The 72,089-nt window shown below is 34.5% G+C and overlaps 1 protein-coding gene across 2 annotated transcripts; it reads right to left on the bottom strand.

Moving 5' to 3' along the window:
• Positions 1-30,403: 30,403 nt before the first annotated feature.
• LOC123539016 (zinc finger protein 62-like) lies at positions 30,404-57,057 on the bottom strand. Of its 2 annotated transcripts, none has more exons than XM_045323475.2 (2): positions 57,021-57,057; positions 30,404-34,504 (listed from the first exon to the last, which is right to left on the bottom strand). In XM_045323475.2, exon 2 carries the CDS (start codon positions 34,432-34,434, stop codon positions 32,254-32,256), a length of 2,181 nt encoding a protein of 726 aa, XP_045179410.2. In that variant the 5' UTR covers positions 34,435-34,504; positions 57,021-57,057; the 3' UTR covers positions 30,404-32,253. The 2 variants fall into 2 exon arrangements, with proteins under 2 accessions (XP_045179410.2, XP_045179411.2); XM_045323476.2 differs by having other exon boundaries at positions 56,918-57,050.
• Positions 57,058-72,089: the final 15,032 nt, after the last annotated feature.

Raw genomic sequence — 72,089 nt, 5'->3', positions numbered from 1 at the left:
CTGTCAAATTTTTTATTCGAAAAAGGTTTAAACAGTAATGTTTCTATGATTTTAGATGTTTAAACATATATCATACCCCTATTTCATTCTCGCAATGAATTTCTTAGCTAAAAATATGAATACACTTATATTACTGGTTTATAATGTATAATCTTTTATTCAATAAAGGTTTGAAATTAGTAAAACTCATATGTGGAAATATGAACAATATATAATGTCGTGATAGACAGATAGATAGATAGATAGATGCTCGGGCTTCAGCACTGTCTAAAAGGGATTGAGGTTGTATCTCTGCTTTTATGACAATCAAGATGACATTAATAAATTTATAAATTTACTAAAAGGAAATACAGAAGATCTTGGAAAAATAATAATATGTTGTTTTTTATTTAAGTGCATTATTCTACGTCCGTCTTCCAGAACTTGTTGTTGACAATTATAATAAACGAGCGGGATAAAATATTAACTTATTATTCTATGTTCCAATTGCGTTATATCTTGTTGACAATGATACATGAGAATGATATTTCATATTACATTATTGTCAATAACCTAATGCTAAGTTATCATCGTTTTTCTTTATTATCGTTTCCTATGAGACAGTAATGTCAAGATAACCTGTTGCAATCGGAAACCGAGCTCCATTGTTTTAAAAGCGTCATGAACATACGAAATGTCTATAAAATATCTTTATGATACCCTAGATGTATTGAGAGAATAGATCGAATGAGTCAGTGGAATAGCTTTACTCAATCTGCTTGTTATTTATATTACAGGGCAAGGCATAAATATCATACAAAAATCACAATATAGTAATTCAGTTCCTCCTTTATTTTATATAAACAGTTAGATAGATATTGAGAGCTCATTTTCAGCACTTTAGAGCATTTTAATGATATGGAAACCATGTATGGCCAGTTAGTATAATATATCTTCTTACCAAAAAATAAGTTATGTTACATATAATATAACAAAATAATCTGTCTAGAAAAACAACAACCTCTGAAAATGTTCGCATGACATTTTCTGTTTAGCATTTACGCCAGTGAATAAAGCTAGAAACTTGAAATTCTCGTTGAAAGTGGTCTAGATCTCTTTTCAATACAATAAGCAATACAATTATATTCCTCATTAAATCATTTTTATCAACAATATTATTTTGGACAAATTCACGTCCTGAAAACATATTCATGCTGACATTACTATTTTCTTAAAAGAGCTTTACAATTTTATAGAATTATTGATATGTGCCTATGACTTGACATGATAGATAAAGGGGTCGAGAAATGAAAAATTATTCTCCTTGTCTATGTTCTCTGCAATAAATAATTTGACTATATAAGTCAAGCATGTTTGAAAAGCAAAAACGCACACAACATACACACTCTTAAGTGTTTTGTCCGTTTCTGTAACACATAAGCGTATTCTGGATACTATATTATCTGTATGTGCTATGCATTATGCAAATTCATAGTTCAAATGCGATTTACACACTCACAACAAAACCCTACAAAATGTGGCCGAATTCAGACGTCTATAACTGCATGTAGCCTTTTTTCTTTTACCTAATATAATATCATAGTTTGCAAATAATACATTAAATTCATTACTAGCCAATTAGACACGAATAAAATCGGCTATATTTCCGTATACTTACATCAATGCCTATGTGAATATTCGAAAGGAAACGATAAATCCGGCCAGTGTGTAATAATTTTCATGTAAATTACAGAAAATTGTCTTGACTATTGTTTATACAAGATTAGTGCTGATAGTGCAAAATTACTGTTTTGCAACCGTTACCAAACAAGCCTTGAAATGCACTGTATCTATTTCTGTCTTTTATTTGTTCTTGTTTAATTGACTTCATTTGTGTGAATGTTAATGCAAGTCCCTCAAGAGATACGCGTGAAAACACTACACAGCGGCATCCGACTGAAACGTCTTAAGTATGATAGATTGGCAAAATTGCGATAATTTCATTTTTGACAACTTGGATTCGGTAAGTAATTAGTGTTTGATGAGAAACTATACAGCAAAATTCCCCAGGGTAGTTTCAGTGATTAGAAGAGCGGCTGTAGTTATAGAAAGTATTATAATTGAATATCAAAACCATGCATATTAAATATTTTTAATTATACGGTACAGGTCTATGATACAATACCGCTTTACAGAAATAGGAAATACTCATTTGATACCTACTGAGAAGTTAATGCTTGTGGTCATCTTGCATACATATTGAAGTTTTATCACGTAATTAAATGGCTCGACAGATTGTTTTAGCAACATTTTGACACTCTATCAAAAGTATGGTCAAAGAACTGTTGAAAAGATTGTAATCCGAAGAAATTTTCTGGCTCGAGGGTAACTGTGTAGGCAGTTTTGAGTCTCTGCCGTGTTATCTCCAAAGTCGGATAGATACTGCATTCTTCGCATATAAGAAGAGATGTAACAAACTTTTAAACTCTAACTGGTTAATGTCTTAATTTTTGCATCATAATATTATTAATACGAACTTTGCGAAATGGTTTTGTTGTCATTTCAACATATATACCTAATGTTGTAGTTTCTTTTTCTGTTTGGAACCATAGCGATACAATTCAGGTCATATGGCGACTTATAACAGTTTCTGATGTTTCAGGAAGAAGACCCCCGGTGTCTCTCGAGAATTTGTTTCACTCTTGCGCGGATGTCGAGATATATGTGAACCACCGACCTTCCGTAAGCCAGCTGGATGAATCAAAAATTCCAACATCGATGACGGTCAAGTAATTAGAAGTCGATCACTGTAGCTAAGGATTATAGGAAATCTGAATGATTTAGTTCCCATCGTTCGGTTTTCGAGAATCTAAAGCTTCATACTTATTTATTAATATCATGTATTCACAAAATTAGGATAAATTCAATTTCACTTAATAGTAAAATTAACGACCTTATTCCCAAAAGTAGTCCAAGTATTTAACTATACGAAAGGGGCCATATAAGGTTTGATTGTTAAACGTATAGGCGTGAATCATAAATCTCTTTAACTCAATGATTCTATTCTATATTATAATCCCGCTGCCTCTGCAATTGAAAACATAATCGATACCCACTGAGATAATAATCTACTTGATATTAGGTTCATTATTATAATTGGAACATTGAACTTTACGATATCAGTTCATCTAGAATGATATCATATTGAACATGTAGGCAATGCTGATTTGATTCTCGCATTGTGAACAGACATTAAGACTCCATGTTGACAGGAAATGGCATGGAAGTAATTATAGGATTTATGCTGGAAGATTACAACGTATCAGAATTTTCCACAATGAATAGTTCAGATTGTTATGCCAGAAATGTGCAAGTTTTCTGTGTAACTAGAGAATTAAGTATATATACTGCGCTGGGTCAAAGTCTTCAGTTTCTTAAGGTTTTCAGATTTTATTTTTAGTTGAAAACACTTTACGTGTAACTCTTCCTTGTTTACACATCTGGTCGTGTGGGTTACCCCATATTAAAGCTCTTGCTGCTAACACTCGATCAAACCGCGTCTGCTATTAAATTGATAGTTTGCATTTCTATGCTTCCAGAGGAACATTTCACAGTTGTATTATAACGTTCAAATAACAATATATATTGGCAATTAATGTGTGTCAGGTAATGTGTGAAATTTAGCAAGAGAACTGTTACGTAAGTAACATTCAGTTTGGTTTTACGTAGGTAAAACATTATGATCTCTGTCGTTAGAAATGTTTCACCTTTGACACTCTAACATTAGAGTAATTATGGCATATATCATAATGCTTTTCCGACAAGAATCATTTGCGATTTCTGATACGGAAATAACGTAAAAGCAAAGGATATATTACACATTTTTATGGACGTAACATTTCCCCCTATAACTGTAATAAGTATACAATTTGAAGTTATTTATTACTGTAATTATTACAGATAATCGTCCACATTCAATGATAATAGTTGTACTTTATATGTTTCCTATAGTAATAATAATTATATAAAACCTCATTTTTCTCTATCAGGAATTTAGTCATAATAAAAGATCGACGTATAATTGTCCAGGTTCATTGACACAGGTACATATATTTGAGCAAAGAATTTTGTAGTATTGAAAATATTGTTCTAAAACAAGTATTTTAAGGAGAACAGGGTTGAGAATAGACTGGCATCAGTCGTTAGAGTCATTGAATGTAAAGCACCTGGCCATAAAATCAATCCTCTCTGATACCACTTTCTAAAAGAATTTACAATATCTCTTGCCTCTGTCTCTAACGACTGGACAAATGCGATTCTGAACCGGACAGATTTCATACTCGCTAGTAATCACCATCTCATTAAGATCATTGCAAGCGTGTTCATGATGTAATGTAACCTTTGGCTAACTGCCCCAAGAGTTCAATAAGCAGTGCTTTGCTTTTATGACTTGGTGAGTAAGGTAGATAGAGAAATCAATTTTCACTAATTGTAAAAGATCCAAGTAAGTATAAATAAATTACAATTTAAATTTGAAAATGTATAAATTACATCAAAATACTGTCAATTTAATTCTATTTATGAATTATTTTAATTTTTGATAAGAAAAATCAGTAGGAAGAGATTTGAAATTGAAAAAAAAAAAATTTTTTTTTCAAGATACCTTCGAATCATTTTTGTGAATGAATTAAATACATTTTATTCAATACACCGTCAAAGTTGTTTTACTTATGTCAGAGGGTAGATTAATCTCTGCAATAAGTCACAAAATTATTTTCCTATCTACAGTCCCCATGCAGATTCATGTTAATTAGACTGTAAAGTGGTCCCTGTGAATGGCATGGTGCAATGTATTACAATGTACATCAATTATAATTCTGATTAGATAGTGAAGACATGCTGTGCACTAGGGTGCTAAGTAATAACAATAACAAATGACTTGAAAACTGACCAACATAATTGAAGGTGGCAACTTTAGAAATTCATATCAATCTGAAAGTTTATATGTCATATGTGTAGAGAAATTTTTCAATCATAGTTAAAATTAAGCCTGTTTAATCAATCAGTTTGTTTAAGGGAAAAACAATATAAATATGATTTCAACTTTCCATGATTTAAGAAAGCATTTTTATGTTGTATGTATTATGGAATATAATGTAACGTTATAAAGGGTGTAGGAAAGTGTGTTCCAACTGGAAAAGTAAATCAGCAAAAACACAAAAAGTAAGACCCGCAGAGTTTTCAGTCATATTAAATAATATTGAATGTTGATATGCTTACTCAGTGCTGCTACAAAATGTGGTTAATTGCAGTTTTTAGCTCGACATTTCGAGGAAAATGTAGAGCTATTGCACTCGCCCTGGTGTCGTCGTCGGCGTCGGTGTTGGTTAAGGATTTTGATAAAGTCAAATATCTCTGTTACTATCAGAGCTATTGACTTGAAACTTAAAAGTTATTTACTATCACAGTCTACACCAGGAGAAATAATCCCCATAACTCTGACTGAATTTTGACAGATTTATGCCCCTTTTTAATTTAGAACTTTTTCGTTAAAGTTTTATATAAAGTCAAATATCTCTGTTACTATCAAAGCTTTTGGCTTGAAACTTAAAGTTGTTATTTATTTTCACAGTCTACACCAGGAGAAACAATCCACGTAACTCTGATTTGAATTTGTCAGATTTATGTCCCTAAAATTTTAACTTAGAATTTTTTGGTTAAAGTTTTATATAACGTTCAATATCTCTGTTATTATTAAAGCTATTGACTTGAATCTTAAAATAGTTATTTACTATCAAAGGCTACGCCATAAGAAACAATCCCCATAACTCTGATTAGAATTTTAACAAATTTATGCCCCTTTTACTGGCAAAGCTCTAATTCAGAGTCAAGCAGTGTGCTGTCTTACGGACAGCTCTTGTTCTTGAACTGATAACTTTTAAAAACTGTAATAAGCTACATTTTTCTTCTGAAATACAAAAATGATTATTCTTCAAGCTAGTACAGATTAATTGTCTAGTTTTTGGAAACGGTCGAGGTATTCATGGTGTCAATTTTTAAATAATGATGAAAATGGTACTTCCGGTCTGGTTAACATGCTAAAATATTCACATACACAAAGAATGAAATTCCTTATGATGCTTACTTTTCCTAATATAAACCGAGGTATGTTATGCGTACATTTTTACTGGATTCGCGATTTGGTAAAAAAAAATTGTGCAAAAATAATCACGTCTGCAGTATTTGATAAGTAGTATTTTTATGAAAAGTGCACCAATTAAATGTTGAATTCCTGTTGATATAAGCCACAGTAAATGTAATTTTCATTTGTAATGATTTCTGAAAGTCAAAACTAGCGATTTCTAAAGCAATTTTAATAATATTATATTGAAAACATAAACTCCTGACTCCTTTCATATTTTCTACAATAATGTAAACAAATAAAAAAAAACATTTCGAAAGATGTGAATGTTAAAAAAAGTTCTGCAGCAGCTATTCAGCAACAATAAATGCCTAACCAATTACTTCAGTTCTGCATGAATTCTTTCAATTCTAGAGAAAAATCAAACATCTGGTACAGGTCATTTGAAATAGTTTATTCAATTAATCTTGTTGCCGGTCAGTTTGTGGTGGCTATTGACAGGTTCTACTAATGGCTCTTCAAGATGTTATATAACCTCAGAATCGCATTTTATAAGTCTGTTGAGATGAGCTTAGAGAGAAAATGTTTTTCTGAGAAAATAATTTAATGTCAGTATGAAGAAATTAATATTATTACAGACTATTTGATCTCAACAGACTTTGTAAGTCTAGGTTGAGAATTGAGAGTTCTGATATCTCTAATCTTGGTTACGAGAGAGAACACTATGCGCAAAAGCTCCGGTTGCCACCTTCATGATTGAGAGACTTTAGCACAACTAATAAAAAAGTATTTTAGATCTTAGATATTTTATTTATAACAAAGGTAACAATATTCATTTAAAATGATATATGAATTTGGTATAAGTTTTGTAATGCAGCTTAATGATGTGCCCGGTGTGATAAAAAGGTATGCTGAGTATTCTAACCAAAAATGACATAATGGCAAATACATGTAGATGTAGTAAAAGACTTAAAATCATCAAAGATCATATATTTACCATAAAAGCAGCGACAAAACGTCCTTCGAATACACTGACTAACTGTTAAAAGACATTTCAAATTCGATATGAAGTTGGCAGTAGCGGTAACAGAAGTAGCAAAAAACGTGAAACTGACAGTAACAGTAGTAGTAGTGGCAAACACGCAACACTTGCAGTAGTTGTAGCAGCACCGTAAATTTGGCAGAAGCAGTATAAATAGTAGCCGTAGAAGCAGTCACTCTAGCAACAAACACGTGAAACGTGCTGTAGCAGAAGCAGCAACAGCAATAAAACGTGACCCTGGCATAGCAGTAGCAGTGGCAAAACCTTCAAATTGGTAGTAGCAGTGGCAACCATGTAAAACTAGCTGTAGCAGCAGCAGCAGTAGCAATAGGAAAACGTGAAATTGGCACTAGCAGTAGTAGCAATAGCAGTAGCATTAGTAAAACGTGCAACCTTTAGAAGCAGTAGTAGCAGAAGCTGTAGCAAAGACGTGATATTAGCAGCAGTAGAAGCAGTAGTATAAGCAAAAACGTGAGATTTGAAGCGACAGTAGCAAATACGTTAAACTGGTAGTAGTATAACCAGTAATTATTTTAATAGCAAATACGTGAAATTGGCTGAAGCAGTAGTATTTGTAGCAGTACTAGCTTGGCTGTCACTGTTACTGCTTTGTTCACGTTTTTCCTACTGTTACTGCTGCTACTGCTAATGCTGGTTTCATTTTTTGCTACAGTTATGGCTGCTATTGGTACTGCACATTTAACGATTTTTTATGCTGCTACTGCTGCTTTTTTTTAATTATCCTGGCAATTTTAAGCTTTTGCTACTGCTACTTTTGTTAATGCTACTGCTGGTTTCACATTTTTGCTAGTACTGCTACTACTGGTTTTACGTTTCTGCTACTTCTACTGCTACCCTTTTTACGATGTTGCTACTGCTGTTGCTACCACTGCTAATTCACGATTGCGCCACTTCTGCTGCTGCAACTGCTTGTTGATTTCTAGGTTCTGCTACTGCTGCTATTTTTACTTCTACTGCTGGTTTCACGTTTTTGCTACTGCCCCTAATGCTACTGTTACTGCTGATTTCCCATTTTTGCTACTGTTTCTATTATTTTCACCATTTTGCTACTGCTACTACAACTTCCCATTTCACGTTATACATCCATCCCATTTTAAGTATTTGCTACTGCTACTGCTTCTACTGCTTATTTCTCGTTCTTGCTACTGCTACGGCTGCCAGCTACTAGTACTGTTACTGGCCATTTCACGATTTTACATCTTCTACTACTGTTGCTGCTGCTACTGCTGGTTTCATGTTGTTTTGGTACTGCTACGACTGCTACTGCACTTTTCACGTTTTTGGCTACTGCCACTAGTGCTTGTGCCTCTGCTGGTTTCACGTGTTTGCTACTGCTATGACTGCAAATGCTACTATTCATTTCATGTTTTCTTTTGCTACTGCTACTGCTGTTTCTACTACTGCAACTGTCAATTTTACGTTTTTCAACTGAAACAGTTACCTCTGCTACTATTGATTTTACATGTTTTCTACTGCTGCTTGCGTCATTGCTATAGTTGGTTTCACGTTTTTCCTACTGCTCATTTCACTTCTTGCTATTGCTACTGCTAATACTGCTACAGATGGTTTCACGTTTTAGCTACTGCTACTGCTGCTACTTTTTCTTCCCTTTTCACGATTTTGCTGCTGCTACTGATACTGGCCATTCCACGTTTGCTACTGCCGCTGCTGCTTTTGCCATTTTCACGTTTTTGTTACTTGTACTGCTGCTACTGCTACTGCTAAAGCCAATCTCACGTTTTTGTTACTGGTATTTCTGCTACTGTTACTGCTACTGCTAAAGCCAATTTCACGTTTTTGTTTCTGGTACTGCTGCTACTGCTAAAGCCAATTTCACGTTTTTGTTTCTGGTACTGCTGCTACTGCTAAAACCAATTTCACGTTTTTGTTACTGGTACTCTGCTTCTACTACTGCTAAAGCCAATTTCACGTTTTTGGTTGCGGGTTTATCCCGCTACCAAAGTTAAAGTGTATTTCTGACAATCATAACACCTTTATTTTATTCCAAATCACATCCAACTGATGTTCATGTGCTACACAAAATAGTCCCATTCATGAACACTGCGAATGAATTATCAATGAACAAGCAGTTCTTATTCAACCTGTATCCACTCACACTTACCATTTAGATCATATAAGATCTATCAATGATAAAGTATTCCAGCCCATGGTTACATCACAAGCTGGGTCAGGCAGTGTTCATCTTAGATATGAGGCACATTAGATTTGTATTTGTTTCTCATTCATGTATATTCATAGTCTGGCATTTAAACAGAAAATAAATCTACCAAACACCCGCAACCATCAGACATTTCAAGGCTTTGATTATATCTGGTATTGCTGCTACTGCTACTGCTAAAGCCAATTTCACGTTTTGTTACTGGTACTGCTGCTACTGCTATTTCTAATTTCAAGTCTGTGCTACTGCTTCTGCCCTTATCACGTTTTGGCTTCTATTACTACTGCTACTTCTTATGCTCACTGCTACTGCTAACTTCCTATACATCATTTTAAGTCGGTACAGTTTTGCACATTAATCTGCAGCCCTTCACTTGTAAAACAGATATGTACGTAACGTAATATGTAAATAGTTGTTAAATTAATGCCACTTTCCTTTTACACAAAGTTAATAATAAACTATTAATTGAAAGCAGTGTGTAGGAAATGAGTATCTTGTTATCGTTTATAAGTGGAGTAAGGCGTCTTAGACGTTTATATTGCTACTGGCTCTTGACCAATTTAAATTGTCAACAACAAATAAGCCACAGCGATACCCAACGTCACACTTACATTTGAACATAGTATAATGTACGTATGAAAAAGGCATCCTTATACAATGAAACCTGTTTTAAGAGACCACTTAAGGGAGAGCAAAAAACATGGTCTCGTAAGACTGGTGGTCTTTTAATACAGGTTCAATCTATATGAAATGTACTATAGAGGGACCTAAAATTAATGGTCTTATAACACAGAATTTTGTTTAAAACAGGTGGTCTCTAAAGCAGGTTTGACTGTGAATCCTTATATCCTTGTACGAATTTTTTTCCGATTATTTAAAAGCAAATGTATCCTATCTAGTATAAATGAGATTGATTAAAAAGTATGCGACAAACCTCTTCACTTATGACAATATATCACATCTTGTTATTACTTGTAATTTCCGCTTATCTCATTGGTCGGTAACAGGTCAGGGGTCGGTAACAGGTCATACGAAGGTCCAAACAACCGATAGGACGGCAGGAATATCACATTGACGTGGTTATTTACCTAACCATCGTACATTAAATGTTTAGTATCCCCATGTTCACTTGTAAAGGTCATTTTAATTCTACGAATGGAAACTATAATGAGAATATTATATAAGTGGTCGGACGTTGAACATTATTTATCAGTTTGTACTGCACTGTTAGTAATAGAACATGGTATCTAAAGACTAAATTAGCCGTATTTGGAACGGACCTATAGTAGTTTCAAACTGACAGGAAATCCTTGCAAGATTCACAACTGTAGATAACAAATACCGGAATCATTATAGACGAATCAGATCAGAACACATGTTTATATGGATACATAAAACTGACGAACATGATACTATATCCATCAGCTTCGTAATAAGAAATATACACGAGCTCTTAGCGAAAATATCGTACGACTTTAGGAGACTTTTGTACGAATTCATCTATAATTATTAAACTTTCATTAATGATATAAATCCATGGTGTTACAACATTAAACTAAAAAGATCATCATTGAAAAACTTTTACGCAAAATCAAATAATAATAATAATGATAATAATAACAATAACTTTATATAAAAAGGATGACATAGTCTAACATGTGGTCCTCTAATATAATAATGTAACAATTCATCCTAGGTATGTAACATAGACAATGAAGTGAAAGACATAAATTGAAATAACGTACTATTGTAACCAGGTGGAATCAGTCTGTACTTTATGCTAATTGGGACAATAGCCAAATAATATTGTCTAGCAACACCAGCGACGTCTTTTCGAGCTGCCCGCGCCAAGGGAAATCACTCTTGCTGTGTTCCGGGTTCAGGCTATCGCCCCGTAGGCCGTACCAGACCGTACGCGAGCACTACAGTACTATGAACAAATTAATCCTCAATCTGGGCAATATCAGAAGATAAAACTATGTACAAGAGGTTAAAGAATAGATGTTATTTGTAATCCACGTACCAAAACCCTGAAAGAATATGTGAGAAAAGTACGGGAAAGCGTTTCATTACATTTGAAAAAGAATAATTTTTTTTCATGTCGGCATGAAATAGTAATAACAGATATAGACTAAAGAAAACATAAAAGCACACATCATATAAAATGTGAACACTTCAAGACTATTACAATTTGTGTAAAGATATAAGGAGAGAATAAAAAATTAGAGCTACATAATGTCTGCGTGCGTATCTGGAGATAGGCTCAACATAAAGTTTCTTTCATAACAATATAAAAACAAACCTAGTTTTATACTTTCCTTGGAATGAATTTCATTTCTAATGATTTAATCATTATTATTATAATCAAGAAGGAAATGTGAACTTTACTATTGCAGGAGCAACGTTAGATTATTACATGAATACTAATCTTTTTGAAAATGTCCAAATATTCAAACTTATATTATACTTGAAGGAATAAAATGATTACCGTACATTCGATGAACCAATTTTAATAAAAATAAACAAAGAAAAATATCAAACAGGGAATGCCACGTACCAAAAACGCAGCCTCCACAAAACAAAACCCACAGCACGTAGACGTGCACACCACTCACAAACACACACACTCGCACACAGGACAAAACAAACAAACAAACAAACAAAGGAACACAGACTCATAAATAATTATAATTGTTTTGCATACAGAAGGGCCAAAAATATTGCTTGACAGTAGCAATAAAAAGGTTTAAACCCAGTTGTGTGTATACTTTAATGTTTACTGGGCGTACATGGTCCCTTTGGTAGTATCTTTATTGTTCGCCTATCTTTGAAAGAGCATTTACAATGTTTTCACATATGTTAAGAAATGCTTCATATTTTACAGGGACTGTTTCATTCAAATTACCATATTGTTAGAAAGCATGGTGGAATAAAGAGTTAGGCTCGATGCATCAATTACCGGTTTCCAGAAAGTCTATAAAGATCTGATAAGAACCTAAATGAAAGAGTTCCGTCTTTTATTAACTTTCACACGTGAACTTAAAACGATATTGTCCAAATCTAGTTGATTTCCCACATTTTAAACGCTGTTATTGTTTGCTGATAAATTGATCCAAGGAATAACGATTTAGACTTCAGTTTTCATAATTTTGATTATGAGTGAAGAAATTAACCCATAGATGATCTACTAATCAGCACAATTCCCAAACGAAATTACAGTTATTAAAAGTGTGGAAGTGGTCATGTGGTGTTTGATAATTGAATATTGAAACCGTACATGATAAATCGTTTCAATTCTGTGGTACAATTCCATATTACAATACCGCAGTTGTAGCGATCGGAAATGCATATCGATGCCTACTGAGAAATTAATCCACCGTCATACAGTTTCTTTTCTGACGTTGGATTTAATTCTGTGTGCGTGGAGCGTGGTCTCTCCAATTGGACATTTGTCCTATATTGAATGGCAAGTCAGATAGCAGAAATCCTTTTCAATAATTAAAGAATCCATACCTTTAGAAAATGGGTGCCTTATTAAGTTTTGGAGTTGTTCAAAAAAAAAAGTAAACATCGATTTTAGCAAACAAGAGTAAGAATAAGTGATCTGTTTGTTATAAAATAAGTACTTTAGATAATATTGCAATGAAGTTCCATGTAACAAGGTCTTAATAGCCTCTTCACAGTTTCAGAGCTTCGTCTTAGTTAGTAGCCAAATCCGGCTTTGAATAAGAATACTTTATCGTAATTTTGGTTTAAGAAAACGCACTTTCAACTTCGCAAAAAATTCGGAAAAATATATTAGTAACATTATATAATATGATTTGTTACAGTTTGCACTGTTAAAACATAGAGGGTACACAATATCTATGAAGGTACGTGCAAAATAAAATGATTCCCCTCAATTTGAAATTGACACAAAGACAGGATATTGAATGGAAGTGCAAACAGGACTATTTCACATTCTTTAAAAAAAATTAAAAAGTACTATCTGTATTGGTTCATTTAGTTTAATTTGGTACATTTTCTTAATTTTAGGTCTTGTTCCAAAGGTAAATATAAAAACAAACAACTGTCTTAGAGCAACAAACAAAACATACACTATCCTGCCGTTCAGTTAAATTATCGTATTTCATTAAGCAAAATGTGCGTACGGAAGCACACTATGCAAAGTCATTGGAAAAACGGGGTTTGAGTGTTGTTATATTTTCTGGTCCTTTGGGATCATTAAGTTCATTCAACATATGTGTAATAGAGTTCCGCTTAAGCCGGTGCTTGTGTGTGTGTGGGGGGTGGGGGGCGGGGACGTGAAATATGTTGCACTTTTCATTACCTCTCATGAACAGACTCAATAAAACCGAGTATTCTTCTTGTTTGCATTCTTTGCTTCCAAAGGATCTTTTTACAGATTTTATTATACTGTTCTCATTTTATATCGGGTTTTAAAAATGACGGATTAGGCTGTGATGTCAGTATATTTAGATTGAGGCCCGTCACCGTAGTTAGATTACATGTTAGTTAATGATATCAGAAAATGATATTAATGTGGATGTATAGTGAATATTAAATGGAATTATAGGAATCATTTATAGGTAAAATGAAAAAATACATGATAGTAATTCATATAGGATATATACATACAAATGACCCTGCGACAATAATAAATCTTCATCTGGAGAGAAACCAACGAGTTAAAAACATAGAACCTGCCTTGTTGGTGCAGACAATAAAGAGAGTGACAGTGAATTAACTATTAATTTTGATTTTGTAGAATCTGACTTAAGTTCTAATTCTAGTTTTTGTTTTGTTTTGTTAAGTCAACGCCATTATGGCCCAATATGGCGACAGCTTTCTCCAAAGACGATTTAGAAGAAATTAATGCAGTAACTAAATATGATCTTGTGAGGGAATTAATTAATTAGATGAGCTTCAACAAGAAATTCAAATGCTATGTGAGATTGAAACAGCAAAATTACACGAGAATATATCTTCTCTCCGGAAATCATATGAGCTTGAAGGCCACTAAAGTTTAAATTGGAGCAGTATGGAAGAAGAATGTGCCTAAATATATGTTTCTACTGATTTAAGGTAATTTATTTTAAAAAGGCTTCCCTAAGTGGTTTAGTTTACTTGAAACAAAAATGTCTCTGATTGATGAAAAGGGGCGTTTTAACTATAAGTCGGTTATAGATCACTTATTGGCATTCTATTGCATTAAATGTTGCCTGCACTACGCTGCGCTCATTTTCGGCAAACTTAATTGCATTAGAATGTCAACAAATCATCTGCAACCTATACTTATCAGCTTATTGAAGTTATTCATGTACTATATTATTGACCATAACACGATAGGTCAAAAAGTAGTACACTTTTGTTGATAAACATTGACGATGTGATAGTAAAATCAATTAGATTCTGTTCACTCTTAAAAAAGTTTTACCATCCTGTATAGCTTTGATCACTAACATATCTCTAATGTAAATAACTCGGTTAGATATCGGAATCGAGGCAAACACTGCATCAAGCGATCCCAGTCTTAGAATTTGTTTAGCTTGGACCAGCTGCCTATATTCGTAGCTGAGTTTCTCTCGGAAACGTGTTAAGTTTTCATGTACGAATATTCCATCACCAATGCTTTGAGAAAAAGTTGAAACCTGTCAAGAGAAATTTTGAATTTCCCTGGGAGGTGTGGCCAACATGGTTTGCGAATGTAATTATAAATACATAGTAGACGACTCACTTATCGAGTAGTTTGTAGAACACAATATTACATTCTTATTCATTGAAAATATAATATGCAGGTTTAACTATTAATCATACAGTTCTATGTAAGCAATTATAACATTCAAGAACTTAATCAAAATAAAACAAGAAAAAGTAATAACCACTGTCGGCTGCTTTTGCTCAACATTGAATATTTATGTATAATCTATCAAGTGCTGTAAGCAATCTCTTGTTTCTATTTAGACCAGTAGAGGTAATTGCCAAATTATTTGTTGCATGCATTCCCTGTTTTGGCAGTTGCTCCGTCTCCCTGAATGTGGGAGATCCATAGTAGGCGGAACAATGAATACTCATTAATTTTGTACCACTTCATGATTAAGCGGACCAATTTTTCCAGTTATGAAATAGTATGAAAATAATTTGGTTACTTTTTGAAAATCTTTCGCTTGTGATTGGATGAAAAAGATGTATGAACTATAAGTCTACTTATATGTCGCTTTGATATTACCTGACTTCAGTAAATCCAAGCCGACTAAACAAGTTTATCCTACCCTTATACAAGATATAGCACAAAATCGGCGTGCCTAATAAATTTTGCTTTATTCAGTCAGTGTCAAAATATCACTTTTGCGGGAAATTTTGAAATCACATATTTTATCAAAATTTTACTGAAACCGATACTATTGTATTGGAAATGTTTGAATTTAGAAAATGAGTGGTCAAATTATAGGTTTTTATCCAGAAACAAAAAAGTTATTGCTATTTTTCACTTTTACGGCACTTCAGCCGGAAATTTTGAAAACATATTTTTTCCGAATTTTTCAATGAAACCGTTATCATTGTATTGGAAATGTTCTAACTAAGAAAATAAGTGGTAATATCAAAAGTTTTTATCCAGAAACAAAAAAGTTATTGCATTTTTTCTATTTTATCCGCAAATTTTATTGCACTTGCAAACGTTATATATGACCTTCAGTCTGCACGCTGTTGGTCTTTCCAACGACTTTTGCCCCAATATTCTGAGCACGTAGGATAAATAGAATATTAGATTACTGTCTGAAAAATTTAAATTTATTAGGCTCGTTTACGAAAATATATAAGGCTCGGCAGCAGCCTCGCCTAATATATTTTCTTCAACTCGCCTAATAAATTTAAATTTATCCGACAGTAACCTAATATTCTCTATCTATTCCATCTACTTGCAATACTTGCAGCTTATAGTGTTACTTACTATTATTTGCTTTTTTATTCTCTAGTATAACATATTTCAATATTATACATCACTATACTCGTGTAATACAGATCTATACTCGTGTGTACGCATGCTTTTCACAGGTTATACATTTGTGTATGATCTTTTCAAGTTTCTACCTACATTTGTAAGATATTTGGGTTGTTTTTTAAAGCCAATAAAGCCACTTTATAGGTCCGGAATAAAATATATATTCTGCTCAATACACACCAAATGCTGTCAATTACATTATGTCTATAGTTTTAATAATCAATGTCAAATTTTACTTCAAAACGGACCTTATACTCAAAGGTAAATTACCTGTTAAATAAGGATTTTCTGTTAATAAAACTTGATGTTCTTTATGTGTATCAATAAAACGGTTAATCCTGTAATTACATGCAGTCCACATATAGTTAAATATATATCAATCTCCAATAAATATGTGAACAATCTCTGTCACAGGTCATTAAAATTTAACTAAACACTGTAAAATTTGCTGGTCGACAAAACCAAAAGTAAAAACGTTATTGCTTCATTAAAAATATTCTGACAATAGTTTGAGCTCAAATAACTGGGGATCGACCATGTTTTTTGTCTAAACTGACATCTGTATTGTAATAAAATAAGCACTTGATTTTCTAAAAACTACCTTTACACACTTAAATTGTGGCTTTAAATTTTGAATGAAAAAGGAGAAATTCCTCGCTGTTTCTAGAGATAAATACAACTGCAATTTGAAGCTGTCATACAAGCGAATTTTTAATAAAAACGCCGAGGAACTTTGTCTGTACATAACAGAAGCTTCCATCTCAGTAGATATTACAATATTTTAATTATAGTCAATCAAAATGACTTTATGTTTATCAAAAAAAAGCTAAATTATTACGAACTTTGAATAAACTGACGATATTAACAATTTAGAATTTTAATTAAATATTGTTGTAAAAATTTTGCGTCTCGCTTTATACTTAACAATATTTACGCAGTTACGCACCGCCTTAGCCCGTATCCTGCTGAATACGATTGATTCTGCCTTTTAGTCAGTATCTTTTTGGTATGCACTTCTTTTAACAGTTAATGGTACTGTCCAAATTGAAAGATGGACACGTTCATTATAGACATTTAGCAGGTTACGGGTGAAGGGAATAACTGTAAAGATATCTTGTTATGTGTATGCATGAATAAGCTGCCATTATTACAGCCACAGCGCCCGGCAAGACTAAATGAGCCATGCCATGGGAAGACCAACATAGTGGCTTTGCGACCAGCATGGATCCAGACCAGCCTGCGCATCCGCGCAGTCTGGTCAGGATCCATGCTGTTCGCTTTCAAAGCCTATTGCAATTATAGAAACTTTTAGCGAACAGCATAGATCCTGACCAGACTGCGTGGATGCGCAAGCTGGTCTGGATCCATGCTGGTCGCAAACCCACTGTGTTGGTTTTCCCATGGCGCGGCTCAAATTATTACGAATTTGAGATAAATTAAGCACAAACATATGATAATAACAATTAAGAATTATAATGTATTGAGTTTACATTTATATCTCAACGGGTATTGTCCACTCTACTATAAGTGTTATTCCGCCAGTAGCGGTACTGCCTAAGGGGAATAACGATAATAAAGATATCTTGTTATGTGTATGCGCGCTTTATCTCTCTTGTATACAGCTTGAATTAGTCATGAAACTTGTTAGCAAAATAGCTGCCGTTATTACAGCCACAGCGCCCGGATATTGCTGTCATCAAATTTTACATGCATTCCTACCAACAGTATGGACTTTTGCCCAACTTCGGCCTTGTTTCGTGTTCAAAAATTAAAGAAATATAATGTAGGTAACTTCGTATTACACTTTTTATGTTGATAGATTCATAAAATGATTGTTTTGCCAAACATATTATTGGTATTAAATGAAACTTGTCTGCCTGATAACTCCATCTATGTCATACTTTTTATACTCACATTGCCAGTTATGTTTTCGTTTGTCAACAAGTTTACCGCAGCAATTTCTCTATTCTGATAAACGTAAATTGTTTAAGTGTTCCAATAATTTTTGAAACTTTAATTCTCAAATGTGTCGATCCCTTGGAAATTGTAAATGTATATATTCTTATTTAGTCTGTTTCCCTTTTGTTTATGAGATGTTACCATTGTTTGTTTATCTTTTGCTGCTCCCTTCTGCTGAGTATCTGCTCTGACTTCCTTCCATACTCCTTACCTAAATTACACACACATGATATAGCCGTGCGGTCTCTTTCCTTTGACCATCCATTCGATACCAAAAAGAATATTAGATTTAGAAATTATATTGCCAGAATCACTATGGATAGAAATTAAAGACCGTAACAGTAATTTCCTTATCGGCACTATTTACAGACATCCATATTATACTGTTGATTTTGGGACAAATTGGCTGTATACATTGATAAAGCTACTGAAATATCAAATAACATTATTCTTGTTGGTGATGTAATTAAAAAAAATCAACTTAGCGATACCAATAAAGAATTCTGCTAATGATATACAACATGACTAACTTTACTACAGAAGCAACTCGCGTTTCTAATAACTCCCGTACCTTAATTGATCGTATAGCTGTCTCAAATGGCATCCACGTGTTTAAGGCTGGCATTTTGAAAACAAACATTATATAAGCGACCATTGCGGTACATATGCATATATCTAGATTAACATCCAACACAATACACATTTTAAAAGAAAAGTATGGATTTATAAACGCGCCAATTTTAAAATGTTTAATAATCTGATACAAGCAACCGACTGGTCCTTCTTATATAACGATATTTCAAGCAATGCCTTTGTTAACAAATTTCTAGAATTAGCAAAAACGTTATCTTTTTTTTACTGTCCGTCCTAATGACAACCCTTGTTATTTTTTTTATCTTTATCGAAGTATTTTTGGTTTTAATACCTGCAGCGTTTAATTTGGCTACTTGTATTGGCAACTTCCATTAACCAGGCGTCTCTTCAATTTACTGATTACATGTGTGACAACAAATATCACATTTATAGCGTTTCTCTCTAGTATGTATTCTGGTATGTGTCTTCAGAGTACTGCTTCTATCACCTATGCAACCACACTATCTATAAACAAGAGCTGTTTGACTTTTATCAGTATTTGACTACGTACTAGAGCTTTGCCAGTAAAAACTTTAACCAAAAAAGTCTTATTTAAAAACAGGGGCATAACTCTGTCAAAATTAAAATCAGAGTTGCGGGGATTGATTTTCCTAGAGTAAACTTTGATAGTAAATATAAGAAATTTCAAATCAAAAACTTTGATGGTAAAAGAGATATTTGACTTTAATAAAAACTTTACTTTCAACCCAAAATTCTGAGTTAAAAAGGAGGAAAACTCTGTCAAAATTCAAATCAGACTTATGGAGATTGTTTTATTTGATGTGGTCTTTGATAGTAAATAAGTAGTTTAAGTTTCATGTCAATAGCTTTGATAGTAACAGTGATATTTGACTTTATCAAAAACTTTATCCAACGGCGACGCCAACGCCTGGGCGAGTGCAATAGCTTTACTTTTTCTTTAAAAAGTCAAGCTAAAAACTATACTTTCTCCTCTGTATCTATTCTGGCATATGTGTCTTCACAAACATTACTGTTTGCATAACATGCATAACCACAAACCATGTGTTCATAGCGTTTGTCTCCTGTAAGTATTGACATTTGTCTCTTCAGACTATGGCTTGAATTTCATGTACCACAAACATCACAGCTTTCCCGAAATATTACTTTTGAGTCAAAAAATAATACAAATAAGGGGGATATATGCCTTTACAGCATCAGTAAGTTGTTTACTTATATCACTTACCATGTTTAAGAGTGCGAGTGAGAATTAAGTCATATCTAGGCAAAATGAACGATGGAAAAGTGAGAATATTTATGATTTAATCTCGTTCTCCGCTTGGTTCTAATCCAAGCCACATTTGTTTGATACACTGGCAAACTTGGCAAGTAACGGCATTTTTATGTACAATTTCTTGGCGTTATTTTCACTGTTTCTCCCAGGTTTTCAGCATATCCCTGTTTTAGTTTGATATTCAATTGATATATTTTTATAAAATTAAAAATTTCCTATCCTGTCATATAACTCTCATGAATGATCTACGACGTACATTAAGATTATGACTTATTAAAGCAGCATGCCTCCAGATTTGGCTAAAAAATAATCTTTCTTTCAAATTGAAGTTTTGGTCATATTATGAACAATAGAATATGAATTTTTGTTTCTAAAATATTTAAAAATTTCCAAATCAAGAAAAAAAAAAGATGACCGCGTCGGGAATCGAACCCCGGACCCCCGCGGCAATAAAGACATTTTCCCGTCGTCGTAACCAATAGTGCCATAGCTGAAGTAGATATTTATAATCGAGACAGTTTACATGCAGTAAAAGCGTGACAAACGCTTTTCGATTTTCATCATAAAGAGTAGCAAAAACAGCAAATCCTCATGTGTTTCCGTAACATGAAGTTAGTCAGTAATTAAGTTTTAAAATCTTCTTAAGAAATATAGCATTTATTTCATGATATCTAAAAAATACTTTTTTTGTTGTCGAACGATCTGGAGGCATGCCGCTTTAAAGCGTCAGACATATTACGTCTATCTTTATATTACCGCATACCGAAACAGATTCTGACGGCACGGAAGGTGAGAATCCTCACCGACCATACACTTCCAACATGGCATTTCCGCGATTTCTTTTGATCCAGTCAACAGACGAAACATTCAAAATGTCAAGCCTTTCGCCATTTATAATTGAAAAAACCATCGAAGGCATTGCTGGTGTACCGAAATCAGTCAAAAAACTGCGAACTGGTGATCTGCTTGTTGAAGTTGAGAAAGCCTCACATTCACGAAATTTACTTTCCGTAACTTCATTTTACAACCGGCCATGTAAGTGCATTGCACACCGTACTTTGAACACCTCAAGGGGGGTCATTCGTTGTCCTGACCTTGCAGGGGTTTCGGAGACGGAGATTGTGCAAGGCCTTTCAGATCAACATGTCACTGCTGCTAGACGTATAAAAATCAAGCGATTAGGAAAAGGAATTCACACAAATACTATTATTCTTACATTTGGCACTCCGTTTCTTCCTTCATTCGTAAAAGTTGGATACCTCATCACAAAAGTTACAACATATATTCCTAATCCTCTTCAATGCTATTATTGCTTTAAGTTTGGGCACAATGAGAAAAACTGCAAAGGCGATTACACTTGCCCAAAATGCGGACAGGATGGACATTCTCATGACCACGACACTTGTAGTCGTCCATTGCGTTGTGTGAACTGCAACGAGCCACATTCAGCCAAGTCTCGTGATTGCAAGACATGGAAAATCGAAAAGGAGGTTCTTCATGTCAAATTCACACAGGGCATTGGATTTCCAGAAGCAAGACAAATTGCCAATGCCAAATTTACATCTCCAACACTCGTACAAACTTATTCATCAATAACTAAATCTGTCTCTAGCAAATCAACACAGTGCATTGATGCCTGTACTCAAACAGATTCAGTGACTGCTCAACAAAATCCAACTCAAACTTCTGTACCAAATGAAAAGCCTAAAGTACCAGCAAAACCTTCAGAGGCATCTCAACTTCAAAGGGCAGCTGCTAAACCAACACTGCCACCAGCTATACAAAATGTTCCTAAGTATTCAGGTACGCCGTCGTCACGACAAAACGTTTCATCAAACACTAATCAACGTGGGGTGAGTCAAACACCCAAACAAAAAATTGACTTGAGAACTGATGGGTTTGGAAAGGGATCAAATGATCCCATACAAACCCATAACCGGTTCCCTCATGATATGAACCGGTTAACAGGGAAAGATGATGACGATCCGCCATTATCTGCCCCGCCCAGTTTAACCAGCACAAAGGAGGGGAAAATCAAAAGGTTCCCTCCTGAGTCAATGCAACACTAATAATTTAATTTCCAGTCGTTTAATTTTTATTTGCCATTGTAAATGGAAAGTAAAATTATCCAGTGGAATTGCCGTGGACTTAAAGCAAATTATAATGAAATTCTCCTTCTCTTATCAAAATATAATCCTTCACTTATGTGCCTTAGTGAAACATTTTTAAAGGAAACGGACAAAATAGCTTTCAAAAATTATTCAGTGTATAACTTCATAAACACTAACACTGATAGGGCGTCTGGTGGTACATCTATTATTATTAATAATGCATGTCCGCACAGACAAATTGTTCTAAATACAAGTATCCAATCAGTTGCAATAAACGTAACATTACATCGACCGATTACTATCTGTTCGATTTACATACCTCCCAAATATAAACTAAATCTTGAAGAACTTGATGATCTTATAAAACAATTACCACAACCATTTTTGCTTATGGGAGATTTTAATGGTCATCATGAATTCTGGGGCTGTTCTGACAGCAACACTAGAGGTCAAATTATTGAAACTTTTATTGAAAGAAAATGCCCTCTGTTTATTAAATGATCAATCCAAAACGTATCTTCATCCTGCAACAGGTAACTTTTCTTCGCTTGATTTGACAATTTGTCAACCGAACATCTTTCTTGATTTTGAATGGAAAGTACTGGATGATTTGCATGGTAGTGACCATTTTCCAATTATTATTTCAAATACTTCTAATCTGCCATCAGACCACCCTTCATATTTCAAATTAATAAAGCTGATTGGAAGCAATTTGAAACGCTATGTAAAAATGATTTGACTTTGGAGAATTTTACTAATTTTATGATCCTATTGATCGGTTTTCAGTTCTTCTGTCCGATATTGCTGACAAGTCCATTCCTAAAACTTCAAGAAATGGTAAACATAAAAATAAGCCTTGGTATAATGATGATTGTAAGACTGCTGTTCGAAAACGTAGAGCGGCCATTAAAAAGTTCAATATACGGCCGACGAAAGAAAACTTACAATCAGTTAGGATTCTGAGAGCAAAAGCTCGCAGAACTATAAAACAAGCAAAGAAAAAATCATGGCATTCATACGTTTCAAAACTTAATTCTAGGTCATCGGTTAAAAAAGTCTGGGAAATGATTCGCAAAATAAGTGGAAAAGGAAAATCTTCAAATGTTTCCCATCTTACAAAGACAGACCAGTCTATTGCATCTAGCAAGGAGGACATTGCCAATACACTTGGTAAAACTTTTTCAAAAAACTCTTCATCAAACAATTATGATAAAAGGTTTCAAAACATAAAATCGACTAAAGAAAGCAAACCTTTAAATTTTGATTCAAATAATGATGAAGATTATAATAAATCTTTTCACTCACAGAATTGCTTGACGCTTTAGATAAATGTCACGATACCGCAGCTGGTCCGGACCAAATTCATTATCAACTTTTAAACATTTACCACAAGAATCATTAGACCTCCTACTTGAAATTTATAATATTACATGGAAAACTGGCATTTTTCCAGATTCCTGGAGAGAAGCTATAGTTATTCCAATACCAAAACCCGGGAAAGATAGCACTAACCCCAGTAATTATAGACCGATTGCACTTACCAGTTGTTTATGTAAAACGCTAGAACGTATGATCAACTCTAGACTAGTTTGGTATCTTGAATCTCAAGGCCTAATTACAAACTTTCAAAGCGGTTTTCGCAAGCAGCGCAGCACAACTGATCATGTTGTTCGACTGGAAAATTTTATTCGTGATGCATTTGTTAAAAAAGAGCATTTATTGTCTGTATTTTTCGATTTAGAAAAAGCCTATGACACTACATGGAAATATGGTATTATGAATGATCTTAACGACTTAGGTTTAAAAGGTCGTCTTCCAACATTTATATCGCAATTTTTATCAGATCGCAATTTTAAAGTACGTGTTGGTTCTACCCTTTCTGACTCTTTTGAGCAAGAACAGGGAGTTCCACAAGGTTCTATTTTATCTGTCACACTTTTTAGCATCAAAATTAATAATATTGTGAAATGTTTGTCACCAGGGATAGATTGTTCATTATATGTTGATGACTTTCTAATATGTTATCGTTCAAAAAATATACGTACGATTGAACGCCAATTACAGCAGTGTTTGAACAAAGTTCAAACTTGGGCCATGGAAAATGGTTTTAAATTTTCCCAATCAAAAACTCAGTGTGTCCACTTTGTCAATTACGGAAACAACATTGTGACCCTGAGCTGTTTCTAAATGGTACAAAAATACCCGTTGTTGACGAAGCAAAATTTCTTGGTGTTATTTTGATAAAAAGCTTTCTTTTATACCACACATAAAATACCTGAAAGCCAAATGTTTGAAATCGTTGAATCTTTTAAAGGTAATTTCAAATACTGATTGGGGAGCAGATCGCAAGGTTTTGTTAAGACTGTATAGAGCTTTGATTCGATCCAAGCTAGATTACGGTTGTGTTGTTTATGGTTCAGCCAGAAAAATCGTATTTACAGATGCTGGATACTATTCATAATCAAGGTCTTCGTATTGCTCTTGGCGCATTTAGAACATCGCCTGTTGAAAGCTGTATGTTGAAGCAAACGAACCCTCCTTTATACGAGACGTGAAAAACTGTCATTGCAATATGCTCTGAGGGTAGCTGCCAACAAATCCAACCCTGCTCATAAAATCATATTTAAACCCAAATACCACGATTCGTATGACAGAAAACCAAAACAAATTAAACCTTTTGGATTTCGCATTGATAATTCTATGAAGGAAACAGATTTTGAATTTCATGATGTAAAAGATAATTTAGTTCTGAATACACCACCATGGATTCTTAATTCTCCAACAGTTCTTTTTGATATGAAAACCGCATTGAAAAAGGCTGAAACAAACCCTGAAATATTCAAGTCCAAATATAACGAAATCAAATCAGCTTACAAAGATCATTTTCCTATTTATACAGATGGTTCAAAAGATGATTCAAAGGTTGGATGTGCCGCCGTTAGCCATCTGCATCAATCAAAATTACGTTTACCAAATAACGCTACAATTTTTTCAGCAGAAGCAAAAGCAATTGATTTGGCCCTTAATTTTATTTCAGAATATAATGAAGAAAAGTTTATCATCTTTTCCGACTCACTTTCTGTATTACAATCAATACACAACCGTAATACAGAAAATCCTCTCATTCAAAACATTCTTCTCAGGGTTCATGAACTATCTTTTAAAAAGTCCATCATATTCTGTTGGATTCCTAGTCATGTTGGTATTTATGGAAATGAAGATGCTGATACTGCAGCAAAGAAATCACTTTCATTAAATCAATCTAAATTGAAATTACCATATACTGATTTTAGGTCAAATATCAACAAATACATTTTAACTAAATGGCAGTCCTCGTGGAACAATGCTTCGTTCAATAAACTTCGTGAAATTAAACCTACTTTAGGTGAATGGCACCAAGGAAATAGATCTGTTCGCAGGGAGGAAGTTGTTCTTTCTCGTTGTCGGATAGGTCATACTCGGTTGACTCATTCGTATTTGCTGAACAATGAAGATCAACCTGAATGTATACCATGTCAAACACCACTTACTATTAAACATATTTTAATCGACTGTATAGACTTCGATCCACAGCGCAACTCATACTACAATGTTGAATCTCTAAAAGAGCTGTACGAGCAAATTTCAGTCGACAAAATTTTGCAGTTTTTGAAAGAAATAGGTATATATCATAAAATCTGAACCTTATTTGATTATTAATCACCGCTTTTATACTTTTTAATGTTTGCATTTGATTTTTTACACTATTTATGTATTTACGCTTTTACTTCAATGGTTTTATTTATGCTTTGCAATTAACGTAATCCATTTAACATTTTCTCGGCGATATATGACCTTTTTGTGTCGGTTCGCCGTAAAACCCAACTCATTCATTCATTCTATCTTTATATTGTTACGTCAGAAGGTAACAATTTCGTGTTACAGTAGATAAAGTAACAGAGTGAAAGCCAGCAACTACTTACAATAACAAAATTTTATTCATAAATTTACGTAACAATATATATATATACTGTAGAATCTGGTAAATAAGCGCATATTCAAATATAGGTGCATATCAAATGTAAGCGCATACGGCCTTACCGTTATTCCGTATGGGATAATAAGCGCATGTCATGCCCTTGTCATAATTTTGTCTCGAAAGTAGGCGCATATCCGATTACTGGTAAACAAACAACAGATGCAGCAAAAAGACGTAATTAACGGTATTATACCGTGATAATTGTTTATCATAAATACAGGTGACAAGTGTTCTTACCTGTTGAATAGCCGATGGGTGTTAAAAGATTTAAAAGTCTATTGTCTGATAAAACGGTAATAGTTAACGATAATCAGGCTTTTTGAATAGAAAATGTTTTCAGTAAATGAAAGTAAGTTTGAATACCAGAAACGTTGTTTGCGTTGTCATAACAGTTTGTCATTCTTTTGTTAATCTGTGAAAACATTATGGATAAAATGTTACAATCTTAGTGTTGAACAATGATTGAATGGTCCGAGAGATTGAACATTACTTGCAAATCATGTATGTTCATTATGCTTTCATTATGTATAAATACTGCATGCAATAAAAGGAAGTAGTTCACTGCACAAGTCCATGACAATGTTTTACTTTCGTTTTCTCAACCAAGGGAAGCACTGTCAATTTTCCTAATATATAAAAAATATGCGCACACGGCTTGTCTATAAGCGCATAGTTTTGTATCAGTACTCCGTATTCTCTTGTATCATGTCTGTACTCTTTGTTCCGTTATAATATTGTGTTGTACTCCATGTTTGTCTAATCATGTCCAGTCATTTGTCCACTCGTACATACACACATGTTTCGTAAGACAGAATACGTTTTGAGTGGTCCGCTTTGCTTTCGCTTAAATAACAACATTTTTTGGCGTGAGCTTATACTTGCACAGCCGTCTGTACATCATTCTTTAAGATCTGTTCAAAGTGAACGCAAGTTCCTTTCTACTTTATAGTAAACAGTCCTTACCTTTGGACAACTTAGTTAATTCTTTAGAATCAGTTACGAGGGAACACATTGGGAATGGGGCCGAATATCGGCCCCATGAGATAGGGTGAAAAAACCCTGGAGGATTGAACTCACGACCCCGCGATCCGTAGGTGGACGATCTACCTATTGAGCTAAGCGAGCGTGCTGACATCAGGACGTACATTTGGTATTGAATACATTGGAGTTGTATATATATATATATATATATATATATATATATATATATAAAATAATCTGCAAACATTCAAACTTAATGCAGAACGTGTAAACAGTAGTTCGAGTCCTGTAAAAGCACTTTGACAACAGATCAGTATACTGAACTACGGACTGAAAAAGATGTACATATTTATTTCATTACTAACATTACATTACTTTTATATCATTCTGTGTGCATAAAAGTTTGAGGCACTGCTACACTATATCACAAATAAATGGCAAATTTAGGCTAGGCTACGCTATATGACAAACATAGACAGAACATCTCTTCCCTTTAAATGTGACTTTGACCCTTGATCTAAAAGTCCAGGGGTTAAATCTTACAAACCATTTTACTTTTGTGAAAGTCTGCATCAGTTAACTGAATATTCGTCTAAAATAACAAGTTGTAGATGGGCAAGAAAAATGAAGTAATGACTTCTTGGGATGTTCTTAACCTTTAGGCTTGGGGCACAAGTCTAAATTGCAACACAACCATCAATTCATCAAGACTGGGCATGAAAAATTATGTAAATAAGGCCTAAAAGAATTCTTTGTTTCCGGTAACATGCTCAAAATAATAAGGGTAGGTAGGTCGGAAATTTTTTTTTTTGGATTTTTTTTTTATTAAGGGAGACTTTTCGGAAATTGTTTTTGTGTCAAAAAATTGAAATACAAATAAAGGGGTTATGCCTACAGAGCATCAGGAAGTTGACTTTTAACATTACTGACCATGTTCAAAGCATAAAAAATGCAGTTTGGCAACTTTTTGTCAAAAAGTTGAAAAAAAAAAAAATTCTCCAAGGCCATAAAAACATTTAGGGTCGGGCCAAAAATTTAGGGTAGGTCGGGATACCGGAAACAAACAATTTTTTCTTTACGCCTAAGCTTTGGTTTCGCGTGACCTTGACCCAAAAGGCAGGAGCACGCGACTTTAACGTGGTATGTTGTTTAGTTTTGATGAATAAGTGTGTCAAGCTATATGAATATCCACATGTACATGCAAAATTTAGAGTTTATATTTTGACTTGTATGTATGACTTTGACCTTTAAGGTAGGCGTATAGGTCTTATTTGGAACAAGGCGATTTGTTTTTGGTGAATATTTGTACACTTTTCTAAATACCGCCAAAATCTCCAGATTCAATAATATGTTTTATAAATTGTGATGATACGACGAGAGTTTCGCAGCCGTTGGCAGTATCTGACATTGAAGTTTACGGTGAAATTACTTCTTATCTAAATCATTTCATAAAAAAGTTGTTTCGTTTCGTCAAAACAGTCTAACAAAGACGATCTACTTTCGATTTCGAAACCTACAAGAAAATACAATTTAATCTTTCGCCAACTGTTTATTTCTCGAAAAATATGAAATAAAATCATTTTCAAAATCAGTAGTAATTAAACAAACCAGTAAGAGCTTCTCCTGATAAATTATCCGCTTAACGACTGCAAAATTCAACCCATGTGTTATCAAGAATTGGTTACGGTTTCATTTTTGTTTGCGACCATTGTAAGCAAGTTATCCGTACCAGTCAAAATTCCAGAAAGGTTACGATTTAGAATGAAGTTACAGACGTTTGCATTTTCGCCACTCGCGATTTTGCATCATTTTGATCTGGCCGATCTTCGTAGAATTTTTTCGGTAAACCGAAGTCCGTATTTTCAAACGTAAAGTCGTAGAAGCGTTGTTATAAACAGGTCACGTGTGTTTGCCGACATGTGCCCAGAATGCAGTTCGGATTCATACGCGAAGTTTAGTTACATCTACGTTAATACATGTAATTTTCTAATATTTAACTGATGCTTGTTCTAAACCAATGTGGCAGGGGGAGTCCAGGATTTACTAGTTGACTGTTATTCCATCAGTCCTTCTCTCTTTAATGTCTTCCACTGCACACGGCCAGGTCAAATCAATACGCGTAGTTAAGTATTGTGTATTACGCCCCTTGAACAAATAGTTCATTAAATTACGACCTCGCGGAAGAAATAACGTACTGCACATATCTTATTCGGGTCTCGGGTCATTTAAAATGAAGCCGTCTTAATTTAATTTCATCGACGTTGTAAACTCTTTGATAACAGACATTCCAATGCTTTCAGAGGTACCCGACTCAATAAAGTACTAACAGTATGTTCTGGAACTATATTTTGTCTTTCGCTGGATGTTACGCAAGCTTGGTAAGCCTGCGCAATTCATGAAATGCACAGCGCAATAAATTTGTTATTTGGGCAATGAATTTAGATTATTGTTGAAACGGACAGGGTAACAAATGTATAATTTGGCTAATAAATTAATATACAGTTTTTATTGAATTTGTGAACATCATATTTGCTATTTTGTGACAAAAGGGCATAAAATTAGTCACCATAATCATATGCGTAAATGTATTTCAAATCTCACAGAATCGTTATGCGTGTTTATGCTTAATGAGACACAGCCGAAGAAAATACGTGGCTTTATTCGATCATTGCACAATTACACTTCATAAATTGACAGATTACATCGTATATTGATAATAGCAAATGGGGTTGACATAACTGAACTTCATCCGATCAATGAACTCTTTAAAATTTATAGAACTACATAAATTCGCTGTATTGTGGGGCCATTTGATGTGAATAAGAAATCGGGCGACAGCAAGGACTCGTCAAACGCTTTTAGCGTTTAGCCGACTCAAAAATGACCTTTAAATGTTTGTCCTTTAAGTGTGATCTATCTTGACTTATTTTGGATTTAGCAGTATTTCAGTTATGTAACGGTAGACAGTTAGTGTTCTGCACAAGTAATAACCTGTTTTCTACTGACTTCTGACAATTATAGTTTAAACATTATTGAACCAAGCAAGTTAAAGTCATGGATTGGAAACTGAACGGACTATTGGCAGACCATGAACAAAACAAGAGGGCCATGATGGCCCTATATCGCTCACCTGTTATCATTGCACTTGAGGACAAGAAGGTCCTCAGAAAAAAAATCTAAGTCCAAAGGACAGGAACAACAAAGGGAAGAAATTTAACCAAAAAGAAAAAAAAATCTTAAAAGTTACAGATATGTCAAAAAACACCTAAAAATTGGATGTACCATCCATGTTGTACCACAGAAAAGTGGTCTCGGTTTTTCCCTATGGCCAAAAATAAAAAAGTTACTAAAAATAAGCTATTTATAGTAACATAAAAGGGAAGTAATTAAAAAAAAATATTGTAAGTGAACAAAAGAAGGATCTGCCAAATAAATCTGTTGACATAAATGAAATTTCAGATCAGTATCTTCATTAGTTATGGATATATACCTATTTTAATTTGAAATAAAGGGAGGTAATTTGCCATAAAATCAGTTCATAGTTATCTACCCTGATTGTTTCAGTCCAACTAATAATAATAATGAAATTTCAAATAAGTCCTATAAGTACTTACTGATATAAATCCTTTTTTATTACAATCAGGGGAGGTAATCAGATACAAAATAACTCTGGAACCTACGATTGGATCTATTTGCCATGGAATCCAAGATTTATTGTTGTTGAAGATATTGAAGTTTGTATCAATAAAAACCATAAATGAAGTCTCTATATGGCTGCAAAAGCTAAAATAGCCAATTTTGGACTTTTAAGGGGCCATAACTCTGGAACCCATGATTAAATCTGGCCAGTTGAAGAAAGGAAACAAGATCTGGTGGTGATACAAGTTGTGTGCAACTTTGATTAAAGCTAATTTTGGCCCTTTCAGGGGCCATAACTCTGGAACCCATTATGGGATCTGGCCGGTTCAAAAAAGGAACTGAGATCTTATGGTGACACAAGTTTTGTGCAAGTTTGATTAAATTCAAATCATAAATGAAACTGCTATTGTGCAGACAAGGTCAAAATAGCTAATTCTGGCCCTTTCAGGGGCCATCACTCTGGAACACATAACGGAATCTGGCCACTTCAAGAAAGGAACCAAGATCTTATGGTGATACAAGTTGTGTGCAAGTTTGGTTAAAATAAAATCATAAATGAAGCTGCTATTGTGCAGACAAGGTCAAAATAACTAATTCTGGAATTTTCAGGGGCCATAACTCTGGAACCCATATTGGAATCTGGCCAGTTCAAGGAAGGAACCGAGATCTTACGGTGATACAAGTTGTGTGCCAGTTTGGTAAAAATCAAATCATAAATAAAGCTGCTATTGTGCAGACAAGGTAACAATAATTAATTTTGGCCCTTTCAGGGGCCATAACTCCGGAACCCATAATGAGATAAGGCCAGTTCAAGAAAGGAACCGTGATCTTATGGTGATACAAGTTGTGTGCAAGTTTGGTTAAAATAAAATCATAAATGAAACCGCTATTGTGCAGACAAGAAATTGTTGACGGACGCACGGACGGACGGACGGACGACGGGTGATCACAAAAGCTCACCTTGTCACTACGTGACAGCTGAATTAAAAAGGCAGACCATGAACAAAACAATGTTACCCTCTCTGCCTCGTAGAGGTTATTTTACCACCTTTTCTAGTCTTTGCAAGAATGAAAACTTCGTCACACAGACAAGTCACATTCCAAATTCATTAAATAGTGATTTAGATCGTGCCTCACTAATAGTTTTACACCTAACCCATAATATAGGGGGATGACATCGTTGAAACTAAGCACAATGACACTTTCACAACTTTGCCAGTATCATCCGCAAGCTGATGGAATAGATACGACATTAATTAGTTTTTACTATAACTCAAATGTAGTCTCTCACGTTTCACTTTATAACTGCTTTACGGTCAGTCTTGCTCCCTTTACTTTTATGTTTTGTTTTCAGATGGTTTCTCAGAATATGTGCCCATTTACATCTGAATCCACATATCTCACATATATGCTCTCTTGAATCGTCATGGGTTAATAAATGGCTCTTCAGCTGATGCTTCATCTTAAAAAACTTGGAACATACTTCACACTGAAATGTTTTCACATCAGTGTGACTTTTCATGTGTTGTCTTAAACTATTAGATGCAACTGATTTTCCACAAACATCACACTGCCTGTATTTTCTCTGATTTGTATGCACCTTTCTGTGGTGGTGTCTTAAATCGGTGTAACTCTTATACGTTTTGCTACACATGTCACATTTGTGAGACCTTTCATCGGAATGGATAGCCATATGACTATACAATTTGTCAAGCCTAATGAATGATTTACTGCAGATTCTACACGTAATGTCTTTCTTGCCGTGCATCTTCATATGCTCTTTCAATGCCTCCCTCGTGAACACTTTCCTACAAAACTTGCATGTCACAGACATTTCTCCGTGAACATCTTTAATGTGTTCTTTTAAGAACTTGTGTAATTGAAACGACTCTCCACATTTATCACATGTATAAAGTAAACCTCTTATATGAATGCGCGTGTGCCTTTTACAGTTGCGTGCATTTCTGAACGTAGTTCCACAAATTTGGCATCTGTAAGGTTTGACATCCCAATGAGTTTTTATATGATTCTCTAATCTCTGGAATGCACTATACACCTGGTTGCAATGGAAACATGTGTACAGGTTTTTATCCTTCTTGAAAAACAAATCAAAATCATCTTCTTCACAATTCTTTTCGTTGCAATCATCTTTTTTAACATGATCAGGTGGGATGCGTATTGTGGTGTCCTCCCTCTTACCTACATGGGTCACGTCATTTGGTTCTCTACTTCTCACAGAAAATGAATCTAAATTATCTTCTTCAAAATGCCTTTCAATCTTTTCATTACCATCATCTTTAGCTATATTATCAAGTGGGATTTCTACTGCCGTGTTCTTAATTTTATGGACTGTACCATTTGACTCTTTACTTCTCATAGAAAGCAAATCTAAATTATCTTCTTCAATATTCCTTTCAACATTTTCATTGCCGTAATCTTTCTTTACTTGATTAAGTACCGTACCTGTTGTAGTGCCTTCAACTTTACAGGCTTTCTCATCACATTCTTTACTTTTCACAGATGACAAATCTACATTATCTTCTTCAATACTTTTTACAACTTTTTTATTGCAAGTATTCTTCTTTACATGATCAGGTGGGATTCCTACTTCTGATGCTTTATTCTTTTCGGCACAACCATCATATTCCTTTGAAGTGTGAGACTTCTTATGCTTACGCATGGTTTGTTCACAATGAAAACTTTTACCACATATCTTGCAATTATAGTGACGTTTTCCATATGAACTTATATGTTTTTCCAAAAATTCAGAATTAGCAAAGACTCTACAACAAACTTCACAGGCAAAATGTTGCTTCTTTGCTATGTTTTCGTTGCAGTTGTTCTCTCCCTCCACATGGTCAAATCGTTTTCCTTCTGTTTTATCCATACTACTACCAGTACTGTCAATGTTTCCCGTAATTGTGTGATATTTCATGTGATTCCGCAAAGATCTCTTCTGAAGAAAACTTCTACCACATATCGTGCAGTCATAACGGACATTACTATGAGAGTTCAAATGCAATTTCAAAGGCCAGGAATGAGCAAATCCTTTCTGGCAAATACCACAAAAATATTGCTGCTTCTGTGGATGTGTTTTTCTCATATGATCCAATAAAATCTTTCTGCTATAGAATCTCTGCCCACATAAATTACACAAACACTGCATACTGTTTTCATCTAATTCATTTTCTGTTTCATCTTCTCTTGTTTTATGTACGTTCTGTTTCTCTATGCAGTCTACTATATCCTCCAACGTCATTTGGTGTATCGATTCCATATGTGTTATCAAATGTCTCCAATCTTTAAAATTGTGCTGACAATAAATACACTTTGTACGAAGTTTTGCACAATGCGAAAACATATGAATTCTTAATTTTATTGCTGTTTCAAATATTTTCCTGCACAGCCTGCAGATGAACATCCCTTCTTGACACTTGGCCACATTCTCATTATCAGTCGCCTTCTTGGTATCCATTTCAACGTAGATTTTCAACTTTCACTTGGTAGAACTAATGCTCAACATCAAAAGGGCGTTCAAGGAGAATCTGTAAATAAAAAAGTTGCATTATTGTAATCAAAAATTTGATTGCAGAGGAAACCTTTTTTGGCAATTACAACGTTCCATGCTGACCTTCAAAAATAATAGGGGTCGTATTCTAGCAACCCGAACTGATAAGTCAAGATAGTGGTTTATCTTCCGGATTTTTCCCATATCAGAGAGGCGGTCACATGAATTTCTTGTTCATATAGGCTTAGCTATAGTGAAGGTTTTTGAACACTTAATTTTTCACTTGGCATGGCCAGCGAGGTCTAAATTAAAGCTGGTTTCTGTCTGAATTTCATTGTGGGTTTATTTTTTACATTTCGTAAAGAAAATTGGGAGAAGAGGTCGTATTTGGTGAAGTGAAACTCAATTTTAGTATGAGAAGTACTTCCAGGTAATCGCAATGTGATTTTGATGTGAATTTACAGTACGTAAATGTGTCAAACTGTTCTGGGTCACTGTGACCTTGACTTTTGACCTAAAGACCTCAAAATCAATGAAGGTTATCTGCTGGTCATGCTCCTGACTTACCATCTTCCATTATCCTAGGCCGAGGCGTTCTTGCGTTATCATCCGCAAACCATATAACTGTTCCAAATCACTGTGACTTTGACCTCTAACTTACAGACCTCAACAAGAGCTGTCACTAATGGTGACAAATGCCCCCGCAGCGCCTTGACCTTTGACCTTGTGATCTTGACCTTTGACAAGGTGATTCCAAAGTCAGTATGGGTCGTGTACTCAATAAGTACTATCAGCATGTGAAGTTTGAAGGTCCTGGGTGCAGTGGTTCGCGAGTAAAGTGCCTTCATGCAAAAAGAGTTGTGACGACCGAACTAACGAAAGAACGGACGGACAGTTGAAAACTAATATGCCCCCATAACAATTGGTTTTGGTACGTTTTAACCTGCAGGCACACAATAGAGCGAACTCATGAATAAAGGTTATAACACTGGCATACAGTGCAGTGTAATCAAATAATGTATGTATCTGAAAATTCTGTAAGAAAATAGGGCTGTGTATTGAATGGGAAAAAATGTATGAAACGTATTGCAACAAGAGCTCTGCCAAGCTGAGCAATATATGCCCAAAGGGTTACATCAGAGGATGGGGCCAAAATTTTAAGAACTTGACTGTGAAGCCCAACAGACAGGAACAACAAAGGAATAAAATTACAAAAGAAATCTAAGTCCACAAAAAAATCCTTACCATGTACAGATATGCCAAAATGCACCTAAAATTTGGAGGTACTAATAGAAAAAATTCGGGATCCGGCAAATTCAACAAGAGCTTTCCGTAAGACAGCCAAGCTCGACTTCGAAATACTGTCCCACAAGCAGAAATATTACCCAAAATGTTAAATATCAAAAGAGTTTTAAGTTCAAAAGGGGACATAATTTGACAAAAATACATATCGAAGTTATGGGACTTGATGCTATCAACTAGTTTTATAACCCCGAAGACACATTAAATTTCAATTCAATATCTGCACTAGGTTTGGAGATAGTAACTTGTATGTAAAACTTTAACCAGTATATTAAGTCCAAAACTTAAAGGGGACATAATTTGCCCAAAATACATGTCAGAGTTATGGAACTTGACCCAGTGAGGTTGGTAATTTATCTAGAAAAAGAAAAAAAAAGTTTCAAATCTATATGCGTTTTAGTAATGTACTTGCACGCAAAACTTAATCAGAATTTTCTAAGTACAGAAGGGGGCATAGTACAAAAGGGGGCATAATCTGGCCAAAATGAAGGTCAGAGTTATTGGACTTGATGCTTTCAACTAGTTTCATAACCCCGAAGACACATGTCAAGTATCAATTCAATATCTCCATTAGTTTTCATGATAGTAACTTGCATGTAAAACTTAAACCAGAATTTTCAAAGTCCAAAGGGGGCATAATTTGCTGCTCAAAATAAATGTCAGGGTTATGGAACTTGACCCAGTGAGGTTGGTAATTGACCTAGAAAAAGAAAAAATAAGTTTCAAAGCTATATGCCTTCAAATGTTAGCTGTATGTACTTGCATGCAAAAACTTAACCAAGGTGTGACGGCGATGCGACGCCAGGGTGAGTAGAATAGCTAGACTATTCTTTGAATAGTCGAGCTAAAATAACAAGAGCACTTCAATGCAGAGCAATATACACAAAGCAAATTCATAAACTGTGAAATCATTTAAATTCGCTGGCATGAAATTTCACGCAAACGTGAGAAAGGACTGTTTCGCGCAGGCTTTAATTCCGCATTTTCAATTTATAAATGAAACAACAGGGCCAAGGTGGCCCTAGGTCGCTCACCTGAGAAACACACCATAACACAACATTTTAAACAGAGTAAACATGTTTGACCTAGTGATTTCATGGAAAAAATTATAAGTAAGTATTTTCTTTGATTTGACCTAGTAACCTATTTTTTGACCTAAGATGACCCATAATCGAACTTGACCTAGATTTTATCAAGACTATCATTCTGACCAAATTTCATGAAGATCAATTGAAAAATACAGCCTCTATAGCATACACAAGGTTTTTCTTTGATTTGACCTAGTGACCTACTTTTTAACCCAAGATGACCCATTTTCAAATTCCGCCTAGACTTCATTAAGGTGATCATTTTGGCTTAATTTCAGTAAGATCAATTGAAAAATACAGCCTCTATCGCATATTCAAGCTTTTCCTTTGATTTGACCTAGTGACCTAGTTTTTGACCCCAGATGACCCATATTCGAACTTGACCTAAATTTCATCAAGGCAATCATTCTGACCAAAATTCATGAAGATATTGAAAAATACAGCCTCTATCGCATACACAAGGTTTTCCTTTGATTTGACCTAGTGACCTAGTTTTTGACCTAAGATGACCCATTTTCAAACTCGGCCTAGATTTCATCAAGGTAATCATTCTGGCCAAAATTCATGAAGATTAACTGAAAAATACAGCCTCTATCGCATACACAATAATTTTCTTTGATTTGATCTAGTGACCTACTTTTTGATCCCAGATGACCCATATTTGAACTTGGCCTAGATTCCATTAAGGTAATCATTCTGACCAAAATTCATGGAGATTAATTGAAAAATACAGCCTCTATCGCATACACAAGGTTTTCCTTTGATTTGACCTAGTGACCTAGTTTTTAACCCCAGATGACCTCTTTTCGAACTTGGCCTAGATTTCATCAAGATAATCATCCTGACCAAATTTCATGAACATTAATTGAAAAATACAGCCTTTATTGCATAAACAAGTTTTTTCTTTGATTTGACCTAGTGACCTAGTTTTTGATCCCAGATGACCCATTTTTGAACTCGGCCTAGATTTCATCAAGGTTATCATTCTGACCAATTTTCATGAAGATTAGTCATAAAATTACAGCCTCTTTCGCATACTCAAGCTAAATGTTGACAAACGACAGACAGACGCCGGACACTGAGCGATCACAAAAACTCACCTGAGCATTTGCTCTGGTGAGCTAAAAATAAACTTAAACAAGAGGGCCAGAATGGCCCTATATCGCTCATCTGTTATCATTGCACTTAAGGGCAAGAAGATCAAACTAGATATCATCAAGATAAAAATTCTGACAAATTTTCATGAAGATCCATTGAAAATATGGCCACTAGAGAAGTCAAAAGATGTTTCTAATTTTAGACCTACTGACCTAGTTTTTGACCGCAGATGACCCAGTTTCAAACTTGAACTAGATATCACCAGGATGAACATTCAGACCAACTTTGATACAGATCCTATGAAAAATATTACCTCTACAGAGGTCACAAGGTTTTTTTTTATTATTTGATCTACTGACCTAACTTTTGACGGCATGTGACCCGCTTTCGAACTTGACCTAGATATCATCAAGATGAACATTCTGACTAATTTTTATGAAGATCCATTCACAAGTATGGCCCTTAGAAAGGTCACAAGGTTTTTCTATTTTTAGACCTACTGACCTAGTTTTTGACGCACGTGACCCAGTTTCAGACCTGACCTAGATATCATCAAGATGAACATTCAGACCAACTTTCATACAGATCCCATCAAAAATATGGCCTCTAGGGAGGTCACAAGGTTTTTCTATTATTTGACCTACTGACCTAGTTTTGGACCGCATGTGACCCAGTTTCAAACTTGACCTAGATATCATCAAGATAAACATTCTGACCAATTTTCATGCCGATCCCATGAAATTTATGGCCTCTACAGAGGTCACAAGGTTTTTCTATTATTTCATCTATAGGAGTGATCGTGTTTGTAAACAAATCCATTGTATTTTCTATTTTTAGAACTGATAAGACCAAGACCGGGTGGGCCGACGCCGAGCGTCCATGTTTTTTGTAAACAGTGATGTTTTTCTAACGGCTTAAACTTTCTTAAAACACAAATAATATCAATAATTTTTTTTGATGAATGGAAAGTGTATAAAACAAGCAATTTATTGATTACTTTTGATTATAAATTCGAAATTAAATGGATTAATTATGAACGCTTAACTTACAGTGTTTTTTTCAAAATGTCTGGAGGATCGCTACTCCGCTATTAAAATCTTATGTCATTTAAAACGGATATTCATTTTAAAAAGATATTTAAATGGGAAAATATGAAAATCCTAAGCATTCCAAAACTTTTTTAATTTTTAAAATCCATAAATGAGCGAAAAAGTTATTAAAAATTAAAAATTCAGATCCCATACACAAACGGTGTAAAAACATTTGTTTTACCCACCACCAGATAAACAGGTATTTATGCGTGACGTAATGGCGATCTCTCCTATTGACCTACTTTTTGACCGCACGTGACCTAGGTTCAAACTTGACCTAGATATCATCAAGATGAACATTCTGACCAATTTTCATGCAGATCCCATGAAAAATATGACCTCTAGAGTGGTCACAAGTTTTTTCTGTCATTTGACCTTATGACCTAGTTTTGGACCGCAGTTGACCCGGTTTCGAATCTGAGCTAGATATCATCAAGATGAACATTCTTGCCAATTTTTATGAAGATCCATTGAAAAATACGGCCTCTAAGGAGGTCACAACGATTTTCTATATTTAGACCTCTTAACCTAGTTTTAGACTGCACATGACCTAGTTTTGAACATGACCTACATATCATCAAGATGAACATTCTGACCAATTTTCATGCAGATCCCATGAAACATATGGCCTCTACAGAGGTTAGAAGGTTTTTCTATTATTTGACCTACTGACCTAGTTTTTGACCTCACGTGACCCAGTTTCATACTTGGCCTAGATATCATTAAGATGAACATTCCGACCAATATTCATGCAGATCCCATGAAAAATATTACCTCTAGAGGGGTCACAAGGATTTTCTATCATTTGACCTACTGACCTAGTTTTTGACCGCAGTTGACCCAGTTTCGAACTTGACCCAGATATCATCAAGATAAACATTCTGACTAATTGTCATGCAGATCCATTGAAAAATACGACCTCTACAGAGGTCACAAGGTTTTTCTATTATTTGACCTACTGACCTAGTTTTGGACCGGATGTAACCCAGTTTCAAGCTTGACCTAAATATCATCAAGATAAACATTATGACCAATTTTCATGCAGATCCCATGAAAAATATGACCTCTAGAGAGGTCACAAGGATTATTTGAGCTACTGACCTAGTTTTTAACCGCAGGTGACCCAGTTTCAAACTTGGCCTAGATATCATCAAGGTGAACATTCTGACCAATTTTCATGAAGATCCATTGAAAAATATGGCCTCTAGAGAGGTCACAATGTTTTTCTATTTTTAGTACTGACCTAGTTTTTGACCACAGGTGACCCAGTTTCGAACTTGAACTAGATATCATCAAGGTGAACATTCTGATCAATTTTCATAAAGATCCCATGAAAAATGTGTCCTCTAGAGTGGTCACAAGCAAAAGTATACTGACGGATGCACCGACGGACAACGGACGCTGCGCGATCACAAAAGCTCACCTTGTCACTTTGTGACAGGTGGGCTAAAAATAATAATAGCGCAGTCTTAAATTCGCGGACCGGTCCTAGCATGAAATACGCGAAAGTTCGTCCTATGCGAATAAAAATGATTTCATAGTATGACCTTTGACTCCTAAGTGTAACCTTGACCTTGAAGCGAATCATCCGAAACATGCGCTTTGCACATCGTCTCGGTAAGGTGAACATTTGTGCCAAGTTTCTTTGAAATCATTCAAGCAGTTCAAGAGTAATAGAGCGGACATGAAACAATCTGATATGACCTTTGACCCCTAAGTGTGACACTGAACTAGAAGTGAGACATCCAAAACAAGCGCTCTGCACGTCAACTTGGTGTGGCGAATATCTGTGTCAAGTTTCTTTGAAATTCTATAAGGAATTCAAGAGTTATAGAGAAGACATCAAATTGCTAATGGATAGACAGACAGACGGACACCAGGGGTATAACATTATACGTTCCTTCGGGCGTATAATAAAGAAGGATCAAAACACGATACATATTAGCAATAAAATACAACAGCTTGTAGGACAGGTGACTTCAAAGTTGTAACATAACGGGTCCAAAATAATTTATTTTATAAACAGTGTCTTTGCAGTTACCGTGGAACTATTGTATTATGTGAAAATGTTAATGTACACTATTATTTATTTCAGTTCTTTGATATTCATATCCCGTCTCTAGATTTGCCATGGTAATAAGGCTTTTGCCATGGAATTCCATGGAGTTCCATGGCAATATGCATGGAAATCCGTGGAATATTGAAATATTCCATGGACATTGAATGGAACAGTAAGTTTGCCATGGATTTCCACGGATTACAGTTGAAATATTGATCAATTTCCGCGGAAACAGGAGCTTTTGCCATGGAAAGTTCGGCTTAGTAAAATTTTGGAATGGAAAATAGCATAGAAAATAACTTAGAAAATTTTTGTGATGGAAATTGATGGGAACTGTGGACTTAGAATTTTTGGGAGGTATTTCTTGTGAACATAGAATATTTTAATGGATTAGTATGTTTTATGACCAATAACTACAACTAATTTAATTAGATAGGTAAAACAACCAATGGAATTACAGTAAACCCTGTCTTAAGAAGCCAGTCACGGCAGTAGGAAAAAGTGGCTGCTTATGGCGGATGGCTGCTTCATGCAGGTAATTTATAGCATGAATGACCATTTTGGGAAATGAGACAATGGCTGCCTAAGACAGGTTGGCTGCTTAATAGAGATGACTGCTAAAGCAGGTTTTACTGTAAAACATTTATTGTAATGCAACTTGTGTTATAAACTCACCTTGCAGATAGATTCATTTTGAACTAATCTTTAAAAATTTATTGAAATATCATGACTTTTTCTCCTAGAATAACACCAAAACGAACAGCACTAACAGTAGTTACATATATAATATTACAATTCTTTACACCAAAATTCATTAAAAGTTACCTGGCCAGGGGATTCTTCATTAATCAAGTAATAAATTATTTGGTTCTTTTAATCTTCTGTAGTGTACCTGTTGCTTGTCTCACAACAGGAGATTATCCCAGACTGCATGATAAGATCTTGTCTGCTTTATATTTAGAAACTCATAACAAGAGATCAACCAATGAAAATAAAGTCTGTGAACTACTTCTGGGGGCTGTAAATGTACCTCAAAAAGTAATCCTTAACTTTTTTCTGTTTAATATCAGGGTAAACTTCAAAAATAATGAGTAATGTAAATGGAATAAAATCAACTTGTGGTACAAAAATATTTTTAACATCCTAGATGTATCCTGCAATAGCTGACTGTAAATGACACATTTGCCCAAGAATATCAAAATTTCAAATCTACACAGGAAGTTCTTTGTTTGAGAGCAGGATGGAGTTATTTTACTGTGTTTACATGCAGTTTGGAAGTTAACAATAACTAAAAGAATACACCAGGTGAGTTCATAAAATTTATTCATGATTTTCCAACAGAAATGTAGAGTACCTATAGCAAAGTAACAAAACTAGTAAATGGATTCAAACTGGAAGCAGGTGGCTTAGCTTTCATTTTGTTATGCAACAAATGATTTTGTTTCATATATATTTTTGTTCTTTTATTTAACAGCTTTTGTTTTGCAAAGTTCTATTAAGCAGCTGCAATTTCTAGTTTATCATGCTTTTAATTTACTAAAAGGAAAATTAGACACTTTTTAAATGAAATTATTCACTGGGGTCAATAAAATTTAAGCCAGTAGAGTTATCTTCACAGGTGGCACTGCTGTATTACAGGGTAAACAATGCTACCAGTCAGCTGACCACTGTTTACTAAGTAAATTCAGAGAAATTTCAATTATAATATGTGTTTTTAACCTGTTATTAAATGGTTTATTGGTGTTGCACACATTTATGTTAAGGTAATGAAAATTATGTTTTTAGTAGAAAGAAATGTTAATGGATTATTTACTTGTTAGTAATCGCTGATTTTGCACTTTATTGAAAGTGTTTAACATTGTTTTGAAAATTTAGTAATAATACACATATTAAGCTATTTGTTATTTAGGTACAGTATTACTTTTTCTTTTGAATTCTGATATATTCAACTTCCTATTTGTTTTCAATATTAATATGATTTTTAAATTTACAAAAAAAAAAGATAGAATCTTTCAGTGAAGTTGATGTCTGGTCCCTTGGCTCCAACATTAATTTATTAAGGAGCGTACTTATGAAAATCTATGTCTTAAACATTTAAATATAAACTGGGATGTACAAGTAAATGAAAATTGGTTATAATTAATGTACAGATGTATGTGTTCATTTAAGAGGAGTCTTACAGAATACTAGTACATAAATAAATTATATTTATGATGTTCAGGGAGATTATTTTAGAAAAAGATATTTTCGTAATGTAATATCAAACTTTCCATGAAATTAAATAAAATAAAAAGTTAACATTACACACTTAAATTGTATTACAAAAGTTGTACGTTTTAAATGTGTGCCAAAATTCAAAAACAATTTTTTATATAATCTTATCCAAGGGTAAAGTTAGAAATTTTGTTAAATGTGCAGGTATTTATGCTGATTAATATGTAACCCTCAATTTGCAACATCTGGAAGATTTTAGCTGCTGATGAGATATTTTTGGCCCCATTATTCATCATGATGTATAGTTTTAATTTCAGGTCATTGACATACCTAATAAATAATAAACCAACATTTTTTATGGACATCTAGGTTTTAAACTATATATATATCTGTTTTTCAGGAGTATATAAACAACATACATGAATGAATGAATGAATGGAGATAATTCAGTTTAGTGACCCAATGTATTGTGTTCAAAGGAGACTCCATCCAACAATTCAAAGACATGTAAGTAATTACTATAGTACTATAAATACATGTACACACTACCATTGTTCTATGTTTGATTGAAAGTGGGCAACTGACACTTTTCCCTGAACACAACTGAATGGATCAACTTTATAATTTCCAGCAGAACCAACGACAGGTTTTATAATTATCTCCCTTATATCAAGTCCAGACCAATATTTTATATAATGATTAAAAAAGTACCAAATTAAGTTATCACTTGGCAGTCAACACACATTGGTGTTAGTGCAGGTAACTAGTAGAATTTTAATTAGGTCACCATTTATACAATAATAGTAATGTGTAAGTTGAACCTATTGATCACTACCCCAAAACACTGAATATCTGTCTGCATGCCTTTTTGTATGGAACCTTATTCTACCTACATTTGAAATCAAATTGAAAAATACATTTTCTTGAAAATATAATAAGTAATGTTATTACTTGCTTAAATCTGCAGTATTGCCTGTATGATAAAGAAGCACTTCTTTGAATACCATTTAATTTTGAAATTATGAAGTAAGGACAAAACTAATGAAGAAACTGCTTTTATGGTTTAATTGGTTTAATATCTCTTGGTTTATTATTTCAACAGGTTAATGCAGTGTGGCAACTGATGGCAAATGATGGCTTTGTGGCAGTTAATGAAAACTACATGGTATTTTAAACTGATGGTGGCCAACAGTGACGGAAAATTTCTCAACTAATAGTTACATTCAGTCGAAAATGTTGGCATATCTTATACCGACTATACTGCATTATGACTAACAGTGGAAAACATTGATATGCTACAATAACAGTGGAACTGAATAGAAACTGGTGACATTTTAGCTCCATATTGTTTGTACTATTTTCTGTCACCTAGTGAAGAAATGTCAAAATTCATAAGCAGTTTTGTTATACTACAGACTATTATGAAATTAAAAATTAAGATGTGACATATATGATGGTTTCTGATTTTCATTTCAGTCCAGTTCTGTCACCAACAGGTTTCCATGGTATTTCCGCGGATTTCCACAGTTATTTGCTACGGCATGCCGTCCGAATACTCCACGGATTGCCATGGAATTTTGCTGGTTTCCACAGTCATCTGCGGTGTACCACGGAAAGCTGTGGATTTCCATGGAAAGCCATGGATTTCCACGGAACTCTGTGGCATTCCATTGAAATCCATGGAACTCCACGGATTTTTTCCCCGTATTTTTGTTTCATAAAATAATGATGTAAATTGGTAGTCCGAATACTCCATGGAATATTTTCCATGGATTTCCATAGAATTCCATGGCAAATCTAGAGACGGGATAAACCCTAAACAGCATTAACACTTTTCTCCTTGTTTGGTGTTTAAATTACAGACCATAATGTCACAAATAATATTATTTCAAATTAAAACTGTAACAGGGAATGTTACTGGGAAACTATTGTATGTGCTATGTGCTATGTGCAGATAGTTCTAAGTATCCCCGTCAAAAAAGTTCATGGCTGCAGATACAATATTTTCACATTATTAAACAAGAGCTGTCTCCATAGGATGACACATGCCCCCGATGACACTTCGAATGAATAGTTATGGCCGATGTTAGAGTTTAGGACCTTTGACCTACGGACCTGGGTCTTGCGCGCGACATGTCGTCTTACTGTGGTACACATTCATGCCCAATAATTTTAAAATCCATGCATGAATGACAAAGGTATGGACCGGACACGCCCATCAATGCACTATCATGAAATATGACCTTTAACGTCTAAGTGTGACCTTGACCTTTGAGCTACGGACCTGGGTCTTGCGCATGACACGTCGTCTTACTGTGGTACACATTCATGCCAAGTTATTTGAAAATCCATCCATGGATGACAAAGATATGGACTGGACACGAATGCACTATCATGAAAACTGACCTTTAACGTCTAAGTGTGACCTTGACCTTTGAGCTACGGACCTGGGTCTTGCGCGCGACACGTCGTCTTACTGTGGTTCACATTCATGCCAAGTTATTTGAAAATCCATCCATGGATGACAAAGATATGGACCGGACACGAATGCACTATCATGAACAAGAGCACCGCCTTGCGGGTGCTGACGCTCATCTGATTTTTTTTGTATAATAGAAATATTGTCCTACCCATGATTTTCTAAGTCTAAAAAGGGCCATCACTCTTGCAAAAAGCAGGATAGAGTTATGTTTCTTGATGTACAGTGTCCACTTATGATGGTGAAAAACTGTTGCAAGTTTTTAAGCAATAGCTTTGATAGTTTATGAGAAAAGTTGACTTAAACATAATATTCAACCAAGAAAATGATTTTTCTAAGTCCAAAAGGGGCAATAATTATTGCAAAAAGCAGGATGGAGTTATGTTGCTTGCTGTACAGGGTCAGCTTATGATGGTGAACAAGAGTTGCAAGTTTTAAAGCAATAGCTTTGATAGTTTAAGAGAAAAAGTTGACCTAAACATAAAACTTAACCAAGAAATCTGATATTTTCTAAGTCCAAAAGGGGCCATAAATCTTGCAAAAAGCAGGATGGAGTTATGTTTCTTGCTGTACAGGGTCAGCTTATGATGGTGAACAAGTGTTGCAAGTTTTAAAGGAATAGCTTTGATAGTTTAGGATAAAAGCTGACCTAAACATAAAACTTAACCAAGAAAACTGATTTTCTAAGTCCAAAAGGGGCAATAATTCTTGCAAAAAGCAAGATGGAGTTATGTTTCTTGATGTACAGGGTCTGCTTATGATGGTGAACAAGTATTCCAAGTTTCAAAGCAAAAGCTTTGATAGTTTAGGAGAAAAGTTGACCTAAACATAAAACTTAACCAAGAAATCTGATATTTTCTAAGTACAAAAGGGGCCATAAATCTTGCAAAAAGCAAGATGGAGTTATGTTTCTTGCTATACAGGGTCAGCTTATGATGGTGAACAAGTATTCCAAGTTTCAAAGCAATAGCTTTGATAGTTTAGGAGAAAAGCTGACCTAAACATAAAACTTAACCAGGCAACGCCGACGCAGACGCCGACGCCGACAACCGCTCAAGTGATGACAATAACTCATCATTTTTTTTCAAAAAATCAGATGAGCTAAAAATGACCTTTAACGTCTTAGTGTGACCTTGACCTTTGAGCTACAGACCTGGGTCTTGCGCGCGACACGTCGTCTTACTGTGGTACACATTCATGCCAAGTTATTTGAAAATCCATCCATCAATGACAAAGATATGGACCGGACAAGAAAATTGCGGACAGACGGACAGACTGACAGACTGACAGACGGTTCAAAAACTATATGCCTCCATTCGGGGGCATAAAAAAAGAACATGAAATTGCTGGAAAGCTTTTATATTTTTTTTGAAGTAGATGTATGACATAAAAGGCTTAAGAAAATGCAATAAAACCATTTTTGGTTAGAATGTCAGATACAATAGATTCCCGGTCAGCCCTCTTTTTGCTCCCTGTGTCATATGAGTGAGTGATGATGTTGAACAACTATTTTAAGTTGAAATCTAATCCATTCAGTAACAACAGTGATAGAGTGAAAGCGCATTTTAAAACTTTAACCTGAAATTCTTAGTACAAGAGGGTCATGATGACCCTGAAGTGCTCACCTGAGTAATATAAGCCATATGTTTCAAATGACAAACTGATACTAAAATATTAGAAAGTAGGTCAGTAGGTCACAGTCATGGTCACTGCAAGGCAGATTTAAGATTGGTGTGCAAAACTGTACATGTCATCCAAATTTCATGGCTGTATCCTTAAAAACAAGAAAGTAGGTCAGTAGGTCAAGGTCACAGTCAAGTGATCTCTAATCGTTTGGGTCATCAGGTAATTATAATTAAACAGTCTAGGAAATATGACCTAGACCATCCAAGGATCATTCCTGTGAAGTTTGGTGTAATTTTGCCTAGTGGTTTTCAAAAGGAAGATTTTTTAGAAAATGTTGACTGATGCACGACAGATGACAGACGGACATTGACGGGACACAAAAGCTCACCATGAGCTAAAAAAGGGGGAATGATTCATGGAAAATTAGTTGAAGAGTTCCTTGTGTCATATAGTGTGGGTGATGTTGAACAACTCTTTCAAATTTAAATCAAATCCATTCAGTTATAACAGAGATAGAATAAAAGTGCATCAAATTTTTAACCTTAAAATCTAAGTGAAAAAAAGGGAAAAATCATGAAATATTGGTGCCAGAGTTATCGCCCTTATGTCAGATGATATGGGTGATGATGAGGTAAAACTATTACAAGTCTGAATAAAATCCATCAAGTAATTTCAGAGATAAGTTGAAAAAAGAGAAAGTGTAAAAAAAAAAAACTTTAACCAAGGTGGGGACGCGGAACAATGCCAATGCCGGGTCAAGTAGGTTAGCCCTCATTGTACTTCAGATAGTCAAGCTAAATATAAATATATTTGAGCCATGCCATAAGAAAACCAACATAGTGGCTTTGCGACCAGCAAGGATACAGACCAGCCTGCACATCCGTGCAGTCTGGTCAGAATGTGCAGTCTGGTAAGGATCCACGCTGTTCACTAACGGTTTCTCTAATTGCAATAGGCTTTGAAAGCGAACAGCAGGGATCTTGACCAGACTGCATGGATGCACAGGCTGGTCTGGCTCTGTGCTGGTCGCAAAGCCACTATATTGGTTTGAGCATGGCGCGGCTCATTTTATGTTTCACAGGATGTCACTGAATGAATCAGTAAGCAAAGAAAGCCAATACACGTATCAGTGTAAAGATGAGTATTTAATTCAATCAATATGCCAGTATACTGAAATATGTATTCTAACACGATCCTATTCCTTTTCCTATTAAACAAAGAAGGCTGAAAACAAGGAATTATTATACAACAATTCACTGTTCTGACGTCATAATTATTACGTCACAGGGTCAAACGGCATAGTGACACACTGGAAAAGAAACCGATTGAAAACGGGCAAATATTTAATGAATGCTGTCAAGAACATACTTTAAAGTTCTTGGTAACGTGTTAGAATCGAAATAATACATCTTATTTAGTGATTTGCTCTTGAATAAATCATTGGTTGTCATTCAGATGCTTTTATTCTAACATTGCCCGGTTTAATTTCCAGTTAAAAAAAGAAGAAGAAAATCAAGCTCTGTAGATTCCTATATTCTGCGATAAACAACAGTTGACGCACAGACTGGTAAGTTCTGCGATAAACAACGACTGACGCACAGACTGGTAAGTTCTGCAATAAACAACAGTTGATGCACAGACTGGTAAGTTCTGCGATAAACAACAGTTGACGCACAGACTGGTAAGTTCTGCGATAAACAACAGATGACGCACAGACTGGTAAGAGAGCATTATGACGTGAAATTGCCAGATGATGTCCGATACATTACTCATATTCAGATTTTGGCCATGTAACGGATTTGTTCGAAACTTTAGCACCTGATCATTTACACTCATTTATGTTCACTTAACACTTAATACAAATTAGATTTTCACTGGAGGTATTTTCAAAATTTCATTTTCCTATCCTGGTTGCCCAACCGAAATAGAGTTATTTTATCATAAGTATAAATTTGATAAACATACTTTGCCTAAGGAAATGTATAAATATTAGACATATTGTAATATATTTGTAAAATATTTGCATTAAAAATTATGTATTTAGATGGAATTCATTAGAAACGCAAGTTTGAAAAATTATCATTACCTCCCTTTGCCTATCTTGGTTGCGCAACCAAGATAGATTGGAAATAAATGAATTCAGAAGCTACACACAGCTTTAAAACTTGTATTTTGGTTCAGATTGTTCAATAGTTGATATGTCTATCAAATGCAAATGTAAAACTAGACATTGTATTGAAATAAAAAGAAATACCCAGCTTTTTATAAACTTTCATATTAAAGGGGAGTAATTACAAAATTTTAAAAAAATAATAAAATATATATTTCAAATAGGAATCTAACTCTATGTAATCGGTCTTTTTGTTCCTCAAATAATTCTCTACCAGAATATACAAAAAGTAAAAAATGTCATTAAATGTTGATTAAATGTGATTGACCACCTTTAAAAGATATCAATGAGCATGTCAGAATAAAAACAATCAAAGCCTTCTTTTGATTTATCATCTACAGTGCAATCTCTCTACAGCAGCCCTCTCTATAGCAAAAACTTCTCCACAACAGCATCATCCCATAGCTAAAATTTACTATCAATTTAACCTCTATAGAGCAACAACCTCTCAACTGAGATCAATATCTGCATCTCCCAAAGGAGAGGTTGCACTGTAATTTACCATGATTCATTGTTCAGATGCTTTAGTATTAAACCACTCGGGCTAAAGCCCTCGTGGTTCAATTCCTACACATTTGAACTGGAAACTGTGATAAATCAGATGATAAACCACTCGAAGGCTCCAGATAAGATGCGTATTAGCATAAATTATGCTTTGAAATAATGCATTTACGCATGTCTGATAAGTTTTAAGCATATAAAAATGTATATGAAATTACAATTGCACGCAATTACTTCTTACTAGCGTAAACAAAATCTGATTTGTCTGGATGCTTTATACAACACAGCATGGTAGGCATTCTCCTATATTGAACGTACACTCGCACTGAAAGGTACTCGATAGACCTAGGTTAAACTTTATTATACACTCAATGCGCGCGTAAATCAAATAGTTGGGAATAAATATTGATGGTTTTAAAGCGGCGTCAATTTAAAATATCTACTTCCACTGTGGAGTAAACAACAAAAATATATTTTTCTAAGAACGGAAAAGCAAACAAGAGGGCCATGATGGCCCTATATCGCTCACCTGTTATCACTGCACTTGAGGACAAGGTCCTCGGAAAAAATATGTAAGTCCAAAGGACAGTAACAACAAAGGAAAGAAATTTAACCGAAAGGAAAAAAAAATCTTACAAGGTACAGATACATGTATGTCAAAATACACCTAAAAATTGGAGGTACCATCCATACTGTACCACGGAAAAGTGGTCTCGGCTTTTCCCTATGGCCAGTAATAAAAAAAATACTAAAAATAAGCTATTTATAGTAATATAAAAGGAAAGTTATTAAAGAAATATATTGTAAGTGAACAAAAGAAGGATCTGCCAAATAAATCTGTTGACATAAATGAAATTTCAGATCAGTATCTTCATTAGTTACGGAGATATACCCATTTTAATTTGAAATAAAGGGAGGTAATTTGAAATAAAATCAGTCCATAGTTATCTACCCTGATTTGCTCAGTCCAACTAATGCGATAATGAAATTTCAAATATTTTAGTCCTATAAGCACTTACTGATATAAATCCATTTTGATTACAATCAGGGGAGGTAATCAGATATCAAATAACTCTGGAACCTACCATTGGATCTGATTTGTCATGGAATCCAAGATTTATTGTTGTTGAAGATGTTTTGGAAGTTTGTATCAAATAAAACTATAAATGAAGTCTCTATCTGGCTGCAAAAAACAAAATAGCCAAGTCTGGACCTTTCAGGGGCCATCACTCTGGAACCCATGATGGAATCTGGCCAGTTCAAGAAAGGAACCAAGATCTTGTGGTGATACAAGTTGTGTGCAAGTTTGGTTAAAATCAAATCATAAATGATGCTGCTATTGTGCAGACAAGGTAAAAATTGCTAATTCTGGCCCTTTCAGAGGCCATAACTCTGGAACCCATAATGGGATTTGGCCAGTTTAAGAAAGGAACCGAGATCTTATGGTGATACAAGTTGTGTGAAAGTTTGGTTAAAATAATATCATAAATGAAACCACTATCGTGCAGACAAGACATTGTTGATGCACGGACAGATGGACGGACTGACGGGTGATCACAAAAGCTCACCTTGTCACTATGTGACAGGTGAGCTAAAAAACTCTATGAATTCTTTAAACCAACACAAATGATCTCAAAAATATAACTAAACTTAAGGACAATCTATATTTAGACTAGCTCCTAGACTATGATATATCTTTTTACATTTTTATGCTTAAATGTAGTGAACTGAGCCAGTCTATATCCTATGTCGGTCCAATATCATAGTCTAGTACAATTCGAAAATTCACAAACCTTATTTTAGGTTTGTTACCAATCAATGTCAAGAACTGACCACAGTCTAACTGATAGGGTCAGCTGAGTTGAAATTTTATCAGAAATGAATTTCATTTGTCTGTACTTGGTACATGAAGTTCTAGCCGAAGTTAGATTTGAAAATCTGAAAGATACACATTTCCTATGGCTTGTCATAAAATAGACATATGAAATTAAACTGTAATTGAACAAAAAAGGAGTAAAAAGATGTGTTTTCTTCCCCGAACTGGTAGCGGAAAAGTTAGCTTTTGCTATTTTGTATTAAAACCTTGAATATTAAAAGACTGAATACACATATAATAAATAAAGTGGTTTCATTAAGCTTAAAATTCTTATAAGTTTTGATTTGTGCAAATTTCACATGTTGCATACTATATCCTTTAGTTAACTCCAGTTAGTTATCTACTACTTTTAGTTATCTACTACTTAACAAATCAAGAAAACCCCATACTTGTATAATCTTTAGTAAAGATTAGTAGAGCAAAATGTTTCAAAATAAAATTTAATTTAATTGATTTGTGAAAAATATAACATTAAATAGAGATATTTGGTTTCAAAATGTTTATGGTGTCGGAAAGGTAACTTTACATTTTAACATTCAATTACATATATCATTTTTTTTTTTTTGGCTATTAGTTGATAATAGTATAGTTTCATTCATGTAAGCTTGTTCAATTTACCAAATACTTCATTTAAACTTCAAAAATGCTTAATACTCTAAATACAAGAAGAGTAAGCATTTGATATTAAGCATAAAATATATAGCATTGGGAAGTTAACATTATAGCTCCGCCCTTTCATTTCAAAACCCGTACGAAAAATTATGCCCATACTTTAGGCGGAAACCGCCCAGAAAAATAAGGTGGTTTCCATCTTATGTTGCTATTAAACGTAATACAATGTAAAAGCCTTAGGGAGATCGTAGGGAGAAAAGGGCTCAAAATATGCAAATTTCTTCCTGTTAGTAAGGCGGAAACTGCCTAAATTGGCCTAAAAATGTTTAAGCAGGAAAAAATTCCATCTAAGAATATTTTCTGCTTAGGCGGGAAAAAAATACCCAGAAAAGCTTGACCGGAATAAAATCCGCCTTATGTAAAACATTAGAAATTACCCTTAGTATTTATCTTGAGCATGAAGCTTTTCACATTTCATTAGATTCATTTTGCTTTGCCAAATACAATTTATTAACCCTTAGCGTGCTGCAGGTGTAACGATTACTGAATGCATAAAGGGAAGTAATTCCATTAATATGTAAATTTGAAAACCTGTCAATTGTCATTAGAGTAAGATGACAGTATATAAGAACGATAAATCACCTTTGGTGATGAGCTAGCTTTTCACTGACGGGATTTGTGTGGTATAAAACGTTACACAGGCGAATTTAACAGCCTTTGCAAACAGCTTGGAACCAGATCAGAGGCCAATTAAATTGCCAATTAAATCCCCATCTGATCAGGTTCCAAGATGTTTGCTACTCTGACAATATTTCTTCCAATTTTTCAGCAAATTGAATGAACTTTACAATTTTAGCAGACCACATTTCCAGCAGACCACAATTTATCTAGCATGCTAAAGGTTAATAAGACAGTTTCAATTTTACAAATATATCTGCTGTGGCTTAATAACAAAATTACTGAAGCAAATGCACAACAATACGGACTAAATATCATGTACATTTCTAGCATGGACATGTCATGAACTACTGATTATTACTGAAATTATCATTAATGTTTGGTGCCAGTGCCATACTATTTGTGATAAAATAGTATCTATAATTATGGCAACAATTATGATCCTTAGATAATAACAATTAAATACTAACTTAGACTTGCCATAGTTTGCTACCTTGTAACAACTATGCATTATATATGTACTTCTGAAATGTAAGTAATTAACAGATAGTGATTTGGTTAAAACAGAAAAGATGTTCAGTAAATCCTCTACACCTTAATTTGCTATTTCTAAAGGTTTACAGATGTAAATCAATTAAATTCTAACTCTGACACCACAAATATATAATGTACTCCTTAGTCTAGTCTACTTAACTAACAACATCCCATGTATAAACATGTATAAATGCCTTCAGAAAGTGCTTTCTCTCTAAACAGGAGTCACAACATCTGGTTGTAATAAACTCACTGGACCCTTACAGTGAGACTGACTGATATACAATTACCACCTTCCAAAATTCCGTCTCCACTTAGTAAAGCCATTTTTTCTAAGTTCAAAATTTCCCCTTATTTTATCTGAAAATTTTGCCTAGTGAGAATGCACCTTTTTCTGAAAAGCATTAACCAGAATTTAAGAAAAATTCCGCCTTCCTGTTAGGTGTAATTTTTAGAATAATCCATGTTCGCCAACAGTCTGCCTTTGAATATCCATTTTAGCAGGATTACGCCCTAAATACGCTTTAATTCAGAGCGGATTCCACCTTATTTTTTCATACGGGAAATGCCACATGCCAAATGCAAAATATTTAATGCCAAGCGCTAAATCTTAAATATTGAGTCATAATTGTCAAATGTGATGGCAAAACAGTACTATGGAAGGAGAGTGCGCCATGCTAATTGCCAAATGACAAATAATTTAATAAAATAATAGCATTTAGCATTAAATAATTTTTATTTAGCATAAAGTTATTGGCATTCAGCATTAAAATTGACATTCGGCAATTAGCATGGTGCACCGGCTCCCCATAAAAAGCTGAATGCTTACATGTATTGTCTAATCATGCTAATGTTGGCATGACATGGCAGAACATTCAAGTGCTTCAAATCAGACCCATAAGACATGATGCAGATCTTTATTTCATAAAATTAATGGACAATTAGCATTATCTTTCAGCAATAAACATTAGATATTTGAAAATTTCACATTTATTTTATATAAATATATTTATTATCAGTCTAGTGGCTAGTCTAATCTATATTGAATATTGAACTTTCATATTTTTTAGTGAATGAAGCCAAAGCAAGCCAAGGGAGAATAAAAAAGAAGAAGCAAAAACTTGAATATTGAATTGAAACGGAACTGCAAACAAATTCATGAGTGTAATGTACCAAATAAATATGTTATAAAACTCATTTCTGGTTGTTTGTTTTCACACTCATTATAAATTTTCAGGAGTAAAATTACTCCTAGTCAATTTCAGATTTTACAATTTTACCTTTTCATAAAAAACATGATGAGTAAATACTTACTGGCCATAAAAAATTATCTGGAGCCCTGACCCATATGCCTTGCTCTTTATACAGCAAAAGCCAACTGGAGATGATTTGATGGGTACTAGAAGGGTAAGGTGATATCATAACATTCATTCTATATATTCATACTCTGGTTTTAGTCCCATAACACTTTCTTGTAATATTGAACGCCGACAACTTAATAGTCCCCCAGACCTATTTTATACATAATTTGCCGTAGACTTACAGTCCCAGAGGACTAAATATAAGTTATCGCGGTAAAATGAATGAAAAATAAATGTTGTGGGACTAAAACGGGAGTATACATATAGGCAGCTGAATTTATTTTATTGTTTCTTATTACATTAATATCATGCTACTCAAGGGGAAGTTTTCCCCAGGAAGAGGGTTTCCTTTGGGGGCCAAAAATGCTTCAGCAAAGGGGCTTAACAATAAAATAAATTCTACTGTCTGTACATATATATACATTTTAATCCCACAACATTAATTTTCTATTATTTAACCAATAAGTCTACCAGAATAATAATATCTGTCATGTGTTTACGAATCCGACAGAAATATCCGTCTCGAGGGCACCTGCTTGCCGAATTACCGCCCATGTGCAGGTGGCCGAGGGACGGATATTTCCATCTGATTTGTAAACACATAAGTGATATTTTTTCTTGCATATCGATAGCATTTTATTCTGGCAGATTATTTTTCTTGCATAATGTATTTTACAAATAACAGGTAGAAATACTTTCTTTGTAGCACTCTTTCTTATAGTAGAGCCCGGGAAGCAGAATTGATGTCATGATGTTTTGCGTTACGCACAATAACGAAGTTCCACTTTAATTTTATCATTTGTAGCATAACGTTATGCTCTTACGGTAAACTAACGTATTTTGAATCGAGAAATATACTATTAGGAACGGAGAGAAATTGTAATGTAATGACCTATTATTTTATTATTGTGGGCCTGTTACTTTGTTACTATGACATGTTCATACGTAAATTATTATTTTATTTTAAAGAGAAGAAAGAAAGGAAATTGTAATGTAATGGCCGTTCAGGCAGTCCGCAGAATGTCGTTACACCATATTTGTAATAACGCTCGGACATGATAGCTAATTACCAACAATGCTCTTGGGTATATTTCCTATATAACTCTGATTAACAAGAGAGAAGGCAGAACGGCACAGGGAACCGTATTGAATAGACTTTATTAGTTAATTCCAGGCTAAAACACCTTGGGTTAGCTACCATTGTCCGTGCGTCTCACTTTTCCATAAGAACCTGGGTTGAACTTTAAATAAAAACTGTTGACTTTCAAAGTGTTGTTTACTATTCCTTGTCACCGGAGTTTCATTATGTGACAAAATCATCAAGGTATCTGCTTTTTCGTGTTTCTACATAAACAATATATTATCAGTGCATGAACATCTAGTTGTCATTAACAGCATGTGAGTCATCTGGCATGGGGGGGTGCCAGATGGGTTTTGCTGGCATGGGTAAAATCACCGGAAACGCCAGTCCGGTGTGCAAGAAATTAATGTATAAAATAGTCCCCGGGGACTATTAGTTCTTCAAGACTATAACATTTATTCCGTAAATGCATTTAAGACTCTTAATTACCCCCAAACATAACCAAGCCCCAGTTGCTGAAGCACTGTTACTAAGGTCCCCAAAGAAAACCCTCTTCCCGGGGAAAACCCTAGAGTAGCTAGACTAAGAAACAATTTTTTATTCAAATTATACATGTGTAGTCATAGATGTGACTTGAATACTCACTGCTTTGAGCTTTTTAAGCTTGACTTTACCCTTACCAAAATAATGTAGATTGATGTTATCAAATAAATTAATATGTTTCTATATCCATTTATTTCCAATGAAATAAATCTGATATTTGTAATACGGTTTACAACTCACTTCGGTATTTCAATCATTCGAAGATAATGGCGTAAATGCATATCAGGGGAAATAACTTTAATGAAACTTAAAATAAGTATCATAATACTATGCTGTACAGAGTGAGACGAAGCGTGTATTGTACATTACGTGTACTGTACATGTAGGCTACTGTACGTTGTATCATGTATTTACTGTGATTACAGTGACGCGTAAAATCCGGGGGAATCCGTCTAAAATTTCCGCAATAGTCCATTAATATACAGATTAAGGCGGACTCCAGGCGGAACAGAGCTCGAAATATTTTTAAAAATGAGTTCTCTAGTTCCGTCTAGTACTAGGCAATCCGTGTAGCACAAGGCAGATTTTGAAAAGAAGGCGGGGCTTCCAATTTTTAAAAGCGGATTTTGCTATATATATTTGCGGATCCGTACCCCTAGACACAGAAAAGAGAGTGGCACACCGACAGTTAACAGTGAAATCTCCGTCCAGTTTCAGTTGGTTCAAAGCAGTTAAGCGATTATTCTGGAAATATGACCTGCAGGAGCCCGAAGAGTTGCTAGATAATCTGGTTAAAAAGAACTCTGGAAGAAAACAGTTCATGACTCTATTAACAAATATTGGGAAAATGAAATTAAGAGAAATAGTGTTAACTCAAAAACTTTTGAAAATCTGAACGTTGAAATTGTGAACCCCCCCCCCCCACACACACACAAAAAACTACATCATTACATCAGTTGATTCAAATAAAGCCAACTTCTTCTCGTGATTCTCGTGATGCAAACAGGCTTGTTGTAAAATTAAAGTTTATGTGTGGAATGTACACCCTCCAGTACGTAAGAGCCGCATTTAATCAAAATGAGATAGATAAAACATGCAAATTGTGCAACATAGAAGACAAAACAATGGAACACTTTATCTTGCGCTGTGAAATATTTTCTCCTATGCGAGACCCCATTCTACCGGATATAGCACATGAACTGAAAATGACAAATTTTGCATTCTGAGATCAACTCCAACTGAAAGAAAAAGTTCAACTTATAACAGACTGTATCCACCTGTGCCAAAGACTCAATATCAAATACTCAAGGATGATTGTATTTGAAAAAAGAAATCGAATTTCAAGGTAGAGGACTGCTCTTTAATTTACACACAGAAATATATATATACTTAACCGCAGTTAAAAACTCAGAGAACTTTTAAAGTGCTCAAAGCGGCGACGGCAACCAATATATGAGCCGCGCCACGTGGAAACCAACATAGTGGCTTTGCGACCAGCATGGATCCAGACCAGACTGCGCGGATGCAGGATCCATGCCGTTGTTCGCTAATGGTTTCTCTAACTGAAATAGGCTTTGAAAGCGAACAGCATGGATCCTGACCAGACTGCGCGGATGCGCAGGCTGGTCTGGATCCATGATGGTCACTAAGCCACTATGTTGCTTTTCTCATGGCGCGTCTCATATATACTTAACCGCAGTTAAAAACTCAGAGAACTTTAAAGTGCACAAAACGGCGACGGCCACCAATATATAATAAGTTTCCAGTAACTAATAGAACAGTCCGTAATTCAGAAACTGTAAACTGTTTGTGACGTGTTCAGAACACAGTGTATCTACAGAGGCAGGGAAGACTTGAATAACGATAACGATGAAAACAGCAATTAATTTTAAAGTAGGTTTAACCTAATGATTGAAACTTGCACCCATTTGTTAAATAATTTATCTAAGTAACATAAGAAATAATTATGGAAAGCACGTGAAAACAATTTAAACTTACATAACAATTAATTTTTTGTCTCAATTGCAATGTCAGGTGTGTAGGGACGATTTGAGCATTGGAGTGGCGGAGGGGTGGGTTTGGGTTGGGGTATCTCCCTCGCACGAACGGTGGCCTCAGGAAAAATATGCATACAGCTAGAGTAAATGGTGCGATTTGGCGGGTTTTTGAGCTGAACATACTCGTTCTTTTCCGAGTTTTCACTTACAGTATTTAGACTTACAGTTTACTGTACGGACAATGTCTTGCCAGGGCTGAACCAGCTAGTAATGTCTAAGTAGGGGATCGAGTACAAGACCCTAACTTAAAGGCGTAATCCAATCCTTAATTATAGCATTTTAATCATTAAATGTCATTATAAAGGTATTTTCCATTTTTATGTAGAAGCTACTTTTTTCGGAAGAATTTGAGACACAACATTAAGGCAGTAAGCAATGAATAGATTGACTTTCACTGTATCGTCTATCGACTATACTCCGAGTCTGCGGGGCGTGAAAATTCAGCGACCTTTGTCGTGGCGGTTTATTGAATTTGCACAATACCCGGCCACCAAGGTGATCTAGCAAGGTGTCAGCGATATGACAAGATTCTGTGTACATATTAGACGCCGATGCGCTTCGTGATAAATTGACAGTTGGCAAGGGAAGTCCGCTGTATTTAATAAATCTCAATTATATTTTCTAGCCTTTTCAAAAATTTACAAGTTCGGCATTTCGCCGCTCCTCGAAATATTGGGGCAGCGGGCGCCGCCCCTGCCCCTACACCCTTGAATGTCTTAGCTGTTTTAATGAAAAAAAAATCAATTTTGAAAGTCAGTATTTATTAACTTTTCAATTTATATTAAGACAAATGCTCAGTTTAAACATATGACCATTATTACTGACATGAATGATCTTTAAGCAACAACGAAATTATGTTGCTTTAGGGTCCAGTGTTATATAATAATATATTAATGTATTTAAATGTCTTCGTGGATACTAAATAGTTGTTATAATAATAAAAACGGAATAATAAACATAAATGAATATTATTCACAATTATATTCAGACTTTAAATGGTGCATTCATTTTGTATTCAATGTACTTCAAAAAGTTACTTCAGAAATGTAATATTTAACTTACTAGTAACAAATTATAATCTGCTTAAAACAGACTAAGGTGTTTGTTCATTTCTGCAAACATATTGCAATTTTAAAGACCAATGTACAGAGAAAATTTTAACTTACCAAAAATATAGACTCCTTCCAATATCACTTACAACTCAGCAGAATAAATGCAGAAAGTCAGTTTTTGTCATAAACATTGATCACAACATCTGGTTGTTTAATCAACTTGTAAATCAGAGTTCATATTAATTGATTTACCTTCCGCGTAAATTTAGTGCACGCACGCATTTAAACCTACCCCGTTAACCTTTAGTCAGCGGATGAGTACACTCACGTGCGTACATCCAATAGGTATGGAACGCCTAGACTGTCTTATGTTGAGAATGACTGACATGTTGAGTCCGAAATACAATATTGAGGGTGGAAATCACAGTGTGTGCAGTTATTGAAGTGTTATGTTGTGTTCAGTCAAGTCAATATATTGTTGGGTGCTATAGTCATTATGTTCACGAAATTCTTGAAGGAAACAGGCATGTGGTAACAAAGCTATTTTCAGTTAAAAAGATGCACTGTGGGGTGCTACATTATTTTGTACAGTTATAATAATATGCTGTTTGGTACTAAACTCTTATTGTTCAGCCATGAGAATAAACAGTTGAGTGGTACTGAGAGACAGTGTATTATTGAGTAGTACTCACATTACATGTACCATTTAACAGTTCTTTTTCATGACTGAACATAATTAGTATAACAACAAATAGCGTATCATTGCAACTGAAAATAATGAAAGTACTACTCAATAATACACTGTCTGAGCTAAACATAATGGTAGTAAACTATTTACAAACTTGTCTAAACAGAAAAGATAAAATCATTATTATGAGACCTTTGAATTGATAATTACAAGATGTAATGAATAAAATCAACAAACCTGTATTATAATCCAATATTAATCCAATTATTTTAAAATGAAAAAAAAGAGACCAATACATGTGTTCAATAACATGACTCTGACGGCAATGACCAGGTATCTTTAAAAAGGCTAAACCAATGAAATTAATGCATTTTTAAAAGTGGGAAAAAGTGACATAGTCATGATAGTGTCAATTCAAAACACAACAAAACGTCTCTGATACTAATCCTTTAAAAAAATCTGGACTGCCGCACCTCAAAATTAATCTATCAATTCACTTAGCTAAAATACTGTCACAACCCAATTTTTCAATAAAATAACTTAATCCCAAAATAAACAGTTATCGCATAGAATGTATGAATGGACGTGTCTAGATCCCTTGCGGCATTTTTAGCCATCCGGTATTTAATTTGTTAATGAATGTAATTTTAGGTATAATAAATTAATTCAATTTATCGTACTTTGTCCAAAATTAAAACACAATCAGATTTTATATTAATGAATATGGTAAATAAGCGTCTCTCTCTCTCTCCCCCCCTCTCTCTCCCCCCCCCCCTTCTCTCTCTCTCTCTCTCTCTCTCTCTCTCTCTCTCTCTCTCTCTCTCTCTCTCTCTCTACGTTAGCATAATATGTTAGTGATAAATAATTTTACAAAAACATGAGCAGTTCCAAAATAATATTGCTCAGTAATGTACACCCCGGCGCTAATTGGTGGCTTGAAATAACGTCTGCGCCCGCAGCACAGTGACAAGGCTTTTATTTTTATAATAGTCTGTGACATTAAACGGTCCAGACATGGGGACATAGCTATTATTAGCCTCACCTTTATTTGACCGTCTCAGTATCCCTTATTATCATCTTGATCGGGTCAGCTATATCACGCCATAGTGAGTGTATACAATGTAGGGATAATACGCGTTTTTTTTTATGTATTTACGTCTGCAGAAGCCCGCGGGATTGTTTGTGACCGAGACCGAAGTTAAGGTGATGTCACTTTTTGAATTTCCGGTGAATAACAAAAAACCAAAGAATATTCAGTTCTTTCCAAAAACTGTTATATTATGATTCAACCAAATAGTTTCCATTGTCTACCAGAAAGGAACAATTCTTACATCTTAATATTGAGATTTGATACCTTTACAACAGACAGTAAACTAAAACAATATACATTCATATGTGACGTCGGTGAGCTCAACAAAGCAATTTCAAGCACAAGTATTAATGTGGAATGTAAAGTAAGTTACACACTACAATATCCGTCCAAGATACTTTCAAAAACAATGCATTTGCAGAATAGAGAGATAAAAGTAATTTTGACAGCTCGTGAAAACTAATGATAAATTTTGACAGGTATATGATGACTCATGACCTAATTAATTTTTTTCTGTTATTTCTAACTTCCAGTTTGATTTTCATAAAATGGGTATTCTTTATTGTAGCTTACAACTCATACATTAAAACAATAAAAGAATATATTGTTACCTCACTGTCGTTTTGTCTATCCATCTCTCGTACGAATTCCTATTGTTTCAGTCATTTGTCAGTAATTAGAGCAACTCACAGTGTTGCAATCATACAAAACACATCCCTTATTTTCACATAGATAATGAGGATTTATCTAATGAGCACATGTATTGGAAACACAATTTCAATACCGACTGTGTATTGTAATAATGCTAAACTATCTCAGCCGTGACATCTCCTTAATGCACAAAACAAACGTGTATTGTCGCTATTCTTGCATAAAAAAACATTACACGACGACTTTATGTATTGTTTTCATATGTGATGACTTGATGATTCCGGTACATTTTTTATTTACCATTCCTGTTGTTCTTGGAAACGGTTAAAATGTTTTAAATATCCGTATCCAGGGCCCAGAAATAAACAACACTATCAAATAGATATGTCTGGGCCATATATGCTATCAAAAGCACATCCTGAAGGTTTTTCAGCGATTTTCTTATCTCTCGTTATTACAAACATAAAATTACCAATAACTGTTCATATCATTTCACAATTTGGTTGACTCGATCACAATTTCAAGAATAATAACTTTACATTCGAGTTATATTGAGTACGGACACAGTTGGAGTACGGATGAGTACGAACGTAGTGTCAAGCTTCCTAGCTGTTTATATAAATTCTTCGAGAAATTAGATAAAAACATACCGACATACCAAAATAATAAATATGATTCATAAAAACAAAAAATAGCACAGGTAAACACGCGATTCTTTAACATTCACGGTTGTCTACAAAATCTGAATTGACGCCGAGTTCTAAAAGGGGAGTAAACAAGGCAAGAAACGAGTACGAACATTGTTGGGGCAGCGCATTTGACGTTAGTTAATGATACAATAAAACATTCTATGGTTTAAATTGCATTTTTAATGCTTCAAGAAGAGGTTTTTATGAAAGAAACAAGACGCAGATACCAGATGTCAATCTGCGCAGAAATACATACACGTCCCTGGGAAAGTGTTTCAAAAATAAAAATCGGGTATTAACAGCGCGTGAATTGCCTTGCTTGCACACGATTTTTCTCCCGTTAATACATGGGCGGATCCAGTGAAAAAAGTAGTTTTTATGCAAGAATGCATGTTTGGGCTGGTCAACAGAGGTATTTCATGAATAAGATGTAACGTAGCGTGGCCATTTAATACAACAAACATAACCCATTAAACAGTTTTATTTAACCTAGCAACAGTCTTCATTATTTTAAACATAACATTTTTACGTAGATATTATCAAGTGAAGGTGACCTTATCAGTCTAGCATTTCTACCCCATCTCTCTCACTCTCTCTCTCTCTCTAGACAGTTATGTTTCAACATATATATCCGAATTGGTTGTCTAGCCTTTATGCAACATTACGCAATCCGTCGTGCCTTTTTCCGTAACATAATTTCTTTCATCGGGGATATGTATATAAAAATGACAAACGTGCACTAGCTTAACCCTTGGGCTACATGTTTTGTGACAGGTTTGACAGCAGATACAGAAAACTATATACAAGTTCTCTTTGTAGTAAATTTATAAAAAAGGATAGAATAAAATATTTGTTTAATTCAAGCATTATAGTTTATCATCTGTCTCCGTAACATATTAAACAACGATTTATAGAATATACAATATTTCGAACCTTTCAAACCTGTTACATTAAAAAGATTAGAAGGTATTAAATGCCTCCATCATTTTACTATGTAAAAAAAAACAATTTATAACATATTTTTATCAGCATGTCTAGGCTTTCACTTCCTTTGAGATTATCCTTGTTTCGAAGGTCTGTCTTGATGCAATCAAAAATACCAAACAATTTGGGGCTGACTGAGACACATGATGAAAACGCCAATATTGCATAGGTAAACGCAATGAATATCTACTTTTCACCTTCATTTTACAAAACAGCTTCGACTCAACGTTTGAAGCATATAACGTAGCTAAGAATCGTCTACAGACACTTCTCAAGCATCAGTAAAGCTTATATCTGCAGTGCACTATATATATTTATATGAAATACTACCTTCATGCATATAAGAAATGTTAGTTTTCAAAATCATTTTGTTGCAGTCAATCATTGTACGTAAGTCAACAATTGTGTCAACTTTCAGTTTGAAAGAATGGCTACTGCTAAAATTATGTCCCATCAAGGTAGACCGTCCATACCTGCAAAAGAACGTGTGAGAGGCATGGAATATGCCAACTTTTTATCATACGGCCTTATCTGTCGTCGCTGATGCGAAACCAAGATGTGGAAAACACCTTAAAAGTCAGAATTTTGCCTACTTTCCGAAAAAAAAACTCAATTTTGTCCAAACTATGCTATTGATATAGCAAGTTTGTCTTTAAAAAACGGTGTTTATTACTAAATTCTGATCAGAAAGTACCAGTTTTACATCGGTTGAAGCAATCTTCACGTAGCGCGAAATTTTCATTTTAGGTCAGAAGGTATTAAATGTCTCCGCTACTATTTTCAGTATATAAAACTATCCCTGCATTTAATACATCAAACATTTGGAATTGTTTACTAAATAAACAAACAAAACCTCTTAAAATATTAAAAAGAAAATATTACACATTGATTTTAACACTAAACAGATATTTTCAATTTTTTCAGAGGACCGGAAAGCACTCGCGTAATATGTATTATCATACTATCGTAACATATAAAACCAAATTGGCGTAAAATCTATCAAATAATATAAAACACCTGTTCAATAATTAATCGATCTAAAAGATATAAAACCCAATAAGAACACCCTTATACAGTGTTTAGGCTGAACGATTTATTCGCCAGACTATTTTATAACTATAAATCGAGATTCCACAAAGTTCAACAAAAGTTCAAAGGTGCTGAGACATACTTTCATGCGCAATTCAAACAGTTGGCCACGTTCATCAGTTTTCGCCATAGAGTAGACTAGCTCCTAGACTATGATATATCTTTTTACATTTTTATGATTGAATGTAGTGAACTGAGCCAGTCTATACCCTATGTCCAATATCATAGTCTAATACAATCCGAAAATTCACAAACCTCTTTTTAGGTTTGTTATCAATCAATGTCAAGAACTGACCACAGCCTAACTGATAGAGATCAGTGGTTTACTGCCACATGTTTATGCAATTTATTGAGACCATCTGGTAGCTGGGATTTACAACTGCAGGGGTCAGCTGAGTTGAAATTTTATCAGAAATGAATTTTCTTTCTCTGTACTGGTACTGTACTTGCAGTTAGATTGGAAAATCTGAAAAATACACATTCCTATGGCTTGTCATAAAATGGACATAAGGAATTAAACTGCAACTGAACAATAAAGGAGTAGAACAGAATCTGATGTGCTTTTTTCCCTGAACTGGTAGCGAAAAAGTTAGCTTTTGCGATATTTGTGTTAAAACCTTGAACGTTAATAGACGGAATGAACATATAATATAGTGGTATCACCTCTTGGTGCATTAATGAATATCCAGGTTCAGGGGCTGAATAATGCATATTGAAGTGTTGTATTTGAAGGACAGTGAAACACAAGTACAGGAACATAAATCTGCAGTCTTGCTCTGAGAATATTCGGAAAGAATGCTTTCATTTCTTGTTATCCTGTATTCTGTTAGTTAGAAGGTCTATGGCTGTCTGAGGAATTTTTAGCTTTAAAAAATCTACATGTAAATACATGAAAGCACACTTTTTTTACATCAAAATTGGTATTTCTGCAGAAGATAGAAACGTCTCAAAGTTAGATATACATTTAAGCTTATAATTCGTGTATTATTTGTGCAAATTTCGCATGTTGCATACTATATTCTTAAGTTAACTCCAGTCAGTTATCTACTACTATACAAATCAAGAAAAACCCCATACTTGTATAATCTTTAGTAAAGATTAGCAGAGCCAAATGTTTTAAAATAAAAATTAATTGATTTGTGAAAAATATAGTGTTAAATAGAGACATGTGGTTTCAAAGTGTTTTGGTGTTGAAAAGGTAACTCTACATATTAACATTAGTTACATATCTCTTATAAGGTACATGCATTTGTTCAATTAATCGCCAGTGTAGTGAGGACTGGAGATGGTTGAAAATCTTATCTATACTATAAAGTAATATTATTTGAAATTTTAAGCGCTGGTTATCACATCTTATTAGACCACTTTATTTGCTATTTAGTTTATAATAGTATAGTTTTATTCATGGAAGGCTTGTTCAATTTACCAAATACTTCATTTTAACGTTAAAAATGTTTAATGCTCTAAATACAAGTAAGCATTTGATATTTCGCATAAAATATATAGCATTAGGAGTTAACATTATAACTCCGCCCTTTCATTTGAAAAATGCCACATGCCAAATGCAAAATATTTAATGCCAAATGCTAAATCTTAAACACTGCGTCATAATTGTCAAATGCGATGGCAAAACAATACTGTGGAAGGACGGTGCACCATGCTAATTGCAAAATGTTAAATGACAAATAATTTAATAAAAAATGGCATTTAGCATTAAATAATATGTATTTAGCATAAAGTTATTGGCATTTAGCATTAAAATTGACATTCGGCAATTAGCATGACGCACCGGCCCTCCATACAAAGCTGAATGCTAACATGCATTGTCCGATGCTGGCATGACATGGTAGAAGATGCTTCAAATCAGACTCATAAAACATGATGCAGATCTTTATTTCATAAAATCAATGGACTATTAGCATTATCTTTCAGCATTATAAACATTAGATATTTGAAATTTTCGCATTTATTATGAGAGTTAGAATACTGTATTTAGCGATTAGCATTAGATATCTGGCAATAAGAATGGTACACCAGCCTTCCATATATGCATCGACCTTCAATAGTTTTGTTATTTATAAATCTTTGTTAAGAAAATAAAACGTCTTTTTTGTTTGGTGCTGCAGTGACTGCAGTACGGTGCTTGGTCACTGAATAGAAATCATTTTATGCTGACACTTGTGTTTCTTTTAATTTTGGTACAGCTTTCTCATAATTTTGTCTATATCTACTGGCTTTCCAATGGGCCAACAAGTCTCAGTTTTATTAACACCTTTGAGAAGTTTTATATGGTAGCAATCATAATCTTCTTTTTTGACACATGTTATACAAAGCAGTTTCTTTATCGTTTGAATAAACTTGAACTCGACATATTTTTTAAAATGTGCCTTTGACAAAGACATGCTGTAATAAACTATTAAAATCCATTCTTCAGTTTCAGAATTTTAATAATTAGAATAATCCTTTAAATAAAATAAACATATTATTGTTAATAAATATATTTGCAAGATGACCCATCAAGATTTCAAAAGTAGCAAAATGGTTTGTTCTAGATGAGAATGGTTCTTCAACTATCACCATTAAAAATCAGTTAGGTAAACAGATTTATGACCAGCAGCACAACACTTGACCACTAGCATGATGTACCAAATTATCCATGGGTAATCTAATAGCCATAGGTGCCAATCATCTCTCTGAGAGCATTTCGGATTGTACTAGACTGATAATTTCAACATCAGTCCTGTGTGAAAATCTTTAAAATAGACTGGCTTTTGTCTCTATGAAATTGAATTTGTCAAAAAAGTGAAAAATATAGAAATATAGTTATTATCAGTCTAGTGGCTAGTCTAGCCATAGAGTTGTATAAAGATTGTTAAATTTACCTGTTTCAATAAATCTATTTGCTTTAACGTGTTATAATAATGTTTTATTCTTCTAACGGTAAATACTTGAAAGATATTATTGGAAAAAAATTACATAATGATGATAAATTAATTCGCCCCTATGAACGAAATGTCTGTAAGGATAGAACTTTTTCGTAACACAACACTGTTTCGTTTTAGATTATGACCCCGGTCTGTAAATAGCTAATTAAACAAACGGAAACGCTGGTTCCGAGAAACAATTGTCGATATGAGTTATACTGCGCATTATTCGACGACCTGAGATAACATGGAAAATAAGAAATATCAATTAAAATGAACTTATAGTGATATGAGTTATGTCAGGTCTTATATTTAGGGCTAAAGGTATACGAATCTATACTTTTAGATTCTTTGCTTTAGGTACTACGGGACGTAATCCCTGCGTGGAATTGCCACAGTAACGCGAGAAGAAAACAAATTACCACTTTCTTCGAGTTGTATACCTAAAGAGCATACATTTGCATATATAAACTCAAATCTCTGTTTTCATGTCTCACAGTTTTGGCTATTTTTATACTAAATTCATTTTAGAAACTGAAAGATATATAATAACAAGAGTGCCAGAATGTCACAATGTACACCCGTAACAGCAAATTTCTTTACTCTAGCTGCTGTATTGCAAATGAATTTTAATTTTGTGGTTGTTTAGTAATCATTGTAAGTCTTTTGTCCACAAAAAACTCCTAACCAGGTAGAGAGACCTTAAAATACACCTAAAATTTGAAAGTAACATCTATGTTGCACCACAGAAAAGTGGTCTTGGTTTTTCCCTACGGTCAGTTATAAAAAAGTTACAATATAAGTTATTTATAGTAGCAACTAAGGGAAGTTAATCTTTAAAAAAATCCAAAATTCTTGTATCTGACCTTTGGCCTCTAAGTGTGACCTTGACCTTAGACCTAGGGACCTGGTTCTTGCGCATGACACTTCGTCTCGTGGTGGTGAACATTTGTGCCAAGTTATATCAAAATCCCTCTATGCAAGAAGGAGAAATGCTCCGGACAAGGTTTTCATTCTTGTATCCTTTGACCTCTAAGTGTGACCTTGACCTTAGACCTAGGGATCTGGTTCTCAAGCATGACACTCCGTCTCATGATGGTGAACAACTGTGCCAAGTTTCATCAAAATCCCTCCATGCATGAAGAAGATATGATCTGGACAAAGTCATTCTTGAATTTGAACTTTGACCTCTAAGTGTGACCTTGACCTTAGACCTAGGGACCTGGTTCTTGCGCATGACACTCCGTCTCATGATTGTAAACAACTGTGCCAAGTTTCATCAAAATCCCTCCATGCATGTAGAAGATATGCTCCGGACAAAGTCTGTGGACGCCGCCCGCCCGCCAGGGGCGTTCCCATAATACGTCCCGTTTTTCAAACGGGCGTATAAAAAGTGCTTTGTCGCCATTTTGTATAAAGGGTGGGGGCGTAGATGTAAGCGATTTTTGTTTAAACACAGGTTTTCAACTGTATTTCAGGTTATATTAAGATAGTGGACCCGTAACGGTAATGTTTAACAAGTGCATTAATTGATACAGTACTGAAGTTAACACTGTTTCGCACTGTGTTGCATCTTTAAACGACTTTTACCGTGTCGTTGTTGTTTGATTGTTTTCTTTTTATTTGTTAATCTTGTAAAAATCACGTTTTTTCCTCCAGCTGAAACAGAGACAAATTTCAAAGTGATAGCCATTGCGCAAAACGATCGCAGAGAAGTCATTTTACCTAGTACTTTTCTAAATGAAACCTCAAAGTATTGCGTAACAATTATAAAACACAAAATAAAATTGTCGATAACAATTTTTCTTTGGAGCCTCGAGTAAGAGAATTTAATCGGACAGAAATTAAGCTCCAACTCAAGTAAGAATTATAGCTTTGCTCATTGCATTAAAAAAGAACCATAAGGCAAACAAGAAAAACCTACCTACATTTCTTCCAAACTTTGTAAACTAAAGAATAAATGCAAAATCAAGAACTTTTACAAAATGTAACAAAGTATTTTCAAAGATGTCTAAACATTCACCCTTCAGGCTAAATTCATTTTAAACAGCAAGAAATGGTTAATCAAATGAAAAATTTCTGCTTTTGTACGACAAATCAATGATAATAAGTATCATGTAAATAAAAAATAAAATTGCATAAATAAATAAATAAATAAATAAAAAAACAAAAACAGTTTTTCTTACTTAAAGGAAATATAATGACAAAGTTTGGTCCTAGTGGGGCTTGAACCTACGCCTTCCTGAAGAAATAGTAGTTTTATGGCAGGAATGGAATACTCTTTAAAAAGAAGAAGGTACACTCTTACTGGTCCGTCAATTTTCCTAATCATCGAATTAGGGAAGGAACAGGACTAGACCATAATCATTAACAGTCCGGTTTGTAGCGGGTTTCCCTCATACCGACATGAAAATCACCCCATCTGATCAGTGTTTATACATCCCTACATGATGTGTTTGTTTGTGTTTGTGTGTGTGTGGGGGGGGGGGGGGGGGGGGGGGGGGGGGGGGGGGGGGGTGGGGAGGCTTTGCATATTGAAGTATAAAGTTGTGTTTGTTATCTTTATACTTTATCTGATATTATGTCCCTCAATGTTTATTACTGCTTCTTTATAAACATATATAAACAGTTATATGGCATTGATCATAGTTTACGCCCGTAAACCCATGTTTAAATTTTTTTTTTTTCAACTGAACTATGAAGTTCGGTTGTTAATCTAAGTTCACGAGTGTGAACCTATGTTTATGGGCGTAATCCAGAGTTCACGAGTGTAAACCATAGTTTACGAACGTGAACATAATTTTATGTTAGCGATCGAGAACTTAAGTTTACGACCGTGAAAATGGGTTTACGACCGTAAACATACACAGTGTATAGACTCTTTGTACGCCCAAACGGAAGTCGCCAAAATCTAGGCGTTCAGTTTCGTTTTTCAAATCTTTGGAAGCTGTCGGTAGTAAGTATTTTTATGTTTTTCTTCGGCTATTTGAAATAAATATTCTTGTTGTATATATTTTTCATTGGATGATAAATGTCTCTGCAACATACAGTCGTTAAATAGACATAAATGTTTGAAATTAAAACGTATTTTCACCAAAAACACAGATGGTCAAAGCAACAGACGTAGCATTCGGGCTAAAACTGCCCATTATTTTGGAACTGCGAAAGAAGTTCGTGTCAGAACCGCTTCTGAATGTTTCATTATCCACCCATGCACATGAGTTTGTACATGTACCTACAAATATGCATTTACAATCCTGAATAGTTGAAATATTGTTTAATCCAACATGCATCTGAATTACGCACTGGCCGCCTAGTCACAAAACTTGAAATAAAACTGTTCCACTATTCGCCTAAACACCGTACGCCTATTAAATAAAGAAATGATGAAGTGTTTGGGCTTATAAGCGTCATACACTGTACTCATTGAATTAATAAATATAAGTTTTGTGTTGTATTTTACTTGCGACAGTCAAACAGTATTTAATGGTCTATTTCACCAACCATGTCCTTGTCTTGGACAAGAAATAGAATCTGTATGTGTGTTTCCGCTAACATACAAGAAAAATATATATTTATTACGCTTAGTTTGACAAGACACTTTGTTTTTCTTTTTTTTCTTTGAATTTTTAGCTCCACTATTTGGAGAATAAGGGTGCTATTCTACTCGCCCAGGCTTCGGCGTTGGCTTTCTTGGTTAAAGTTTTTCGGCAACCTTTGTTTTTCTGTCACATCTTTTTTTACTTTTGCTTATATCATACTGTAACTTCACATAAACATTGTGCAGCATACAAACAAAGCCTTTTTGTGCAGTATACCCAAAGTCAAATGTCACCCAAGGTGTTATACTTATAAGCGTTTGAAATTATTTTTTGTTTAAAAATTTAAGCTCCGCCTACAGACACACGCGCTGTCTTCAAATTTTTATGTTATTTCAACATTGTGCTATATTCCCCTTGTTGTATTGAAAAATGCCTGGGTGAAATAAAAGATATGTTCTGTTATGTTTTGTTCTGTTCTGTTCTGTCTACCTGATTAGCTGGTAGAGCCAGTGTCCAATTAAAACGAGTCCCGCTCACCTATCT

Source organism: Mercenaria mercenaria, chromosome 18 (assembly GCF_021730395.1).
Source record: "Mercenaria mercenaria strain notata chromosome 18, MADL_Memer_1, whole genome shotgun sequence".
Classification (NCBI taxonomy): Eukaryota; Metazoa; Mollusca; class Bivalvia; order Venerida; family Veneridae; genus Mercenaria; species Mercenaria mercenaria.
Note: the sequence above shows the minus strand (reverse complement) of the source record. Positions and strands in the feature narration are given on the sequence as shown.

Coding starts and splice junctions, on each gene's coding strand:
- LOC123539016 (XM_045323475.2), bottom strand. CDS start 34,434: ATGGATACCAAGAAGGCGACTGATAATGAGAATGTGGCCAAGTGTCAA.